The following is a 59,719-nucleotide window of genomic DNA, read 5'->3' on the forward strand; positions in this document are numbered from 1 at the left end:
CCTTAACCAGGTGTTTTTTTGTGTCTTAATCTAACCAGAGCATAAAGCACTTTTTCTCTGTACAGCCTGTACGGCATCGTGTCGGCAAGCAGCTAATGTCGGGGTGGTGGGGTCATGATGTGGGCAGGAGTGAGCTTCGGACGCAGACACAGGTGCCTTTTATCTATGGAAATCTGAATGCACAGAGAGATCAGCTCATCTGCCTTCACCTCATGTTGTGCAATGATCTAAACATAATTCCTGGAAGCTTTGACGGTCTGCAGACTTAACAGACAGGTTCAGGATGCTCTGGATCAGCGTTTACAACGCCGTGCTCCACTTCCGGCCAGTGTCCAACAACTTTGCACAATTTTCATCAAACAAGAATCCACAGGCCACAATCACCACTCAGGAAAACCAGTCAGCATCTGGTGAGCTACTGACTGGTTTGCCAATTCATGAGCCTCCCCCTCTTGTCTTTGGAGTATCTAACAAAAGAAATCTGTGTCTGTCGCCCTGCTGCACAGTTCAGATGCTCTTCATGTTGAGTGGCCTCCTGATTGTGACCAGTCTGAAGCACACCTGTCACTAATCAGGCTGTTCAATCAGCATGTTGATGTGCCACACCTGTCAGGTGCAGAAGACGCTCACTAACACAGATTTTAACAAATTCTTGCTCAAAATCCAAAACATTCATGTGTTTTTGTATTTTTGTTGGGTGTATCTAACCCCCAGAGGCAGAATGCAATACTAAGTAGGTGAAAGTTTATTTATTGAGCACCTTTTCAAACTTCTTAACATCACAACAATATGAATTAAGACTTAAACAGTCAAAAGTTCAAACAAATACAGCAAACACACAATCAACTCATGCAACCGTTGACCCTCCGTCATGTGCATTTATCTCCTCACACTTTTACAAACTCTGATTACCGCGTAGCAAACGTACAATGTGACGACTGATCGATCGCCTGCTGAGCCGAATGAGATCGCGACGTATTATTTATACGACGATGACGTAAACAGCTCGATCAGCTCATTGATATGTGGTCTTGTTTCAGGCGAGGGATCTCTGCACTGTCAGGAAGCCCGTTACAACAACGCGTCTGAGTTCAGTTTTCTGCAGCGAGAGCATCGTCCAAGTTGGTGACTACAGTTTTTATTTGATTCCAAGGTATTTACAGCAGGAAACCGCAGAGGCTGTAAAGTGAAGCACGCAGCGGACCACAGCTGAAGAGGCTCTTTGAGCTTCAGCGCAGCTTTACAGAAATATTACACCCACATCTGCGTCCAAATCCAGATGATGAAATATGGACTCCGACTGCTCCCTGGTGCCGAGGCAGCCTTATACAGAGCACACGCACACACACACACACACACACACACACACACAGACAGACACACACACAGTGCAGAGTCAGGCTGACACAGCTGACGTGGCGTCCACACGGCACGTGGAGCGAAGTGTGGAGGGAAAGAAGAAGAAAAAAACGCTGAGAGCTTTTCAGCTGGAGGGATTTAAAGAGGAGGGCCACATTTCAAGTTCATTCCCTCCTACACAGACGCACACACACACACACACACACCAACACACACACACACACACACACACACAGACAGACACACACTACTTTCAACTCATATGCATGGAGACAAACACACAATGTGCACACAGAAATTCACAACTGGTCCTAAATTCACTGAAATCATGAAACGAAGCTCGGACTGTTGCAGCTGTTGCTCAGCAGGTTGTTTCTCTCTCTCTCACACACACACACACACACACACACACACACACACACACACACACACACACACACACACACACATCACAGTGTCATTCAACTTAAGTTCCTGAGTTTCTTTTTTTTATTTCCATAGAAAATTTGAGGTGAAACATCCAAGTTTCACCATTTTTCCTTTTCTCCACACAGCCCAGTCGACCAGGTTAAAGACGTCCAGATGTGTGAACATCTGTATCTGCATTTCAAACCATGACGTTTTCTAAACCTAACCGGAGTATGCAGCACAGCATGGTGACAATAAAGAAACATAAAGTTTTAACTCATCTGTTTTTTGCAGAAATGTGCAAAAGTATCTTTGGAAACTTTGGTTTCTCTTCTGTAAATTGTAATTAAGTTCAGTGGGTTAAGCAAAGTTTAGCCAAACAACATGATTCAGTGTTTAGTCCAGCAGAGTTTAAGCTCGACTGTCCCTCCTGAGCTGCACTCACATTGTTCTGACCGCGGCCGGGCCTGAGCACGGTTACTTCTGGTACGTACGTCATCAGGTCGCAGCGCGGTCGCAGCACAATGGAGAACACAAAGAACATGACTTTACTGACTTTCATGTGGCTTATGTCGTGTTGTTTTGGTCATGGACAGCCCTCGCTGTACGACACATGATTATACTTCATGTCCACGTTGTGTACCCACGCTTGTGCTCGCTGAGCAGCTGTACCGCGCCGAAGCACGCCTCTTCCAACTGTGCCAGGACCAAGGAAATGTAGACCCTCTGGCTCGATCACGGACACACAGTTGGATGTGCTCGTGTCTGGATATAATTAACGAGCTTTAGAGGAGCTGGCAGGTGTATTTTGCTACTGCTGGACGGAGGCAGGCTAGCTGTTTCCCCCTGTTGCCAGTCTTTGTGCTAAGCTAAGCTAACAGGATCCTGCTGTTAACTCCATATCGACCGATCAGACGTGCAAATGTGTTTCCCAAAATGTGAAACTCTGTTAGGTTGCGGCACCACCATCTTTAAATATTGTTTTTGTTTTGGACCTTTTTGGTCTTATTGATCTTTTGAGCAGCATAATTGATTAACGAGTGAAGGAGGACGAGGGCGAAGGGAGAAGCTGCGGTTTACGTCGCCGCGGTCACACATACAACACTGTATATTTCATACTCGACATTATTTCCTCAACCATCAACCACTGAGGTCAAACAGGGACAATTTCCTGTTTGCAGTGATGATCTGACACACACACACACACACACAACCACACGTCCCTCGACTGTAATTAACATTAAACCCAGCTCTGTGTTACTGAAGCTCGGAATAATTAACACATCCTTAAAACCCTTATGAGTCAGCCACCGCTAATGAGTAGGTCAAAGGTCAGCAGAGGGAAGAGGGAGCATTAATTCATAAAAAAATGAGGCACCCCCTGAAGTCTGGTGATGGTCCACTGACAAATTAGAGGCAGAACCAGAACACAGTAGAGGGATTAGGTACCACATTAGGTGAAGCACAGATGGGTTGGTGGACGGATGGATCACCACTGGGGAGATTTTGCCAGCAGAGAGCATCAGGTGGTGCGTGAGTTCAGGTGTTGGTTGGGTTTGGACGTGGGTTGTATTAAACATTACTAACAGACTTTTTTAAAATGCAGAATTAATTTAACAGAATCACTTAAAAGACTTTTAATCGTGACTTCCAGTTTTCTAATAACGAGGTGAAGAGTGACTGAGATGAGGATGTTTTTGATACTCTTCTGGAAACACCCTGTTGTGTAACACGACTCACATTTAACACAAACAAAGACATTTGTCAGCAGTCTGACGCAGACAGACAGATGGACACTTGTACAGACTGAATCCTCGATATTTAAGGATTTAAGGAAGTGCTCTGCGATATGATAAACGTGTATGTTTTGGAAAATCCCGAGCGTCCATCGTCAGAGCTGTAGATGCCGGACTGACTCACCGCATCGTCGTCTGCTGCCTTCAGTTCCTCCACAACAAACCGTCGAGTGAACAGGAAGAATGGAAGAGTCGGGAGTGAGTCTCGATTTCCTCGTCTGTAAATATAAAACAGCTCGTGGTGATATTATGAACGAAAAACGCAGACTCAGCAGTCTGCAGCTTTGTTTCTGTTCGGCTCTTTGAAATTTCACATCAAGCAGTTTTACAGCCGGACCAGGGACTGTGAGTGTAACGACGTCCTACCTGAGGGCCACCAGAGCTTTTTGGGGTCCTTTTAATTGTCATTTGTCATCACTGACGCTGAAAGAGGTGTTTTTAAAAAGTGCAATATGTGAGAAACAGCCAGAATTACAGTTTAAAACAATCAAAACGTGAACTAACACCATCGACAGAATGCAAAGAAACGGCAGCGTTGACGTTATGTCAAGAAAGGAAATAATTTTACACCTATTTTCCAGTAAAACTCAACCTCAGGATTAAAATTTCTCTATTTACCTGAACTGAGATGAGCTTAATAGCCTTGTTAAAGAGGCCATATCATGCTAATATTCAGGTTCATACTTTTATTTGGGGGTCCTAGTAGAATAAGTTTACATACTTTAATTTTCCAAAAAACACATTATTTTTCTCATATGGTGCATCGCTGTAGCATCCCTTTACACACTGCGTCTTGAACGCTCCGTTTTAGCTACAGAGTGAGACATCACACCTCTGTTCAATCTTTGGTGAGAGTTGCACATCACTTAACGGGCAGGACGTAGCCAATCAGAGGCAGAGTAGGGTAGTGTGATCTAAAATAACGGCGCTACAGCAGTAGCAACTGTCTGCTGACTGACTGGAGTGTTTATATTTTATAGTAAATATATAAATACATATATTTATAGAACGCCTGTTACATAGTGACGCACACCTCTGGTCTTGGGCTTTTTGTCCGCGATCTCCAAAAACCATCGCCGACAGCAAGATCAGGCCTGAAGTGCATATCAGGGCCAGTATCTCCACAGCTGATTGAGCTGACTAGCTAACGCCAGCGAGGTTACAGCCAAAGATAGCCAGCAGACAGCACAGTGAGCAGCAGCTACCTTCAACTCTCTTGCCACGTTGTACACTTTGCACTTGCTTTAAAAGCCTCCAGCGCTGCAGGTCTGCAGGTCTGTGCTGAGCAGTGACATAATGTTCAACGACCTGTAACCAAAAAGTTAGGCCAGCTGCATTTTATGTTATGACTTCATGTTGAACCGATGCTGCGACGCCCAGATGAGGTTCAGTGATGAACAAACAGGAGGTCAGAGCTGAAGTTAGAGTGAACTAATCACCGATCACTGAGCTTCACGTTCATTAACATACTTTCTGACTGACGGCAGGAAATAAAGTCTTCTGGCATGTTTTTAACAAATGTGCTCCACTTTGCCAAACCACCGCTCCACTCCACGAAGCTGAGTTGTAGTTTTTGTCGAGTGATTCATCTGCTGTTACTCTTTGTGGAAGTTATATTTCCATGAGCCTATAAAGCACCGAACAAGCCCGGAGTGAGTCACTGTGGATCAGAGGCGGCCGACTCACTCCTGGATCAATCTGAACAAAAACATTCTGGCGGACTGTTTTTTGGTTGCGTTTTTTGATATTTTTTTCCATTTGGCTTCGGAGGAAGTGAACCAGCTTCAGACGGCACGATGAGTCAAGTTCAGCCGGCCGAGGGAAGTACGGTCATTATCTAAAACCGTCTGCATCTGGTTGGCAGAGGAAATCAGGACAGGAAGTTCATCGCTCAGTCACCGTGTCCAGAACTTGAGTCCGCTTCTGTTCCCTGTTTTCTACCCAAACATACATTTTCTACCATATAGATCAGATTTCTGTTTTTTTCTGTGGTTTAACTTGACTCTCAGATGTCATATGAACAGTATTTTTATCTCTGCAACAATATGACAGAATAAATTTACTTCCAGGAGTTTTCTGACAACTTAAAGGAGAAAAGAAACGGCAGATTAAAATGCAGTTTGAAGCGGTTTTTCACCGCTAAAGGAAATCAGCTGTGACATCGACATTGAGATTCAAGTCTAAGATAAACCTCTCCTCGATGGATGAGCTGTGAATGGAGCCTGTGTCGCAGTAAAAACTGAGGCTTCTTGGAAGTTAAACTCAGCCGAAGGCAACGTACCAAAAGAAACACTGGACTCAGCTGATTCAAGCAGAACTTTTGTGCCTTTAAGCAGAATTTTCACAGTAGAAACAAACTAATAGCAGCAGTAAAAAGTTAATGTTTGGGTTTGGTTGTTTTTCCTCAGTATAAAGAAACCATTGTGCAACTAATGAATGTTTTCAGGGACAATTCATCTGCAGATAATCTCCTCCATGAATCGATTAGTTGTTTGGTTTATAAAATGTCAGAAAATGCGGAAAAATTACGACTAGTGTTTCCTTGAATGTCTCATTTTTATCCAGAACACAGAGATGTTCAGTTTGCTGTCACAGAGGTGGAGCTGAACACAGACCCGGTCATCTTCATGTTGTCGAATGTTGTTTAACATCATTTAATCACCGTGTTTAAATCTGTAGTTATGAGCTGCTTCACACTCAAATACAATCATTTGCATTCCTGAGAAACGATCTGCATCCCGGACATCAAACACTCGTCCACTGTCCAGTTTTAACCTCCATGTTTAGACGCTCTCTGGACTAAATTGGTGCTTATTTTTGGGCAGTTCACCACCTACAGAACCGACACACCCAGAGTTTAGATAGCGGACCGATTACTGGCACACAGGGAGCGAGTTAAGACTTTTATGTAAGAGTTTTCTCTGAGTAACGGGTTCAGTTTTGCCCACTTTCAGTTCTGATTCACAAACCAAACATCACATCTGGTCAGCAGAACCACTGACTACGCCTTTTTCCTTTTTCTACCAGCGAGCCACAGAAACAGTGCCAGAGGGTGTGTGTGTGTGTCTGTCAGGGGTCCACTGTGTGTGTGTGTGTGTGTGTGTGTGTGTGTGTGTGTGTAAATCCCAAAGCTAACATCCGTAGCTGTGTATATCCCAGCTGATAGAGCAGGCGGCTCGCACTGATGGCATCATAATCCAGAGACAGGAAGTCAGTGGATGAGTGTATGAAAACAGTGCCAACACACAAAACACAACCACACACAACCACACACAGACACGCACAGCTGACATAAAGGGAAAGTATGTAAACCCTTTAAAACCTCAGGAAGGCTCACGAGTTTGTCTCTGAGCGGGTGGATCAAAGCTCGGGTCAGAGCTGAACTGAAGTCATGTCAATATTCAATAAATCTCCACAAATCAAGATTTCTTTTTATATCTACTGTGAAACAGATGGCGGGCGTTCTGGCAGAGGGTCGGTCCAACACTTTGGTTCAGACATTCGTGCTGACTTCCTCACTTCTCTCGTAGCTCCATCATCAAAAACTACAAACTGAAGCAAATCCAAGAACCGAGAAAATACAAAAAAATACACAAGCTAAAGTAAATATTGGCCGATAAAGTGTTGGGAACACATTCAGCAACTGAAGGAGGGAAACAAACCGACCGACTGCTCAAACATTTATAATCAGAGGCAGGTGAAACAAGTCGGGGCGGGAAAGAGACAAAGACAGGAAGTGAAACAAAACATGGCACATTAAGAGAAAGAAAATAAAAACAGGACATGACTGAACTAAAACCTCAACACATGACACAAGCACAGCGAGGGCAGGACTGCTTCTACTTAAAGGATAATTAAAGGACAATTCCAGTGTTTCACAACTTCCCCAAACTCGTCGATCCTGTTAGAAATGATGGCAGAGCTCCTAACTTCATGTATCCGACAAGCCGTGTTTGATTTCATACTTTGGGTATTGAGCAACAGAAACTCTCTGATACAGAAGATATAACTTAACTTAATGACGGTGGACGATGGAGGACGATGGAGGGTGGAGACGCACTGAGGAAAGACAGAACACGAGCGGGTCGGTGCGATCAGAGGTGGGAGTTGTTCCACAGCAACATTATATCTTATCTCGTTTGTTTACGCTCTTGTGCCAGTAAGTACGTCAGCCCGCTGGAAGCTTGGACGGGAGCGTCGAGGAGGGGAATTCACTCCGGCCCTTTTCCAAATAACACCAAAACATTTCACCAGATGTTTATTGTTCTTTCCCAGAGACGAGGAGACATCATAACTCAGCGGCTGATGAACTGAAGACTTTTTACAGGATATTAGAGACTCTGAAGGGCTGTGCTTGTTGGCGTTTTACTAAATATTTGCTGTCTTTCTGCTCTCGCTGTCTGTGAATTGTTGCACAACTTTCTGTAAAGATCTGGAACGGGGTTCTGGATCGATGCCTGATGGGAGGTCACTGCGATGATAGGAAATGAAAACTCGCATTGGGAGTTGGTGCTTGGAAATGAGCTCAAGAGTGAGAGGACACAGCACACCCGGCTTCATCAGGGACATCAGCTCCCACCGAACACAGTCATCTAAACTTTAAAGGCCAAGTCTGGAGTCACTGTTCTGTTTGTCTGCTCGCCACTCAGGCCCGGTGATATAAAGTGCTGCTGGTGCCGGTGGGCCGGGCGGCTGTGGTGTGCAGGAGCTGCAGGAGGCATTTTCTATTTGAAGACACCTGTTTCTCCGTTGACTCGTTTTTAAAAACAACTACTCCCTGTTTCTTTTCCCTCTTTTACGCCTGGTTTTTATTTACTGTGTTACTCCCCTCATCCCTTACGGGGACGTAACATCAGTAGAAATGGAAATTTGTGAAGTTAGTTTTTGATTATGGAAACATTTGCTCAGGATTATTTCAGGCAGCGGAGCGTGTTTGTTTTTTTAAAAACTCAATTCAAAGGAGCTTTAGTGACATGGAGATGACAGGAACAAGCCAAAGTACAGTTGTTTAAACATTTGGATGGTACTCAGTAACTATGCTACAACAGGTGACCGAGCCTCGCCGTCTGGAGTGACAGATACATATTAGCTAGTAGTGTAGGTAGTAAACCAGCTAGCTTCTGCTGCTGCCTGTCGTCACAGTAACAGACGAGTGACTTCGCTCTGGTGTCGATCGACATCAACAACGTGACATGGATCAGTAAAAAAAATCAGATTACCGAACGTCACTGAAGTCCTGCAGACAGAAAACTGGCAGGAGAGTTTGTTTTTGTAATCATTTCCAGCCCAGACACACACACACACACACACACACACACACACACACACAGACACACCCTCAGCTCATCAGATATTCTCCAGAACTTCAACAGAAAACGTCTCTGATAAAATTAAATGTGTTTTTGTCGGTTAGCGGTCTCCTTCATGTGATAACACATCCATATCAGGGTGTGTGTCTGCCGTAGTGTGGGACAGTGTGTGTGTGTGTGTGAGCTGGTGTGTGATTAAAAGGAAAATGTCGGTCATGATAATGTGTTGTCAGTGTTGTTACTCTCCAGTTTTTGGGATTCACACCAACACAAATGACTGAATGATAACAGAGAGCGATGACTTGCTCGGTGGAAACACACCCACACAGCGTGACAGCTCGCCTCTGCACACCGGACCGAAGTCAGGACAAAACTCAGAGAAAAACATCAACTATTCCTTTAAAATAAATCAATGTTCACTCGTGACATGAGTCTAATTCATGTGTCTAATGTTCAGACAACTGAGGAGGTAAAAATACCCACAGGAAAGGTCAGAATCATCGTGTGTGATTTGTTTCTAATACTTGTGACGCAGGTTTGTCTCGTGACCTCTGAGGGTCTCTGGTCGAGCCCTCGCTGTGATGGAGGGAAGCGACGCTGCTGTCTGGAGCTTCTCATTTGAAACCTGCAGAGCTCATCTGGTCTGACGAGCAGCTCGAGGCCGCAGGAGGAAGAGGCAGAATTACATGACGATAAACTGTAAATGTAATTTTTCTCCTCGGCTGAGATCGAATCGCAGTCAGAGCCTCCACGTGAACGTATTTCCTGATCCAGATGAGACATCCAGACACAGATTATATGTTAATACCAGGTGGAAGTGAGGTCTGTTTTTAACGGCTGCTCAATCGTCCTGCAGGTAATTATGTAGGAGGAGCTGTCTCGTTAGTGAGCGAGACCGTGAGCACCTGGGCCCGGTGCTGCTCGGGCTCTCTACATGAGCTGTGATCTGGGCTTCTTAATCGACCCCTTTCTCAGCTCACACCTTCTCCTTTATGCTTCTCTGACTTGTCTCTCACATTTTTTGCCTCTCAGGACGATTCTGCTCAAAAATACAAAACTGAGATAAAGCGTCTGAGGATCAGGTTCAGCAGAGACGTCTGTACCATCACCAGATTAATCACAAACTGTAAGAATGAGCAGTTCGACCTCTCAAGAGTGTTATTGAGCTGAATCACTGCAACATAAGCGCAAAACCCTCAAACCTCAAACCTAAAGTCTTGACTTCGACCGTGACCTAAAGTCTAAATCCTGCACGCTCAACCTCAAATTAAATCTCAACCCTAACTCCAGACCCGACACATCTCCAACCCTAAACCTTAAATCCTCACACCGACACCGCTCGGCCTCGCACTCTGTGACTCTTCAAATTATAAGCTGAGCCTGACGGTTTATCTCTGAACTATAGGGGTGGTTTCACATCCATAGTGCCACCAGATGTATGTGCGAGCCTCCACAGCAGCACCAAGGGGGGCATCGCACTGCGCTCGACCTCAAGCTCATCTTAAATGCACATGTGCAGGGTGTGGAGGTAGTTTATCTACAGACACGGTGACGGTGAAGGGATCCTCTTTTTCTCAGTGAATGTAACTTAAACATCAAGTTAAAGCTGAACTATAAACTTGAACATTCCTGCATCAGAATAACAATCACTGATCAGTGGATGTGGAGGAGTGCAAGAGTTCATGGGAAACTCATTCTACCAGGAAGTTCCTGGATCGGCACCAAAACCCATGATTTGTTTCTTGGCTCGTGTCAGAAACGTTTCATCAAATTTTCCCTGAAATATTTTCACAGGTTTCAGGATCTCTTACTCACCGACACACTGACGGATGTGACTGCTCGGTGGAGTTTGAGCCGCTTCACTTGGGTGTTTTCCATTTTAAACGTCTTTATACTGAAGTTTCTTCTCTACATTTACTCTACATCAGTATTTATTTGACAGCTGTAGCCACACGTTTCCCTGAAGATGAAATATTTCACATACAAAGCGGACGATCGGTGGTGGATTGAACACGACGGAAAGACTCCAGCTGACGGCCAACTGGCTCGTACGTTCTCGTATGAGGAAATACCTCTCCGTACCAGCAGGTGGCAGAAGTCTGATCATCATTTAAAAAGGGAAAATGGAAGTTATCACGCTGCGTTTAGACCAAACGTGAAATAAATATTTGTGTATCGCATCAGTATGAACACAAAACGAAGAGATCTGGAGTTCAACAACAAGCAAACAGTTGTTACTTGTTCCCTGATTGGAGTTCGGATCGATACGCTGTGCTGAGACGTATTTCCAAAACTTACCAGGTAGTCTCACTTTCTAGCGCACTTCCCTCCACAGCAGCTACTTTTTTGTCCGGTCTCTGAGTTTTTTTGATACCTCGCTCATTCAGCCACTTCTAACGGAGGATAAGTCCGATGAAAATAAGGAGTAACTGCACTACACGGGGTAAAATCATTGACACTACACAGCGACCAGCGTTTTCCATTTTCCTGTCATGCACTGATTCATTTAGCTGATCAGCCAATCAGAGTGATTTCTTAAAGCGACAGGTGTGGCGATGGAGTGACGCTCACATGCTGATAATATAACTCTGATGACGCCTCATGACGCTTTTACTTTTCTTCGTTTGTCCACATTTAGTTGAAAACATCATCGTACTTATATTTCAGATAAGATGCTGAATGCTGGACTTTTATTTATAATGAAGAACGTCGTTGTTTCACTGCTTTAACTTGAATAAATGATGTAAATAATAATAATAATAATAATAATAATAATAATATGACAGCTCTGTCAAATATCAGTGTGTCAGTGTTGGAAATCCTCCACGACCCCGTCTGCATCTGAAGTGACCGAGACCCTCCGTCATGACCCGATGATGTCGTTCTGCTGCTGTGAGGATTTAACATGACACACACACACACACACACACACACACACACACACACACACACACACACACACACACACACACACACACACACAGATACAGGGCAGCACTACGCCCCAGACAGATAATTATATTTCCAGCATCAAACTATTCTCTGTGGACCGTAATGTTGGACTGCTCAGCCTTGCGATGCTCTGACACACACACACACACACACACACACACACACACACACACACACACACACACACACAGGAAGTTACTCAAGCCGGCTATAATTTCATTCAGATGATCTGTTCCCTGTATCTGTGTGTGTGTGTGTGTGTGTGACAGGACAGTAGTAGAAACTACAGCACTTTGAGGTCCATGTCGCCCTCTGGTGGCCGACAGCTGAACTGCTGCTCTGTGGAAACTGGATATTTAAATTACTGAAGAGATGATTTATATGAAGGAAGAAGTTTTATTTTAAATTTACAAGAAAAACATTTTATTTCTCTGGTTTTATTGATTTCTCCTCAGTTTGGTTTGATTTGTGAAGACTGAGATGAAGTTTATCTGCTGCTGCAGAAAGTGAAGGTGAAGCTGAGAAGACATACAGATGTGTTTGGGGTCAGAGGTCAGCCAGGAGCCTCCTCAGATCTCTGTGGGTTCATCGTTTATCCTCCTGGGGGACAGAGATCGTTTTCTTTGTGTGAATGGTTTCATTGTTCATTAGCTCCTCAGCCTGAGCTGATGAAAAGTAGAAGAGGGTGTAAATAATGACTTTGTAAAGCAGTTTAGGTTCTCAGGTGTTTTTAAAAGTTGTTTTTAACTGTTAAAAAAGTCCTCAGCTACTTCAGTTGTTCAGGAAAATGCTGCAAAGCTGTTTTGTTGTGAAGCTCCAGAAATGTTTTGAAGCAGTACGAAACTTTATCCAACTTTCCATCAGCGTGAAGGTGAAAAGTGGACCGTTTCCTTTAATAAGCTTCTTCCACTGGTTATCTTTGGTGTCCTTCCTGACATTTTTGGTGAAACCAGTTTCCTTCTCCTCTCTCATGAGTCACGCTGGTCTCTGACGGTGACGTCGCCTCGACTCAAACGTCGACTGCTGACGTCTCAGACTGATGATAATCTGCTTAATCTGACTCACGACGGACAAACACGCGATTCGGTTTAGCTCGTAAAATAAAGTTGATTCAATCAACCCGAGAATTTCTTTAACAGCCGGAACAGTAAAATCTGGACTCAATCTAATTTGTCAAGATTCAATTTTTCAAAAATGAAAATAAGCAGCAGTGAGACGGTGGAGGCTGGTGTATTAACATTTATTTTCTGTCATTTTAAAAACTGTTTGAGGACAATCAAAATATAAATACATTTCTCTCTCACACACTCTCATACACACACACACACACATACATGGCAACTGGCATCTGAACAGGCACACACACTCACACTCACACACACACACACACGACCCCTGCCCCTGATTTAGATGTTAAAAGGTGCAACAATCGACCATCGACACCCGACTCATCACGATCAGAGAGAGGAAACATCGGACAGGTTCGATATTCACGATCATCGACTCTGCGACCGTCACGCGAGCTTCAGTCGCAGATCAACACTGAACCGACACGTCGTCACATCCCGGATGAACAAACACAAAGCTGCTACCACAAACGGAGGGAACGGAGAGGAGTCGGAACAGAAGGTTAGTTTCCTTAAAACCATAAAAACACAGGTTTGGTTTTCTTTTAATGCCGTGAGGTCGAAACTCTCGTGTGTCCGGGGATTTTGTGCTTCGAGCAAACAACCTGTGACACATTCGACATCACTACAGGGGAGGAAATCTTCCAGGGGGCAGGAAGTGATGCATTTCATTCATTTAGTTAAAGACAGACAGAAACCTCATCAGGACATGCGAGTGTGATCGACTGACAGCTGATCGCTGTGCGTTGATCTTGATTGTTGAAGGCTGAAGTCGTGTTGGTTCAGCACAGATAACATTCAAGTGTGCTTTAAAGAAAACTGACGTGTGAGAGCTGAGACACGAGCGCAGCGTTAGAAGATACTCGGTAAGTTAACATGTTACAAGGTTCTTGGACACGCAACATGAGCAGGAATGATGTTTTAGTAATATAATCTATTGAGGAAGAAAAAGCGTCATCATTTAGTGGATAACATCTTCATTTGTTTCTGATGAAAAGCAACAGAAACCTGGGTAGACGCGCTGTTTCGATCAGAGCTGCAGCGATTACAATTAATCTATGAGTCGGTTAAAATCTGCTGTTTCGATAGTCGATTGATCGTTTCAGTCGTATTTTCAAGCACAAAGGGTCGAACATCGTCTGGTTCCTGCCTCTTAAATACGAGGATCTGCTGCTTTTCTTTGTCACTAAATGAAGAGTCGGAGTTTTGGACTGTTAAAGACAATAATCATTAATCGCAGCCCTCATTGTGATAGTTGCTCTTCACGTGTGGAGATCTTTTTATATCTCTGTAAACTGAATATATCTGAGTTGAGGTGTCACGTCGGGCTGTGGGACCTCATGAGGGGCTTTTTAATCGATGTCATCTGACAATTTATAGACCGAACGATTAGCTGATTAAAAAGAACAGATTAATACATCACAAAGCAGACGGACGTGTGGACCGAAGGTGAGCGAGGAGCCTTCAGCATCAGAAGCATCTGAACAGTTGACATCCAGCGAGACTTGGTCGGCCGTGATATAAGTGACGTCTGCTGTGTAGTTAATGAGCCAAACGTCAGTGCGGTCCTTTCAGAAAAACCAACATCTCGCCCCCTCTGAGTCTGTTTCTGTCTGTCTCACACTCAGGACGGCCAAAAATAAACACAGAGACGAAGATCAAACCGGCAGAAACATCTGGGCCTCATGTGGCGTCTCCACGTGAGTCAGGAATAAAGTCAGAACCAACCCGACTTTTAACACGGCGTCTTCTTGTGGTTCTGGAGCTTCCTGCTCGCCTCTCTGTCATTAACCCGATCAGAATAACACTTTTGAAGGACTCGTGCGGCCGCAGGAGGAGGATCGTTATCTGAAGCGACCTTTAAGATCCCCGACACCCACAAACCAGATACAGAAAACAGGAGCAGTCTAAAGGGGCAGCCCGCAGAGTTAAAGGAAGAAACAAGCAGAGCAGAAGCAGCAGCCCTTTACCCGATAATAAAAATAAAAATCTGAATGACTCTGAATGTGTTTGTAACACTGACACAGTGCAGCGCGACGCTCTCCGTCCGGTGGGATTCATTTAGTGTTTAAGTTGTTTCCCTCCTTTTTCTCTGAGGCAGTGGTGGATGTGTCTGTACAGTATTTACACTCCTGAACACACAAACGAACAGAACGAGGTCAAATCATACCAAGAGTTTGATTTACAAATCACACTGAGGGACAAATAAATCAGTCAAAGTGTCACATTTTACAACCCGATCGCCAGAATATATGTTCTCTAAGCATGTTTCTGCAGAACCACAGATGACTCCGAGGCTGACGTTTCTTTATTTTGCAATCGCACAGTAATTTAAGTTGAATTTTCTATTTCTCTGCTCAGGTTTAGGCACAAAAAACACCTGGTCAGGGTCAGGAAAACATGGTTTGGCTTAAAATACGGATGGAAATGTCTGCAGAGCCTCTTAAAAAAACGGCTTTTCGCGCCGCAAATGCTTAGAAATATCCTCAGCTGTCCATAAAAATATCCACTGGTGTGACTCAAACCTTGTTGGCATCCGTCTCCTCGAACCATCTGATGTGAAAGTCAGCTAATGAGCACATAATGAGAACATGATACGCCACAATTGGTGCAAACGTCAACCGTGGATGTTATCTGTGGTTTGCAGGAGCGTTACCTGCTGACTCGACTCGGCGTCTGAATTTGTGTCATTTTCTGGTGTCGATCGATTCATAAAACAAGGTGAAACTGAGGATGTGGGCAGAGGAGAGGGGAGGAACACAGTCTGACACTCTTCTGCTGAAATCACAGGAAGCTGCAGCGATTATTCAGGTCGAGGTTCGTCTTCATGTTCTGAGTCCGACCCAGCGAGCCGACGTTAAAGCAAGACTTTGGCTGCTGCTGGTCGGCTTTACGCTGAAACACTGAAAGAATTTGGCTTCTTGAATATCTCCACGACTCTCCACTTCTGATTACATCAGTTCACTTTGTCATTGATTCAGTCTTAATATGTCATTTGTTTAAAGCCACGATGTGAAGGATTGTGTCGACCAGACAGACCGGGATCATCAACGGCTGTGATGATCAGACGTGAAGATGAGCTGGCTGAAAACAACACAACCAGTCTTCATCAGGATCGTCTCTCTTCACATGGTGGCTTTAAATCAACGAGGACGAAAATCAGCTCGTCTCAACAATCGTTTGTACAACAAGTCTTTACAGGAACACGTCACCCAAAATTTTTCTTATCGATCACTCACAGCTGCCCGAACCCAGAACGCTCTGTTACATCAGTTTGTGCCATAATTATTTGCATTTTCTTAACTTATCTTAACACAAGTTTTACGGACATGTGGTGCAGAGAGGAGAGTCTTATAAACACGGCGGCGATGCTGCTCAGCGTCGCGGCAATGCTGCTCAGCGTCACGCTCTCTTTGTTGGTGACAGGAAACAGTTTTTGTCAGTTGAGTGAAACAGTCGAAATAATAATAATAATAACTCAAAATAATCTTCAGGCAGTAACTGATAAGAAAACCAGAGATTTTGGGTGACGTATTCCTTTAAAAAGCCTCCGTGTCCTCTCGTCCTCACCCCTCTGGATGAAAGACTCGACCACAGATCCTCTGACGAACACTCAGTGTGGTGAACGTTGACGTAAAGCAGGAGCGAGTGAAGGAAGTTCTCTTTCTCCACGAAGAAGCCTTGTAGAGTCGACGCAGCGTCCTCGTCTCTGCTCCAGTTCAATCTCAAAAAAGTCTCTTGTTGATGTCCGTTTCTGATTCTGAGTCCGTCCCGTTGGCATCAAATTAAACAGTGGACAGTGAAATTCAAGTTCCTCTCCGGAGCTCTTCCTCCGTGAAAACGGAGACGGAGGAATTAAAAACTTTGGCCGATTTTAAAACCTCTCCGTCTCCCTCCGTTTGTCTCTCATTCAATCTGACAGAAGACAGAAAGACTGAAGGAAAACAAACTTCTCCCTCTGTCCGTCTGTCCCTCTGCTTTCTGTCTCTGTGTCCGTGTCTTGGTCTGTGTTGCACCGTTGGAGGCCAGCTAGGGGGCGCTGTTAGGACGCCTTGCCCAGCTCTATCTTCTTCTGGATGACCCGAGCCGAGTGGTAGATGAGCGAGTCGATCAGACCGGCCACTGCAGGAGGTCGAGCAGATAATACACGTCAGATTTCACTCACTTCATTTACAATCACATTTTATTATGCAGTACATCATCAGCATCGCATGACGCGGTCACACAGAGGGACTGACCTGTAAATACACCTCCAATAATGGCACAAACTCCTGTTAAGAAGTGTGTGAACGATCTGAACGGAAAGAGACGGAGAGATTAATGTAGCAGCAACATTTAAAGAAGCTCACATTCTTCTTTTATCCATAAAACTGCGTGACAGGAGTTAAAATGTGCTTCTTGAACCATCATAGTCTCTTTAAAAGTCTTCTACCTGTGTTTCTCTGTGAATTTAACCATCATGGGAGACAGCTCGTATAAGACGAACACTCCCGGCAGCCCCTGGTCTCCTATTAGCCCGTTGGCCACTTTCTCGTGCCGGGTGACGGAGAACTGGTTTGTTTTTACCACCTGCAAGAAAAACGCCAACAAAAAACACAGTTTCAGGCTGATGAGAAGGATGAACTGCGGTCGCAACAACACAGAGAACGTGACTGTAACTTTACTGACTTTGTGTCTTATTGTGAGTCTTTTTGGTCGTATGCGGCCCGACTCACATTCCTGGATTTCTCGTTTTTGCAAAACACCCGTGCTTGTGCTCGTACATGAGCAAACTAGCGCTCACAATGGTCAAACAAACTGGACTTTGGGGGTTAAACGTTGCTTGACCACGGTTCTGATTGCCTCGTGTGAGTGCGGCTTTAGTTTAGTTCTGGAATGAAAGAGGACTCACCTCTCCATCGGTTTTCACGTAGATGGTGGGAACAATTTTCACAAAGTACTGGTACATCATCGATGCTGCGGGGAGAGAAAGAAGACGCTTGTTAATAATCTTAGACGAACAGAGAGCAAAACAGCAGGTCAAGATGAAACAGCAGAAAATAAGAAAAAACAATTCAGAGCGACGGATATCATCAAATGTCACAGAACAATTGGACCAGAAAAAAGTAAGAACTAAGATTTTAAGTAAGAAATGGATTATTAGCATGTTATGAGATGATGTTATACACTCAGATATGTAATGGCTGCTCGGTTTGGGACAGGCGAGGAGGATCACTGCGACCCATCACAGGTCCGACACTCAATATGAGCTGCTTCCACCCGGTCGGCGTTACAGGAACCCAATTAAATATGAGAGAAGATTGTCTTGTGTACTGTCTGTTGATGTATGTAGTGTATTATATGTCCAAGTAAAAATAAGAAGTCCAAGACAAATCTCCCCCGAGACAAATAAATTAATCTTGAATCTTGACAGCAGAAGACCTTCAGCACGTCGTGTGATCAACCGCTGTAGGATTAAAGCTCTTTCTCTACAGGATAAAACAGTTTTGTTTGTTTTTGTATTTACGTGGGTTAACTTCAGCTGTATGTTGGGTTTAACTTTGAATAAACTTAACTATTAAAATATAATTATTACTACAACCTAGAGTCCAAAAGTTTGGGATGCTTGTTGGCATTAAATTCAGAGTAGGCATATATGAAGAAAAAAAAAATCAAACATTAAATGTATTGTTTTCAGAATCAGAATTGCTTTTATCGCCGAGTACGTTCACACATACGAGGGATTTGCTGCGGTCTGTAGGTGCAAAACAACAAACAATACTAAAAATACTTCATAAAAATATCTAAATATAAATAGCTAAATAATAGTTTGACCTGGATTGTGCAAGGTTTCAGTTGAATTTATGTCAAAAAGGGTTAAAATATGATCACATTTTGTTTTATTTATGTTTCACAGTGTCATAACTCTTTTGTACTGAGTGTTGCAGTAACGGGCTGAGCCGCAGGGGGGCGCTGCTCACTGTCTCCTGCAGGTCATTGCTCCTCTTTAACCCGCTTCCTCTGTCTCTCTCTCTGCTTCCTCTTTCCGGTTATGGAGGTCTGCTAGAAAGACATTTAAAACGAAGCTGTGTGCTCAAATACACGATCGCCCTCCACTCAGGAACCAGAACCGAGCTTATTTCACACACGTAGCTGAAGGTAAGGTCCAACTGAGCCGAACTAACGAGGACGAGACTGAACGTGTCGGTGAAAACGTGCCGTGTTTATCTGTCAAGGCCACGGCTGACGTTAGCCTGTTAGCCAGCATGCTAAGCTAGCACAACAAACTATCCGCTGTGATTAAAAAGAAGTGAATTTACAGAATTAACTAATTCTTCTAATTAATTAACGTTAATGTTTGTTTTTGTATGGTTACCGTTTAAAGACCACATTAAAACAAGTATTTCGTCTGCAAAGTGTGCTCTTTAAAAACGTTAGCCTAGCTTTCGAGCTAATGCTAATTAAATAACACTGACTCGCCTCACGTTGCACATTAAGCAACACAGCTTAATCATTAACATTAATCCGCAGCTTAACTTCCATATCTTGAGCTAAGGCGATGCTAATAGCTAGCTTGGGTTGTAAACAGCCAGTAGAAACTGATTAATACGTTAAAATAAATGTCAGGCAGCAAGCTAACATCAGGTACAAAGGTCAAATGTCTGACAGGATGCTAACTTACTCAACATGTTTAAAACTTGAGGAGGGTCCTGACATCACTAATATAGTCTAAAAACTGAGTACAACTTGCATAATAATAACAAAACGGATGTACTATCTAAACTAACTAAAAATATTACTTAACAGTTGAGTTAAAGCCCCCATCTTACTGTCTTTCCAAGTGTGATTGTCGGTGACATTTTAAAGTTGCATCGCTGTAAATACTTATGTTAATATTACATCATTAACTGTGCTGATTTCTTGTATACTAACTAAAAAAAACAACAACCCGTATTTAATATTTGGGCTGCACAACATGGTCCACAAATGATATTATTAATTATGGATGATTCAATTTTACATCACAATTTTCATTATCATTGAAAAACTAGTCAAATCATGATGATGGGGTGTTTCTCCTGGTATCTGCCAAGCAAACATGTTTTATAACATCTGGAGAAGAAGAGTTGTAGGCCAGAGCATCTCTCTTGCAATTTAGATTGTTTTGTGATTAATTGTGCAGCCCTACTTTATAGATTGGTAAAAGCGCAGAGATTTAGGCGAAAGCAGTTTGTCTTCTTGAACGCTGTGTTCACTGAGCATCTGATGTGGCGTGATTAACTTGTAGGAGGCCCTGCGGCAGCACGAGTCCCGTAACTCCTGTGTTTCCGTATTCATATGGAGGAATCTTATTTGGTCACATGTTTCCTGTTTGGTTATTTTAAAAACGCATTCATTCAGGAATGTTGGCACTAATATCAGCTGTAAAAACAAAGGTCTGATAAGATCAGGCGGTAAGGCCCTAATCATTATCATCATCAATACATAGAGCAGATTTGTAACTCACAAACTGAGGGTGTTTTGAATTCTGGTGAAGAAGCTTCAGCATGAAAACTTATTGAAGTGGCTCGGATTTGCGTCTTCACGCGACAACATTTTGGCAGTAGTCTCATTGTTGTGTACGTGTGAACAGAGCGGGTCATAAATCCGACCGTGTGAACGATGTGGTCTGGCTACCAGTTTGGCAACCTTTAGATCTGCTCAGCGTTTTGTTCCTCACGCTATCAGATTACACAATGTGTCACTCTGAAGAGAAAACACACAAGTTCAATAGTCCGCCCGTCTAACCTGTCCCCTTGTGTTTTTTCCTCTCCAGATGCCGGTGGCTGTAGGTCCATATGGCCAGACCCAGCCCAGCTGTTTTGACCGGGTCAAGATGGGCTTCATGATGGGGTTTGCAGTAGGAATGGCTGCCGGAGCCATGTTTGGCACGTTTTCGTGTCTCAGGTAACTCTGAACTCACCCGAACTATTCTGCTCCCCTCAAAACCTGTTTGTTACGTTCCTAATACTGATCGTCACCGCCAACTTGTTCAGAAACCAATTTGTCATCATCACGCCGCTCATTGTTCAGAACTGTCATCTATCACTCACTTGAAGGGAGTGACAGATGACTTACTCTCCTTTTTCTGCCAAATACAAAACACAGGTACAAGTTCTCTGCTTCTCCGACTACTTTAAAAACTGTCTGTTTTATTTATAAAGCCCCAAAAAATCACGATCACATTGCCTCAGTGGGCTTTGACCCTCAATTCAAGTGAGGAAAAAAAAAAAAATATTGTCAGTTTTATCTAAGAAGCAGAGTAATATGAACTTGTCCTTGACGAGTTTGAGGCTCTAAGTGTCTCAGCAGTAGATATTTCATTTGTTATGCTTGAAATCAATTTGCAGTGATGAGGATACACAACTGCAACCATTGCAAGTGACACCATGCAGACACCGAGACCTTCACTCACTGTCCACATCTCGCCTCTTTTATCAGCTACTCAAACAGGTCTGAAGTTGTGCTCAATAACAGCCAGTTCTTTAACGATCCTCTGCACAGACCCAAACGAAACACCCACACTAACTCTGTTCTTAAACGGGATCCTTAAAAGAAGAGCGCACTAGTATTGATCAGCCGTATCAACTTCAGAGTTACCCGACATTCATTTACATGTTTTATAGACTGTACTTCTACTTTTCTCGACACTGAAGGTCCCTTCTTGCTGACAGAATGAGGTACGAGCCTGTAAACTGTCTGCTCACTTCGCTTGACACTAATTTATTTAAAAACTGTCTCTAGGATCGGCATGCGTGGCAGGGAGCTGATGGGCGGAGTAGGGAAGACCATGATGCAGAGCGGCGGGACGTTTGGCACCTTCATGGCCATCGGTATGGGCATCCGCTGCTGAGGAGGACGACGGGGAACCACTTCCTCCTCCAACACCTCCACACCACAACTGTACAGCTATGGGACTCTTCCAATAACTACGACCGCAGCTCTGTGTATGCTCGATGCCGTCAACCTCTCCGCCACCTGTCTAGTTTTGTCAATAAAAGTCCAGCTTTGTCAAACTGTTTTCAGACTGGATGTGTTAAAGTTTGTGACGCTGCCGACGTCCTGCTCCGACTGATGGATACAAAACAGCAAATCTTATGTTGAAGAAGGAAAACTCAAACTATTTCTCTGCTCAGTCTGTTTTATCCTGCAATGCTACATTTGTCTCGTGTCCTGTGTTTTAGATAGAAGCGCTCATGTTCTAGTTCTGAGAGTCTGACGAGAAAAAAAACAAAGCTGAGTCTAAATGTATGAGACTGGTGGAGTGAAACCAGAAGTGGTCAAATCTCTTGTTCTACTCTTAAATTCAGCTCTTTTTTAAAGGCAGAAGCTGAACCAGCACCTGCTTCTCTCAGTGATCCACTCCCACAACAGTACCTCTGTAGTGTGCAGGGTCCAGTGCAGTTTGTCAATCGAAAGAAAATTACCTGGCAACTATTTTAATAATTCAGAGGTTCAGACATTTGCTAAAACGTGAGGCTTTGCTGCTTTTCTTTGTTGTTTATGATGTAAGGAGTCTTTGGGTTTTGGACTGTTGGTTGGACAAAAGAAACGATTTGGAGGTGAACACCTGAGGGTAAGAAACGCCACCATGTAGTGGGCACAGACGGATCCCATAGCTCTAATAAAACCACCAGTGCTGTTGTGTTATTCCTCCCTAAAACCATTAAATTACTGACCTTGCGGCGCTGTGACGTCTGTGTTGTCCAGAGGGTTCACGATGCCGGGGTAATCTTTACCGAACGACAGGTGTTTTATCAGATGGGTCATGTTGATCTGCAGGACGACAGGACAGGAAGATTACAAGTTGTCAGACTTCAGCATTAGCTCCTCATTAGCAACAAGTAGGTCCATTAATAACATCTTCACTCACAGACTTTTGTTTTTGTGACAGATCAGAGTATCTAAACTGTCAGCTGAAGACTCGATGCATTGAACAGACTCAAATAACAGCCGCTTGTGATCTCAGAGGTCTTTCTCTTTCAATAATACAGGACTTGTAACGTAAACTGGGTCATGCTTTTTCAAAAATTCCAAAAACCGTCAACAGGAAAAACTAGCAAACAAAATGTTCAAATAAGAAACAAAACCACAAATGTGTCAGACTCTAGTGACAGAAACTTCAGACCGACTCAGAAAATATCAGGTTACTTACGTTGTCCAAGCCGAAACTCTGCAGGTCGTGTACTGCAATCACAAACAAACCACTTCACTTGTTAATGCTTCAAATACACAAACAAAGAAACATACAAATAAATAAACGTGTCTTTCACAGACTTGTCAGAGTTATTGATCAGTTTGTGATTGGTTACTGCTCATCGCTCAGCTGTTCAGTCTGGTTAGTTAACAGATGAGAAGGCAGCAGATAAAGCCGAAGCCAACAGTGACACAAGTTAAGATTAGTTGCTGCAGGTCACATCTGGTTGTCATGGTGACGCTGACCTTTGACCTCCCATTCATGAAGCATTTACTTTAACTAGCTCAATTAAAACGTCGTAACCTCACATTAAAAAAAACAACGTTATACATGCAACACTCTCGCATATATATATAAATATATTTATATAAGAGTACCGGTGAGTATTCCAGCATGAGGCTGCTCCTCTGTGAAGTTTTTTGGTATTTATATATATAAAAATAAAAACTGCAAATAAAGATGGACTTACTTTCCACAGCGTGCACTGCAGAAAGAAGAGAGAAGAGTCACTATAAAGATGCACGCAGACAACAGACCAGTTCATGTTAATGGATGGGAGGATGTGGGAGGAGGGGCTGCACAACACGGACAAAACTTCTTTTATTTTACATTTTTGTCTTTTAATTTTAATGAAAACATGAACAGTGAAACACGCAGCTTTTAAAAAACTTCCATCAGGCTTTTGTGCTCACGATTGAAGTATTGAAACGGTTTGATTTGAGATTTAGGATAAACAGCAGAATATCTCATCGAAGAGGAAAATGTTTTGGTTTTGGCGATGGTGCAGCCCCAAACACACAGCGCAGTGTCGGGCCAGAATAAAAGGGATGAGGCGGATTTATTCTTAGAACAAGTGAGTCTCGTCTCTTTTTTCTGCCGTTAGCATTTAAATATTATACATTCAATCAGATTATTTTATCTGAGCATAGCGTTGTGTTCAGGGAAGGAAACTTACTTCAGCCACTCTACTTTTCCTGAAGCACATTCTGCAATTTTTCAGCCGACTTCTGCAGCCCGTAAAAGTGTTGCAGTTTTCCTTCTGAAGTGGCTGTTAGAGAGATTTATCTAGGAGATTTATTTGAAGGCTGGCTGCTGTTAATTTCCTTCTCTGGTTTAATGTGCAGACGAGAGAAAACTTATTGCAGGCGGGCAAAAACAGGACAGTCCAGTCGAGATGGTGAGAACCAACACTGACAGACGATGGTGAGTCGCAGTTAAAGAAGCGTGAAATGTTGATGTTTAAAGTTAGACTGAAGCATAATCAAGTGTTTGTGGATGTTTCAGGCGATAACGTGTTAAAAACAAAACAAAGATGATGCAGTAGAGTCACAGAGCCTCGTCACAGCCTCAATATAATGTTTCTGAGGGTTTTCTCAAACACATTCAGACAGAAACACTGAGCTCTGACAGAGGAGAACATTTATCAGGAAAACACTGCGAGCATCAGCTTAAGTAACCTCGTTTCAGTCACTTAACTGAACGACACATTAGAGGACTGTCGTGTCATTTATCTGCCTGGTGATTAAGGTCACAGAAAAGCATTTATTTCGTATTTCATTTTTAACACCGATTGCACCCTCATTCTCTCATGAAGGTCAGGAGATGTAGCTTCAATACTGAGTGAAGTTATTTAGTCATAATTGAGAAAGGATTCATTTTTAGTGAAAAAACAAACTAATTCTAGCACTGATGGTGAATATTTAAGCATCTCTGGTCCTGATTTATGTAACCCGTGACTCAACCGGGATTCGAGTGTCGATGAATAAAACAGAGCTGAACAGACAAGCTGACTGCAGGGCTGCACGATACAGTACCGTGTCTGAAACACTGACAAAATGTCTTTGTTAGGGCACAAACACTGAAATCACACTGATTAATTGTTGCTGGAAAAACCTCAACATGCAATCAGACACGATTGTGTGCAGCCCTGAGTTGTGATTAATGGTTTTGTTAATGGAGATGTGGTGAGTGAGGATGTATCGTGGCTGATGAACACACTCTACAGTCAAACGTTTCTGAACACCCTCTGCTTCTATCGTTATGAGGTTAAACTCAATGTAAGAGTTTAGTCAGGAACACTGAGATGTGATTCTGATCCGAAACGGCCTGAAGACGGGAGAATTTCATCTCTCCTGAGCTGCGTCATAAACGTTTTCTCGTTGTTAAAAATAGCACAGCAGTGAAAATCTGACATTTACAGATTTTCAGCACATTTTTCTGCACCGACTGATGACAGACAAAGCATTTCTACACGGCTGCCTGATGCCTGCATGCTACCAACACTGTAGAGCTCTGAATGTAATCATTTTCAGTTAGCCACTCGTCAATAAACAACAGATATCTGACATCTGCTCTATAAAAAAAGAAGGTTTCATTCCTCTTTCTCCACTCAATCTTTATGACACTAAAACCTCAGGTTGTGATCTGAGTCTCGTTCAAAGAGAAACAACTGTATAGAGATGAAATACAGCAGGACTACCCTGGACTACTGTCCCTGGTCGCTGCCATATTTAAAAGCTTCCAACAGAAACCTTCATTGTTTTATTCAGGGACTTAATGCAGCGTCTTAGATCCAAACAGGTCTCAAAAAACCATTAAATGTACGAGTTCAGCCCGTTAGTCGGACACATGTAGAAAAACTGGTGTTTAATCATATCATCTGTCTTGGGAACGTAACACAGGGTGCTCAAAAACATTTGAATACTCCTGTTTGCGTGTGCAGAGTGGATGAACAGCAGGTCCTACCGTGAACGTGAGACTGCTGGAAACTTTTTCCTGGAGCGAAGTGGAAATTTCCTGCCACCTGAGACACAAAGAGGAGCGGAGGGTAAATATGAGTGATGCAATCAAGATAGTTTTAGCGCAACAGTCATTTTATCCAAACCCTGGTGAATGTCCTCCAGACAGAAAACCAGCCAGTTACTGTTGAGATGATAATAATATTAATAATAATCGACAGATAAGAGCTGGTACCTTGTTGACCTCGAGGAAGCCGTAAACCTGGCAGCCTTCGTTCTTCTGCTCCTGCATCTTCTGTGTGAAGCCCTCCCTCTTACACTGCTCGATGGTGTCGGCGCTCTTGAACGCCCAGCCTCGCCGCCGGTACGCCTCCCGCACGTCATCGCAGGTGTTACAGCATCTGAAAAACACACACACCAAGCACAAGCAATGAGTAAACACAAGGCTATACAGAAAACACAGTGAAAGAAAAAAGCAGAGCCTGTTCGTGTGTCTCACTTGAGGTCTTCAGTCTCGGCGCCGTAGCAGCTTTCACATCTGTTCGGGTCCAGCGTGCTGGGGTCGAACGTTTCACCGTCGTCTGCCTTTCCAAGTTCTACGTACAGGAAAACACAAAGTCATCAACAAACATCATTTAGTTCAACCTTTCAATATAAAACTTCCAAACACAGATGCTCTGGCAAAGAAATGCAGGGCTGTTCAGCAAATATTCAACCTGGTTAAATTTTTGCCAACATACGTCAAATTTTCCAGCTAGAAAACCTTGCAGTGTCAAGCTTTAAGTGCTCTGCTGGCTCCCCTCTTTACCCAAGCGCTAAGGAAGTGGAGTGAACTGTCACGGACGTACAGTATCACTGAACTCTCGCGAGTCCCTTGCATTTTTTTTTAAAAAAGGAGCACCATTTTGGGCCTGAATGTCTGCCATCAGCTGTGTCAGGAGGTCAAATATCAGAGAAAAGTAAAATACGTTACGTTTACCGTGTTTCTCTGCCTCGAGGGTGACGGGTTTGAGGTCTATGTCGAGCCGCTGTTTGAACAGATTGTGTTCAACGTCCAGCTGCTGCTCCCCGGCCACGTCCATCGCATCTATACTGAGATCTGAGTGAGAGAGAGAATTGGGATTATGATTGTGTCATCATTAGCATGTTAGCTTTATCAGCTTGAACTGGCAGGTAACAGCAGCAGGTACATACAGGCGCAGGGCATGTGAGGGAAAATGACGTCGATGTTGATCTTCAGTTTGTCTCCTCGCGACGTGTCGACGTACAGCTCAGGGTGAACCTGCAGAGAATAAACACACGGAGAGTTTTCATTTGAGATGTTCAGTCGAAACGCAAACATGTCCGACACTGATGCGCGAAACGTTTCACTGAAAACATTTCAGATATGACAGAATAATGCATCTCAGATCTGGTTGCATTTTCTACACCAAAGCAACAGAAAAGTAAGACTGACTCGAGCCTGACTTTCACTGCAGAGCAGAAGGAAAATACAGTCACACACACTCCTGCTGGTCTTATTAGCTGTACAACAGTTTTTCCCATGAAACAAAAGGTTTCAACTGACAGCAGCTGAATTTTTATCCCTGATTTACTCAGTGCTAAAAAATAAATAAATGTTTGGGAAACGGGACGCTCACAACATGCATTTTCTGATAAACAAACAAAAAAAACTATTCAAATTCTACTGTGGACATTAAAGGTGAGTGAACAGGTTGTTACTGAGCAACACAATGAAGACCAGTCCTGGTTTTACAGTTATGATACTTCAACCTTCAGCAGTTTCATTGCTTGTGCGACCGACTCATCAGACCGGTCGGACTGGAAGTTTCTCCTGAACGCTGAAAACTGGTTAATGTTTAGCCCGAGCTACCTCTACTGTCATCATTATAGTGAGTTCTGTTACAGCATTACTGGAACGGGTTTCTACACTGTTTACCAAATCAAATCCTACAACTGTTTATTATGTACATTAATTAACTGACCTGGTAAATGCAGCCATTTACCATTCACATGCATATCACATTTTTGTAGCTGTCTACATATCTGTTACGCCTCGTAATATCATTAATTAACGTGACCAGAACCCAGACAAGTGGCAGAAAATTGATGGATGTAGTAACCAATTATAAAGTAATGCCTGCAGTAGTAACAGTGTTTGCCACGGGTCTGTTGGCGCTGACTCAAACTCCATAAAAAGTACTGAACAGCAGCACAATCCACTTCAAAATAATCCGATTCTACAAAGTAACAGCGCCAGACCACATAGAAAAAAAACTAAATTAACTGTCGACAGCAGATAAGAACAAAATATTTAAGACATTTGTACTTTAAATGTCAGACTTTTTAATATTATTTTGAGGCGACTGTATTCAGGACCTGCAGATACACTGTGTGCTCTTCAGTGGACAAAATGTCACCAGTATATATATATGCAAGTTGTATAATAATAAACAAATGAGGCTGTTTAAAATGCAGATGCGTTGAGCTTGCCGGCCCGGCTGCAGCGCTCCAAGTCAAAAGCAGAACTTCTTTTTTTCAGGCAGCACTCATTATAATTCCTCTGTGTGTTAAAAGTCAACTTTAATTTCCCCCCGGAGCATTCGGCCCACTCGAGGAGGATATTAAATCATCAGGTGATGTGGATGGACTCACCTCTTTAGTGAGATAGTACTGCAGCTCAGAGACAAACAGGATTAACATGATGACACCGCTGATGATCGTCACTGCAGAGACACGGAGGGAGAAATCAGGACGAGTTTGAGACAGGCGACAGAAAACATGAATTATATTGTGATTTTAACCTTTTAAAAGACACCATCGTCCCAATTTAATTAAGCCTGATATCTTGTGTTTGAGGAAAATGTCAATTGGAAAACATTTGCTTGAGTTTGAGGTCAATTACTGCACTAGATGTTGGACACACAGTCAGCAAACAAACCAACGTGATAAACTTAATTAAATCACTTATTTATTCAAGACAGAGTGTTTAATGTTGTCGAATAGAAAAGACTCTGACCAGTGTTTTTTGTGATAAATGTGTTATGATTTTCAACAATAAAGGACTGAAAGGGTTTAAAAAAGGTTGTGACTTTACACGTCTTGTTTTGGAGGACAAACTTAAAGATATTACATTTTAAGTGATGTAAAAACAGAAAAGAAGCAAATGTATACAGTTGAGAAGCTAGAAGTAACTAGTTATGGTAAAGGGCTGTAAGTTAAGTAAGTTAGGTAAAGGTTGTCACTCTTCTTGTAACTAAACTAAACATGTCTCATCCAGTTCGGTCTGGTACAAAAACCCAACAGCTGCAGCACTTTGGTTTCTCAATATCCGGTTCCTTCTCATCTAAAATCAGAATGACAACAGCATATTTCATAATTCCTCTCAGAAAAGGAGTCATGACTCATTCATATACGGGCTTCATTACAGGAAGCCTCGGTTCTGATCCACTTAACCTACGAATAAGCTGCAGTTCTACATCTCCAGATACATTTAAAATCAGCTTTGAAAAACTTAAAACAATCCAGGTTTAAGTTAAATCTAGAGCTGCAACTCATGTTTAATTTAATCATCAATTAATCTGGTGATAGTTTTCTCAATCTACTGATTCAATTCACCATTTTTTCAAAACAAGCATTTTATCATTTCTCATGTTCACTGTGATGCACGACACAACAAGTTTGAACAGTCGGCCATTTTTAAATGGAAACCAATAGCTATTTGGTAGGTAGGAAATATATTTTAGTGTTGTATTATATAACTTTACTCATTGGATAATACCACTACATTCAGACTATATTGTAATCATTGTGTTGCCATGGTATTCTCTTCTATTTCTATTACAATCCCAGAAAGTTAGGAGCCTGAGTAAAACACAAAATAAAACGGACCAACAACAGTTTTACAAAGTGTTCCTGAGCTCGTGTAGAAATATCATTTATACAATCACGTGTTTAACTAAATGATGAAGCCTCGCTTGTGAACGACTGCCCATGCTTACACCCAATCATGGTGCTATCAGCTGTTACCAATGAACCCGTTTACCTGTGGACTGATCCAAACAGGTGTTTTTGGAGCGCTCCACAGGTAAACAGTCGTTTGTTGCTCCTGTCACAACTCGTCTGAAACGTGTCGCTGGCACATACAAAACTCAATGAAGATGCTGAGGTTAAACACTAAATACATCGTCTTTGTACTGTTTTCAACTGAGTATATGTCGAGAAGAATTTAATTACATTCTTGTATTCTTGTATGTGCATATTATGTCGAGTACACATACTGCATAGTTGATAGTCCGCTGCCTTAACAATCAATTATTGATTAATCATTAATAAGATATGAAATGTGTTGAACATTATTCCTTTAGTAAACTGTTTTAACCACTGACATGATCTGTGTTTGATGTAAATCATTGTCGGCTACATGAGGAGTAAAAAGAACAGATAAAATAAACATGAAGTTATTGAATTTTAAATGAAATAACACAAAATAATGACTTCATTTTAATTACAGCGCTCTCGTCCGTCACTGTTCAACAACAACTGGCAACAAAATCCAACAAATACTGACGCAACTAAACGGCTCACATGTGATATCAGTTTGTGTAAAATGTCTAAAATGTTGTATTTTGTAAATGATGTATTTGTGCCCGTCTCTTATTATCAATTAAGACATTTTAAATCGGTTTAATTCTCAATGGCAATTAATCGATGAATCATTAATCATTAACATCCCTAACTATTATGTCCAGGGTATTTTAATGTATATTACGTGTAGAGGTTTTCTTACGTCACCGCTCTAATTTATGTCTTTATTTTTAATATATTTCATTCATCTGTAATAACGTCAATGTTTTAATCAAATAGTCAATCTGTTTTCTGACTGTAGCCTGACCTGGTGCTGCTCGGTGATGTGAATTTAAACCCCAGGGATCAATAAAGTCCAACCACATCTTAAATATGTCCCCAACATCTACAGCACAGACAGCAGGTTTGTTAAATTACCTTCAGGGATGTTAAGTGTTCATGGTTTTGGCCCTAAAACAAGCTAAATCACTGCTGTAATCATTTACAGAGACAATAACGTGGTAGAAATGCCTCAATTAAAGATGACATCTTGCAGTATTTTGATACCACAGCTCCTGTTAATGCACATATTTGCATTTTTATCACTAGCCTTGTCATTTTTTTTGCTCCATTACTGGATTTTACATGTTAAATGTGTCTTTTCTGTTGCCGTCCACGTTCACTCCGCGTCAGGAGGATCATGTTCAGCCTGTAACTTGCTGTAAATTACATATATTTTACAACATAAGAGGAGAAAAGAGTGAGTTAGCCTTGTTGTTAGCCGCAGCAGCTAACAGGCTGTGTGTCTGAATGGCTGCTCTGGGGCAGATAAAGCCGCTCACCGGTCGCTCCTCCCCACGTCTTCACTCGGAAATCCTCCAGAGTTTTGGGATAAGCGTCAAACTGCTTCAGTTTGTTTAACGTGTCCATCTTCTGACCTAGAAAACCACCGCTGAACACGACCGATACCGACAGATTCCTGCACTCCAGACACACATCAGTCCTCCGCGTTCACTTCCGGGACACACGCGGGGCACGGCTCGACCAATCAGCGACGGCCGCGTAATTTGGTCGTTTTTTTTCCGTTTTTTTTTTTTTTTTTTTTTTTTTGTATTTTATTTATTTATTTATCTATTTGTTTATTTATTTATTTATGTTTTAAATGTATTTATGCATCTATTTTATTTTTTTTATTTTATTTATAAATACTTTGACAAAATAAAGGTCGAAACACTTCAAGCAAACGGTTCAAAAATAACTTTATTAGAATTATTTTGTACAGCTGCTCCTGTATATGAGCAGCTCACGGAACTGAACCAGAACCAACCCTCCTGTCACATAACCGCAGATTTATTGTGATGTTCATCTTTTTTACCACCTTTTCTGAGCCCAGTCGGCTCCATGTTGGTGTTGGTGACGTGTGTTGAGCGAGACGATGTAGTTCACTGAGCGCTTTAACACAAAACCACATGAGGTTTTACTTTATTAACAACAAACTGCGACGTTCTTGAAAATATATCTTTTAAATTGACAAACATCAAATGTGTAGTAACAATAAATCTGCAGTTATGTGAAAGGAGAGTTGGTTCTGGTTCAGTTCTGTGAGCTGCAGCTCTACAATGTGTAAGTTACGGGTGTTGGTCTTTAGTCTTTATGATAATGTGTTTTCACAGTCTGATATTTCATTATTTTCAAGACAAACTGAGACTTTATAGACTTGGAAACTTATCTTTTACATTAACAAACATAATATGTGTGATTAATGACACAATTCAAACAGGATCAATAAGTTATTTGTCTCTCTTCATTCACTAACAGACAAAGATTTTATGAAATAAGGTCCCACGAGGGAAACAGGATCCAGTTTAATGACTGTACTGTGGTGAATCAATGCACGGGACAGACTCAACATTCAAATACTTTAATTAGTTTTAATTAGACTTTGTACATTTAAGAGAACAGAAAGCTATTCACAAATTAAGACACTTCACAGATCATTAAACAAATCTGTTAACAAAGTTTGACTTCAAACCTGCTGAATCTGTAAGACAACACCTCAGTCCTTGTTCTTGTGTTGTCTCGTGTAAACATTAAATACAGATTTGTAAAAAAAAAAGACAAAAGTACAGTTTCAAAAGGCCAGAAATGACAAATATTCACTGTGAGACTTGGGTTTGTAACCAAAGTGTGACTTTCATTTGTCACCTTTAGTTTTCTACGCTTGTTTTTGTCCTGACATTCAGAGGGAAAGACACGAGCTGTTAGAGACTGAATCTGAATTTACACGTTGAGACAGAAACAGATCATCAGAGTTCACCATCATCGCTCCTCCTCTTCCTCCACCTCCAGCTGGAGGCGAGAGGCGAGCCGCTGGGCGAGCGCCGCGTCGCCTCGCACATCTCGCTTGGCCTTCGGTTGACCCGCGACCTCGTGTCTGACCCCGAGGTCGCCCACGGCCGTCTGGACCAGCTGAAGACGGGTTTCTCTGAGGGAGCGCCTCAGCTTGGCTCGCCGGTTCTGAAACCAGATCTGACCCAGAGAGAGAAGGAGGAAAATGAATGTGACGGCTGAGAGGAGAGGAGCTGCTGGTTTCTTCCTTCTTTCTTCTTTATTTATTTATTTTTATTTTAAAACAACAATATGTAGAAATGTGCATTTTGTGTGTGTGTGTGTGTGTGTGTGTGTGTGTGTGTGTGTGTGTGTGTGTGTGTGTGTGTGCGTGTGCCGTCTGTACCTGTATTCGGTCCTCGTCCAGGTCCAGCCGTCCTGCCAGCTGCTCCCTCAGCTGGATACCTGGGTAACAGTTCGCCCGAAACACCGTCTCCAGCACCTGCACCTGCACACAAACACAAACAGATTAACTTCTTGGGATCTATTTGTCTGAATGACTAACTGACAGACTGATTGATTGATTGATTGATTGATTGATTGATTGATTACCTGGCTGTTGGTGAAGGCTGTGCGTGGTCTTCGTCCGATATACCAGTTTGATGTGGGCCTGGGAGACTTCAGCTGCTGCTGATGATGATGATGTTTAGAGCTCAAACTGTCTCCTGTGTTTTCTTTCTCTGGATTCACTGCAAACATAAAGGAAGAAAATCACATCACACACTAAACACATTAAATAATATCTGCATAATGACGAACAATGAATTTATTCTCACAACATTAAACACAACGTAGGAACGTTTCACTCCGATTGAATTAAGACTTCTGTATCTTAACAGATTTTAAACATATTCAGATTCAGAATTTAAATACAGTATATTATTGTTTTACAGTTATATGTTAACTATATATAAAAAAAGAAGTTCTTCATCTCTTAAGGTCATGAAACAATTAGATTTTTGGTTTAGTTCAGCTTTTGTTTAGTTTATAGTTCAGTTAATTTAGCTGAATAGGAAAAATAATCCCATCAATCAATATGGAAACTAGAGAAACTAAATGAGCAGGAGTTTGTTTGAGAGTTTATTTCGACGGCTCCTTCTCAGTTCGAGTGCAGAAACTGATTGAAACCAAAAATGTAAATTGAAATACGTTCAGGCAAATGAAACTGAAACGAGTGCAGGTGAATGTATTAAATTTAGCAGGTAAGTTTGGAAATTTGGAGGGAAAATAATAAAAAACACTGATCCCATGACTCATATCATTTAAAAAAACAAACTTTACATTGAAAAGAGTTTGTATTGATCAAGCAGATCACAACAATTTATTCTTTTTAAGTGCAGTTACATCACTGTACAGGACATCATGGTGATCTGTGTCATACACATTTACATGGAAGTAAATGGGTTCAATGTTTGCATTCATTTTTTAAACTTACATGAGAAGAATAGATTTGAAAATCCTGCCGCTGGTTTTTTAAAGCACTGAATGGTTTCGGGGCCAAAATGCTCAAATGCTCCAACTCTCACCGGTTTAAAATCAAGACTGAAGATCTTTCTGTTTGCTGCTGCCTTTCACTGAAGCCATTTAAAGCTGCACTGTGACTTTTATTTTCTAGTCTTGTCTCTTTTAAACCTCTTCTATTTTAGCTTACTTTCCTATTTCTAACTTGTCTTAATGTTTTGTTTCTTGATGTCTTCCTACTTGTTTTTAATGTCTTTTAATGTAATTGTGATGCCTCTGTAAAGCACTTTGAGTATCCGATTCAACTCAATATTTCCTGTATATTTATTTTTAACACTAAGCTGCAGACAGTTTCCATCAGATTCACAGTCTTTACTTCTTCAATAAGACATTGAAATGAAACTGAAAAGTCTTTGCTCCTCACCTGTCCAGGGTCGGTGCAGTTTCAGGCAGTTTCCAGGTCTTTCCGGCTGCAAACCCAGAATCCGCTCGATCGAAAAAAACGTCACAGGAGCCGGAGTGGACGCCATAATGATCAATAAACAGCTCCTAAGAGAAGAACGCTCCTGGCATGCTCGTAAAAAAAACTACACTGAAACACAACGCAAAAATGATCCCATGAGTTAATCTTCTCTCGATAAAAGTTGTGTGGACCCGGTGGCTCTAACGTCGGCCGAAGAGGTGAATGAAAGGTTCACATGTGAAGCAGCAGGAAGACGAACCGCTGACTGCTGGTTTAAATGGGAGTGGAGGATTTACACCGGCCACCAATTAGAATTAAGAAGTGGTTTTTCCATGTGAATGAGGATCCCTGAGGTTCCTTACAGCAGCTAATCTCTGCTGTGTGTGTGTGTGTGTGTGTGTGTTACTGAGGGACGTAACACTTATTTACATTTTTAGTTTCATTACCACCAAATCCTTCAACTCTGCAAACAGAGAGTACTTCACAAACTTTGCAGCTTGTGTGCATCTGTATCTGGAGTTTTCCCTCATGTGACACACTGAGCCGAGGTGTGAGATTAGGATGAGGAGCCTTTTTCAAAAAACTGTCACCGGCGTCACATAAAACACAAAGAATAATTGCGCCCTTTTCTTCTGAATTACCAAACTAGAAAATCAGTTTAGTTTTCCACTCTAAAAAAAAAACATGTCCGTCCTTCTGCTGCTGGGTTTTAATCTAATAATAATAATAACAATTATAATGATGGCAATAGTGATGATCCGGTGAGGATCCGCTAATACTATTAGCCTAATCTGTGTGTGTTGTGATGCAGATGAAGCTCGCAGCGTCTGAATGCAGGTTGAAGCAGCGGGGAGGAAAAACCTTTTCAGAACCAGATTAGCTGCTAATGAGGGAGTGAAGCAGCTTTAAACCAACAGCACACTTGTTTATTTAACCCTCAATGAAAAAAGGGGCAGGATGTGATGACTGTGCAGAGAAAGGAAGGCCATTAAAGGATAAGTTCACCCCCAAAATTAAACGTTAGTCATTATTGACTCACGGCAATGCTGATGGAAAGTCCACAAAACTTTTCTGCAGCTTCACAGCAAGAGTTGCAGCGTTCTCCTAAACAACTGAAGGAGCTGGGGACTTGTTTTAAAACACAAAAAACAACACAAAAATACATAAAATGGCTCCATTCAGGCTTATCCATGTCTCCAGGAGAACCAAGATCACAAATCGGTTAGAAAATACGTTGTTTACACCCTTTTTTAAAGCTGAAATCTTCACTGTAGCTGAACAGTGAACAGTCCCCATTTACTCCAGTTGTTTAGGAGACAGTTGCATCACTGTTTTGCTGTATGTTTGGCTTGTTCTTTCAAACTCTTAACTGATTTGTTCACTGTGTTTTTGAGAATTAGATGACAAAATCATTATCCATCTCATTTAAAAGGAGCGTGGAGGTAAGTAGTTCAGTGTAACGAGGTGAAACGGGGACAGAGGTAGCTTGGCTTTGTCCAACGTTCAAAAACTGCACCAGCCACACCTGTAAAGCTCACTAATGAACACGTGTCTGCAACACAAATGCAAAAACAACAATTTGTGGTTTTAGGGGGAGTTGAATAGGGATTTCCTGATGGTTCACTCGTCCACCCAGTTCTTCTTTGCATCTCCTGCTAAAACACTGATCGTCAGATTGAGCACAAACCTGGCAACCTCACTGCGACAATAAGACTTCCAGAGACCGCACAGAGTCACCGAACCTGTTTTTGTTTTGTTGTTTGCCAAGAAATAGTTCATGTATGTCATGTAATTTTTGAATTTCAATTTAGGTAGAGCCGAGCGAGCCGTTTCCTTTTGCTCCCAGTGTTTGTGCTGAAGAGGAAATAACTGTTGACAGCATCATTTTAATGTTAATTTTATAACACGTCGTGTCAGTGATGTAAGTAAACCACTGGTGTTAGTAGGACATGTGAATAACTTTCTGGATCACTTCTAAAGTTTCAGCACTCTGATGGTCCAGTAACAGTTTTCTTTAAACCGCTGCGACCCTCGCAACATGTTTATTTATTAATAAAGGACGACAGACTAAAACATCTGGAACTGCAGATGTGCAGAGAGCATCTATTCCTTCCTGATGGCGACTCTGATACCGCTGCATTAAACAGATCTCTTCATGTGTCATCAGTATTTTAACAGTGTACTTCTGACATGTACAAGTTGTGGATACGTTACATTATGTTACGTTACATTGTATGACACTATGTTACGTTTTGTTATATTATATCATGTGAGGCTATGTTATGTTGTGTTCTGCTGTGTTGTGTTATATGACGTTATATTATGTTGTGTTACGTTGCATTATGATGTGTTGCGTTCTGCTGTGTTGTATTGTGTAACATTACGTTACATTATGTGACGTTATGTTGGGTCGTTTTACCTTGTTTTACGTAATGTTATGTTGTGATACGTTATGTTAAGTTTTGTTGTGTTATCACCCCTGTACGTTTCCAGTGGCGACGCTGTGTCCAACTTTTTCTGTGAAGACAGGTTTTAATGTCTCTCTCCTGTGTGACCATTCACACACATATTACTGTCACTATTAGTTTGCATAACCCAGAGTTCATCCAGGACAAGAATGTCAAGAATCACATTAACGCATGAATAGTTTGGAACCAGAACACTAACATTAACTCAGTAAAGCTCCGCCTCTTACCTGCAACACCTGAGACATGCCGGGAAACATTCTGTCACTCTTCCTCGTTAACACACGGACAGCAAAACAGGGATCAGGATTCACCGACAGAATTCAGACTAACTCCCACTGAGAGAGGACAGCAAGACGAGGGACCTCCAAAATACTGACACCTGCTCCAGCACGCTCAGTGTGGAGCCACGAGGACGACACTGCACCGGCTCGGTGTGTTTTCAGCTTCACTCTGAGAGAAAATGGATTCACATACAGAGAAGGATCTCGCCTGTCCTGTCTGCCACGACATCTTTAAAGACCCTGTCGTCCTGTCATGCAGCCACAGCTTCTGTAGAGACTGTCTGCAGAACTGGTGGACAGAGATACAGACACAGGACTGTCCAATTTGTAAGAGAAGATCATCAAGAAGTGAACCGCCGTGCAACCTGGTGTTGAAGAAGTTGTGTGAGAGCATCTTACAGAAGAGAAAGAGGAGGATTTCATCAGCGCCACAGTCTCTCTGCAGTCTGCACGGTGAGCAGCTCAAACTCTTCTGTCTGGACCACCAGCAGCCGGTGTGTCTCGTCTGTCTGCACTCAGCAACACACACCGGACACAAGTTCACACCTATTAATGAATTTGCACATGATCACAAAAAGGAGCTCAGGAAGTCCCTGAGGCCCTTTCAGGAGAGACTGAAACACTTCGAACAAGTTAAAGGAAACTATGTGGACACAGCAGTGCACATCAAGGTCCAGGCCCGACACACAGAGAGTCAGATCAAGGAGCAGTTTGAGAAGCTTCATCGGTTTCTAAGCGAGGAAGAGGAGGCCAGGATCTCTGCTCTGAGGGAGGAAGAGGAGCAGAAGAGTCAGATGATGAAGGAGAAGACTGAAGCTCTGAGTAAAGACATAGCAGCTCTTTCAGACACAGTCAGAGCCACAGAGGAGGAGCTGAGAGCTGAAGACGTCTCATTCCTGCAGAACTACGAGGCTGCAGTGAAGAGAGTCCAGCAGCGCCCCCTGCTGGAGGATCCACAATTGGTCTCAGGAGCTCTGATAGACGTGGCCAAACACCTGGGCAACCTGAGCTTCAACATCTGGAACAAGATGAAGGAGACGGTCTCCTACACTCCTGTGGTTCTGGACCCAAACTCTGCTCATCCAGAACTCCTCCTGTCTGAGGATCTGACCAGTGTGAGACGTGCAGAGAGACAGAAGCTTCCAGATAATCCAGAGAGGTTTGATTACTTCCGCATCATCCTGGGATCTGAGGGCTTTAAATCAGGGACTCACAGCTGGGACGTCGAGGTTGGAGACATCACAGACTGGTTTGTGGGTGTGGCAGCAGAGTCGGTCCAGAAGAAAGGAAAACATCCAGCTCATTTATGGAGAATAGGATACTTTGAGGGTAAATACATGGCACGCTCCTTATCGGATCCCTCCACGGTTCTGTCAGTGAAGAAGAAGCTCCGGAGGATCAGAGTCCATCTGGACTGGTACAGAGGAAGTCTGTCGTTCTTTGACCTGGATACCAACACACACATACATGCATTCACACACTCCTTCACTGAGAGGCTGTTCCCTTACTTTAACACTGTGAACGTCCGCCCACTGAAGGTAACACCGGTGAAGCTCTCTGTGAGGCCCAGCTCAGACATCAGCACTGCCTAGAAGTCCTGCAGTGAGGAGACCTCAGGTGAAGAAACAAAAACATGTTCAAACTTGAACTTGACTCAAATTTCCAACAGTTCATCCTCGTCCAAAGTCCGGCTCTTCTGCCCCTCTGCAGTGGCTCCCTGTGGCTTTGACATCTTACATGGAAATGAATCATATATTTTTACATCATCATCACTGTTTTAGGCCGACAGTGATTCTCACATCCTCCGACAGTAAAAACGTGCAGCCTGCTCACAGAAATCTGTTCTATCAAGTTGTGATTAATTGATCCTGAGTTAATATCATTGTGTTTTATGCTCAAGCCTGAGGGGTGATCACTGTATGTGGCTGAGGATAAAAAAGAAGGATTAACTCAGTGAAATGGACTAAAATACAATTTAAACTGTCCTGTGTTTTTAAATCCAACCTGCCGCTCTGTGTTTTATTTATTATCGAATGAGGCTTCTTTTTATTTTGAACATTTTCACAAACAGGGACGACTTAAGTAGGTCTGCATATATATTTCTGTATTGCTCCTCTACTTCTATGTATTGTATGCTAGTTCTTTTGTTTCATAAATGCACCAAAACATGGCATCATTGAAATGGAAATGCAAAGTTCAAGTACTTTATACTGTAAGCATAAGTAGCCCGCTGCAGAGCTGCCACATCATGTGAAAATATAAATGAATGCACATTTAGGCAGACAGGTTTCTTTGGTGAGGGACGGGGGCAGAGGACACATTTATTGCTACTCTGCTAACTTTACAGAGTTTTCTTTAAACTCATGGATTTATTTCGATGACGTTTTAAGCACATGAAGGTGTGTCTGTAGTGTTTTGTAGTTTTTTTAGTTCATTGACAGTTGAATTCATGTATAAAGTGATTAGTGTTGGAAAAAAGTATATAAACAGATCAAGTGTTCATTACTCGTGTCTGTGATTCAGTTTTGTCATCCGGTCTGTAAACTAATAAATGTCTTCATTTTATACATGGATGCTTTTACCTGAAACCTCATTTTCTTCTGTTTACCTTGTACCAGAGCTCATTTCAATTAACTGTCTAGTTTGTTGATTATAAGGGGAACTACTGGCTGAACTGGAATATGCATAATTATGTTCATGTTACCTGAAACTGCTGTTTTGTTACCTTAGAATGAGCTTTTTGTAAATCCATCATGTTACAGAGTGTTACTCTCTCACACACACTGCAGCGGGGCCAGATATAATTTAAAAATGTTCAATTCTACATTCAATATGATATCTTCATTTAAGTAAGGATACCAAATCAATACTTTTTTCAAAACCCTTTTTCATGTAACAAAATATTTGCCTGAATCAAATCCAGTCTGAGAAGATTTAAATGAATAAACATATTAAAAAGACAACAGACCAGACATGTGATGCCAGCTGTCAATACTTGAAAAGGACAACTGATCCTTTTGTTTTAATGTACTTCACGTTAATCCTCACCTGCATCAGAAAGAGAAGAGAAAACAACCTCAGGGGACCAGTCGTAGTGCTGTCAGTGTCCACACGGTGTCTCCACAGCTGCTGTAGCCCCAACGAGCAGTAAACGTGTTGGGATTAAGGTTGTGATGAAATGTTTAGGTACCAGAGTTATGTTGTGTCTCCACATGGCTGCGTTCAGTGACCCCACAACGCTCACATGACCGCGATCATAACGGACACAGAACAGCTGACAAACACACATGCCTTTCTAAGAGGAGGTAGATAAATAAGAGTATACACTATGTTTATTCCTGGAGCAAAATTATCTGAAAACTTCTCTGTGTGACGATTTGTTTCGTTTCAAGCACAATAGATGGAGCTCATAACGCTGCCTGTGTGATTCTCATCAGCTGTTTCACTTGTAGAATCTGCGTCTACGCTTTGTCATGTAAATATTTAATAAACTGGTGAATGAACAAACTTTCTAATGAGGTGAGAGTTTGTTGACTTTCAGAGTTGAACATCACTAATCCTTTGAAAATGTGGGAAGTTAACCTCATTTGCACAAACTGCAGTTGTCCCCAACACACAAAAGGCTTTCTGAAGAAGTCTGTTTCTCTTGGTATGTTCTGTAACATGGTGCAACATGATGGAAACAACACTTTCAGGTAATATGAACATAATTATGCATATTCCAGTTCAGCCAGTAGTTCCCCTTTTAATCTACAAACTAGAAGGTTAATTGAAATGAGCTTTGATTGGAAGACGAGTTAAACAGAATAAAATGAGGTTTCAGGTAAAAGCATCCATGTATAAAATGAAAACATTTATTAGTTTACAGACCGGATGACAAAACTGAATCACAGACACGAGTAATGAACACTTGATCTGTTTATATACTTTTTTCCAACACTAATCACTTTATACATGAATTCAACTGTCAATGAACTAAAAAAACTAGAAAACACTACAGACACACCTTCATGTGCTTAAAACGTCATGTGACACCGTTGACAGTGTGTATAGTTATGATGACACGGTAGATCCCACAGCTCTCCTTAAAGGTTTGCTCCACCATTTTTTACACTTAGTATTACAAATAAACAAATTTATTGTAAATCAAAACTTAATGTAAATGTCCTGCAGTCTAAATCAATCAGTAAACAGTTTGAGTTCTTAGCCATAAATCTTGAAATTTCTAATGGATTTTTCATTACTGTTGTGGGCTGCTATAGACCCCCATCAGCTACTGCTGAAGCGCTAACTTCTCTGAATCAGCTATTAGCTGACCTGAACTATAATGAAATAATATTAACTGGTGATCTCAATTGGGATTGGCTAAATTCTAAATCCGATGCCTTCAAAGATTCCTGTGTTTCATTAAATCTTACACAGCTCATTGAAAGCCCCACACACCCCAATTTGAAGTGTCCAGAGAAATCATCTTTAATTGACTTGTTTTTGACTAATGCTCCACATAAGTATTCTATGTCAGGTGTCTTTGCAAACGATATAAGTGACCACTGTGTGATTGCTGCAGTCAGAAATGCCAAAATCCCAAAATCCAAACCTCGTATTATAATAAAACGTAATATGAAGACCTTTGTTGAGCAGGGGTTCTTCCATGATTTATATAATTTTAACTGGGACCGTATTGAATTAATTGATGATGTAGAGACTGCATGGCAATTTTTCTCTGAGGGTTTCTCTTCCCTGCTTGATAAGCATGCTCCTTTCAGAAAATATAAGGTCAAGGGGAGGGATAATCCCTGGTTCACGTCTGACTTAGCCGACCTACTGCATAACAGAAATCTTGCTTGGGCTAAGGCCAGAAAGACTCAGTCTGAGGCAGATAAACTTATATTTAGGCAACTCAGAAATCGTTTTACCTTTCTTATCAAAAAAGCAAAGTCCAATTTTTATCTGTCTGCAATAACGAAAAATTTGAATGACCCGAAAAAATTTTGGAAAGTGATCAAATCTATCTCAGCCACTGACAATAATAGCGAACTCCCATCCTGTATTGTTAATGATGCTATTACTGTAACTGACAGGGCTACTATTCTTGATTGTTTTAATAATCATTTTTCTGCCTCTGGTTCCCTATTCTCTAGGTCTTTTTCCACGATTGTCATGCCTGCCCTTGATCTTGTGTCTTCTGCCCTAGATGTTGGTAACATGTCCCTAGGCCATATCTCTGCTGGTCAACCTTCCTTTGTTTTTAGGTTGTTTTCAGTGGATGAGGTCCGTAGAGCTCTTTTCTCTCTCGACATTTCTAAATCTGCAGGCCCAGACCACTTGGAACCATATTTTTTAAAGCTAGCTGCTGATTTTATTGCCAAACCTCTCCAATATCTTTTTAATCTCTCTATCACTACGAATTGTATTCCTGAAATTTGGAAAGTTGCTTATGTCCTTCCCCTTTTGAAAGGAGGGGACCCTACTTGTTTAAATAATTATAGACCTATCTCCAAGTTGTCCATCTTGTCGAAGGTCCTTGAAGGTCTAGTAAATGACCAGTTGAAGGATTTCCTTCATACTTACAACATTCTCTCCCCATATCAATCCGGCTTCAGGAAACAACACAGCACAACTACAGCCACCCTAAAACTCACCAACGATATAATAGAATGGCTGGATCATAAAAAATTTTGTACAGCTCTCTTTGTTGACCTTTCTAAGGCCTTCGACACGGTTGATCATTCTATTCTGAAGCGACGACTGCTTGACATAGGTTTATCTGAGCAGGCCGTTGGTTGGTTTGATAATTATTTGTCTGATAGAAAACAACGTGTTCATTTTGAAGGCAGCTCATCCACACTGCTAAATGTTTCTACTGGTGTGCCTCAGGGCTCAGTTCTGGGTCCGATTTTGTTTGTTATTTATGTAAATACATTGGGTAGAAACATCCCAAACGCCAAATTTCATTTTTATGCTGATGACACGGTTATATACTGTTGTGGCTCCACTCTTGCCGAGGCTCTTGGCAACCTACAGACTGCTTTTAACCTTGTGGAAAGTCAACTCATTGAATTAAGACTCGTCTTAAATGCTGCCAAAACTAAGCTGATGATATTTTCCAATGGCAGGGAAGTACCTGTGTCTCCTCCCAGCATTTTGTCATTACAAGGGTGTGAGATTGAACTTCTGTCCTGTTACAAGTATCTCGGCATTTTAATCGATGATCGGCTTTCTTTTAAACCACATGTAGAAAACCTGGTAAAAAAATTAAGACTGAAACTGGGATTCTTCTTCCGTCACAGATCCTGTTTTTCTTTCTCTACCAGGAAAAAGTTGGTTGCTGCCACTTTCCTCCCTGTGCTTGATTATGGCGACCTCTTATATATGTATGCCCCTGCAAATTGTCTGCGTTCTCTGGACACCGTGTATCATGGTGCCTTAAGGTTTGTCACTGGATGTAAAGCCCTCACTCACCATTGCACTTTATATGCCCGAGTTGAGTGGCCATCTCTGGCAGCACGCCGCCTTATACATTGGCATATTTTTATTTATAAAGCCATCTTGGGTCTTCTCCCCCAATATTTATGTAATTATGTCTCTAAATCTCAAAGCAATTACCGCTTGCGTTCTAACGAGTTTTATGTATTAAATGTGCCCAAGGTTAACTCTGAATTTGGTAAGCACTGCTTTAAGTACGCTGCACCTGCTGCTTGGAACGCACTGCAGAGAACACTAAGGTTAAAGGGGCTCATCAACGTTGGGTCTTTGAAAACTCGTGTGAGAGAAATTGGAGCAGCTTCATACCGCACTTGTTCTTGTTTTAATGTGAATCTGGAGCTTTAGTCCTGTTGCTTCTATTTGTAATGTATTTTATCTCTGTTGCTGTGTGATTTTTGTGTGTCTTGTAATTGTTGCAACTTTTCTATGCTGCTGTCTTGGCCAGGCTTCCCTTGAAAAAGAGACCATTGTGTCTCAACGGGACCGACCTGGTTAAATAAAGGCAAATAAAAAAAAATAAAAAAACATGGCTTTATTCCACCTTGTTGGCCTATGCAGTCGTACTCTTGTCTTTGTGGTTTGGAGTTTTTGTACAATTATCACCTGGCATCACTTTGTTCCTGATAAGAGTGAGGCAGTAAAATACAGTCCTATGTGGCTGGTTTGAGTTATAAATCCATGAGTTTAAAGAAAACTCTGTAAAGTTAGCAGAGTAACAATAAATGTGTCCTCTGCAGTGATGATTGGCAGTTAAACAGTAGCATTACTTTGTTAAAGGACAGATCAGGGGGCAGCAACCTTTACTATCAAAAGAGACATGTTCTGCCCCCGTCCCTCACCAAAGAAACCTGTCTGCCTAAATGTGCATTCATTTATATTTTCACATCATGTGGCAGCCTACTCACTAGTCTACAATACATAGAAATAGAGGAGCAATACAGAAATATATATGCAGACCTACTTAAGTCGTCCCTGTGTTTGTTAAAAAGTTCAAAATAAAAAGAAGCCTCATTCGATAATAAATAAAACACAGAGCGGCAGGTTGGATTTAAAAACACAGGACAGTTTAAACTGTATTTTAGTCCATTTCACTGAGTTAATCCTTCTGTTTTTATCCTCAGCCACATACAGTGATCACCCCTCAGGCTTGAGCATAAAACACAATGATATTAACTCAGGATCAATTAATCTCAACTTGATAGAACAGATTTCTGTGAGCAGGCTGCACGTTTTTACTGTCGGAGGATGTGAGAATCACTGTCGGCCTAAAACAGTGATGATGATGTAAAAATATATGATTCATTTCCATGTAAGATGTCAAAGCCACAGGGAGCCACTGCAGAGGGGCAGAAGAGCCGGACTCTGGACAAGGATGAACTGTTGGAAATTTGAGTCAAGTTCAAGTTTGAACATGTTTTGTTTCTTCACCTGAGGTCTCCTCACTGCAGGACTTCTAGGCAGTGCTGATGTCTGAGCTGGGCCTCACAGAGAGCTTCACCGGTGTTACCTTCAGTGGGCGGACGTTCACAGTGTTAAAGTAAGGGAACAGCCTCTCAGTGAAGGAGTGTGTGAATGCATGTACAGTATGTGTGTGTATTTCCCCTTCTTCTGGACCGACTCTGCTGCCACACCCACAAGTGAGAGTGCAGACAGACGACACACCGGCTGCTGATGGTCCAGACAGAAGATCAGGAGTTGCTCACTGTGAAGACTGCAGAGAGTCTGTGGGACTGCAGAAGTCTTTTCCTTCAGTGAGATGTCCTCACACATCTTGAAAAATGGTGGTTCACCTTTTGATGATCTTCTCTTGCAAAGTGGACAGTCCTGCATCGGTTTCTCTGTCCACCAGTTCTGCAGACAGAGTTTACAGAAGTAGTAAAACTCACATTCAGTGTGGAGTGCTGGAGCAGGTTTCAGTGTTTTGGTTGTCCCTCTTCCTGCTGTCACTGGGCGGGGGGACTGCAGTGGTGTGGGTAGTGACTGGAGGTCCTTCATCAAACTCTGGCAGAAGTCAGAGTAAAGTCAGTCCTGCGACTGATTGAAGAAGTTTGATTTCAGAATCTGAGAGAAAAATGACAAAACAGGACAAAAGAAAACAAATCAGTGAGGCAGTGGCCAAAACCTAAACACAGACCAGTCTGCTGCGTGACAAGACAGTTAAAATAAGTCAATATTAGCTTTAATGATGACATTTTCCTAATCCAACACAACAGTTAACTAATGTTTATTACACGTGAATGAATGCCAGTCTCTAAGACTACCGGCGACTTAAATAACATTTAACATCCCAAAAATTCACCTGCATGCGAGCTGCCTTACCTGAATGTCCTCACAGACGTGGTGGTGTTGGGAGGTTCAAAATGAAGAATAATAAAACAATAAAATCCACCGAGAGAGACGTGAAAGTTGAATTATCTGCTGACTTGAAATTTTCTGCGTGTAAACTTAAAGTTGGAGAAGAGCAGCATGGTGTTTGTGTCCTGTCTGCTGCTTCCTTCCTCCTCATCCTCACTGAATTCACCACATAGTGGTAGGGACAGGTTTCGGTAGCTATTCAGGTTTCTTGGTTTAAGTGATCGTGTGGTTCCTCCCACCACCTAGTGGGAGGAACCACACGACAAGTGGGTTCCTCCCACACAGGAATGTCGTATGGGAGGAACCCACTGGTCCAGATCACTGACATGAGGAATGTCAGTGATCGTAGAAATTTGCATACAGAGCGCTGATTTGTGGCGGAGGGAGAAGGGCGATATATAAACCGCCGACCACCCTTTGTGTCAACCGTAAACGTCAGAGAGGAGGATGAGAAGCAGCAGCAGACAGGACACAAACACCATGCTGCTCTTCTCCAACTTTAATTTTACACGCAGAAAATTTCACGTCAGCAGATAATTCAACTTTCACGTCTCTCTCGGTGGATTTTATTGTTTTGTTATTCTTCATTTTGAACCCCTCAACACCACCACGTCTGTGAGGACATTTAGGTAAGGCAGCTCGCATGCAGGTGAATTTTTGGGATGTTAAATGTTATGTGACGTGCACCTTCATGGCTGGGTGTTGAGTTGTGCGTGTCTTTGTTGTAGTGTTTGTGATTTAAAGACAGACAGGCGGTTTCACGTGGGGATCAGGTGTCGTGCCAAAAAGTGATCGTCTGCCAGAATCTGATTTCCGGCCGCGGGAGCGCGCACAGCAGCCCGTTGAGCGGTAGCGTTTAAACGTCTGGTTTTCTCTGGATGAAACGGTCATGATATGCAGATACACACAACTGTACGTCCGCAATTATAGCAAAGGTATGTGTCTTAGAAAGTTTAACGTTTGTTGTTACGTAATTATCACAACTGTGGCCAAAAGAAGTGGAGTTTGTAGCGAAATCAGGCCTGACAATTACGTGATAGACATGTCCCTATGTGCTTGGTATGTCTGATGCCTTTGTTTAGCCCTGTCTTATGAATTAGACTGTAATGAATGTGATTTATAGGTGTGGATTTTCAATAAAGAAATGATCACTTTTGCAATTATCCTCGTGACTCTGCATTATCTTTTATCTGATCTGGGCTCTACATTTGCTTCCCATGTTGGGATGTGTCTTGTACATCTAATATTCTTGTTTATGCCTACTATTTGGAGACAATACTATGAAAGACATGATTCGGGAGGGTTAAAAGCCTATAAAATAACAGTTTTCAGCTGCCAAAAAGTGATTGAAGGACATATACAGTTATTGAAAAGTTATTTCTGCCTAAATATGACTTGATCTCATTCTTGAGCTTCATAATATGAAGATCTGAGCTCACAGGACAGCTTGAAAATCTTTTAAAGGACCATTACAACAGAAAATGTGCCTTTTCAGCTGCCAAAAAGTGATTGAAGGACATATACAGTTATTGAAAAGTTATTTCTGCCTAAATATGACTTGATCTCTTTCTTGAGCTTCATAATATGAAGATCTGAGCTCAAGAGACAGTTTGAAATTCTTTTAAAGGACCATTACAACAGAAAATGTGCCTTTTCACCTGCCAAAAAGTGATTGAAGGACATATACAGTTACTGAGAGGTTATTTCTGCCTAAATATGACTTGATCTCATTCTTAAGCTTCATAATATAAAGATCTGAGCTCACAGGACAGCTTGAAAATCTTTTAAAGGACCATTACAACAGAAAATGTGCCTTTTCACCTGCCAAAAAGTGATTGAAGGCCAAATACAGTTACTCAAATGTTATTTCTGCCTAAATATGACTTGATCTCATTCTTAAGCTTCATAATATGAAGATCTGAGCTCACAGGACAGCTTGAAAATCTTGTAAAGGACCATTACAACAGAAAATGTGCCTTTTCACCTGCCAAAAAGTGATTGAAGGCCAAATACAGTTACTCAAATGTTATTTCTGCCTAAATATGACTTGATCTCATTATTGAGCTTCATAATATAAAGATCTGAGCTCAAGAGACAGCTTGAAATCTTGTAAAGGACAATTACAACAGAAAATGTGCCTTTTCACCTGCCAAAAAGTGATTGAAGGACATATACAGTTACTGAGAGGTTATTTCTGCCTAAATATGACTTGATCTTATTCTTGAGCTTCATAATATGAAGATCTGAGCTCAAGAGACAGCTTGAAAATCTTTTAAAGGACCATTACAACAGAAAATGTGCCTTTTCACCTGCCAAAAAGTGATTGAAGGCCAAATACAGTTACTCAAATGTTATTTCTGCCTAAATATGACTTGATCTCATTCTTGAGCTTCATAATATAAAGATCTGAGCTCACAGGACAGCTTGAAAATCTTTTAAAGGACAATTACAACAGAAAATGTGCCTTTTCACCTGCCAAAAAGTGATTGCAGCTCCTTCCTTGTAACTTGAAGATGTTTTCTGCCTCAAAATGACTGATCTTTATCCTGAAGCATCATATGTGACAGATTACCACCTCACACTGGCCCTTTCCACAGTTTAAAGTAGTGAAAAGTAGTGGTTAAGATATATTCTTCAGAATATAACTGATGAGTGATATGAAGTGACTTTGAGGCAGAGCATCCCTTTCAGTCCAACATCAGGAGCATACTGTGAGCTCAGATCTTTACATTATGAAGCTTAAGAATGAGATCAAGTCATATTTAGGCAGAAATAACCTCTCAGTAACTGTATTTGGCCTTCAATCACTTTTTGGCAGGTGAAAAGGCACATTTTCTGTTGTAATGGTCCTTTAAAAGATTTTCAAGCTGTCTCTTGAGCTCAGATCTTTATATTATGAAGCTTAAGAATGAGATCAAGTCATATTTAGGCAGAAATAACATTTGAGTAACTGTATATGTCCTTCAATCACTTTTTGGCAGGTGAAAAGGCACATTTTCTGTTGTAATGGTCCTTTAAAAGATTTTCAAGCTGTCCTGTGAGCTCAGATCTTTATATTATGAAGCTTAAGAATGAGATCAAGTCATATTTAGGCAGAAATAACCTCTCAGTAACTGTATATGTCCTTCAATCACTTTTTGGCAGGTGAAAAGGCACATTTTCTGTTGTAATGGTCCTTTAAAAGAATTTCAAACTGTCTCTTGAGCTCAGATCTTCATATTATGAAGCTCAAGAAAGAGATCAAGTCATATTTAGGCAGAAATAACTTTTCAATAACTGTATATGTCCTTCAATCACTTTTTGGCAGCTGAAAAGGCACATTTTCTGTTGTAATGGTCCTTTAAAAGATTTTCAAGCTGTCCTGTGAGCTCAGATCTTCATATTATGAAGCTCAAGAATGAGATCAAGTCATATTTAGGCAGAAATAACTTTTCAATAACTGTATATGTCCTTCAATCACTTTTTGGCAGCTGAAAACTGTTATTTTATAGGCTTTTAACCCTCCCGAATCATGTCTTTCATAGTATTGTCTCCAAATAGTAGGCATAAACAAGAATATTAGATGTACAAGACACATCCCAACATGGGAAGCAAATGTAGAGCCCAGATCAGATAAAAGATAATGCAGAGTCACGAGGATAATTGCAAAAGTGATCATTTCTTTATTGAAAATCCACACCTATAAATCACATTCATTACAGTCTAATTCATAAGACAGGGCTAAACAAAGGCATCAGACATACCAAGCACATAGGGACATGTCTATCACGTAATTGTCAGGCCTGATTTCGCTACAAACTCCACTTCTTTTGGCCACAGTTGTGATAATTACGTAACAACAAACGTTAAACTTTCTAAGACACATACCTTTGCTATAATTGCGGACGTACAGTTGTGTGTATCTGCATATCATGACCGTTTCATCCAGAGAAAACCAGACGTTTAAACGCTACCGCTCAACGGGCTGCTGTGCGCGCTCCCGCGGCCGGAAATCAGATTCTGGCAGACGATCACTTTTTGGCACGACACCGGCAGCGCTGCTCAGCCCATGCGGGTTTTTAAATGACCCTTACAGCGGGTTCACCTTTGGGTTTTCTAAGGACTTTGAGCTTTTCTGGTGCACCGAGGGACATATTTCACGCGGATTTGCAGAACAAGCCTTCACACATGTCTTTCTTGTATGTTGAGGTTTTTTAGTAATTTCGTCGCTTTTAAAAAATCTTGTTAAAAAATCTTTTCAAGTGTAATTTAAAGGGAGTCTGGTGCAGGAGCATGCAGTCAACGCGCTCTAACGGGAGAGTGACGCTGCGGTGAATCTGCATTCAGAGCCCCATTTAGAAATGTGTGTATTTTAGATTCTGCCTTTAAATGCACGCGTTGTACTCAGTCGCCGGTAGTTTTAGAGACTGGCATTCATTCACGTGTAATAAACAGTAGTTAACTGTTGTGTTGGATTAGAAAAATGTCATCATTAAAGCTAATATTGACTTATTTTAACTGTCTTGTCACGCAGCAGACTGGTCTGTGTTTAGGTTTTGGCCACTGCCTCACTGATTTGTTTTCTTTTGTCCTGTTTTGTCATTTTTCTCTCAGATTCTGAAATCAAACTTCTTCAATCAGTCGCAGGACTGACTTTACTCTGACTTCTGCCAGAGTTTGATGAAGGACCTCAAGTCACTACCCACACAGCCGCAGTCCAAATGGATTCACATGCAGAGGAGGATCTGGCCTGTCCTATCTGTCAGGACATCTTTAAAGACCCTGTCGTCCTGTCATGCAGCCACAGCTTCTGTAAACACTGTCTGCAGAACTGGTGGACAGAGAAACAGATACAGGACTGTCCAGTTTGTAAGAGAAGATCATCAAAAGGTGAACCACCGTTTTTCAAGATGTGTGAGGACATCTCCCTGAAGGAAAAGACTTCTGCAGTCCCACAGACCCTCTGCAGTCCCACAGACTCTCTGCAGTCTTCACAGTGAGCAACTCCTGATCTTCTGTCTGGACCATCAGCAGCCGGTGTGTCGTCTGTCTGCACTCTCACTTGTGGGTGTGGCAGCAGAGTCGGTCCAGAAGAAGGGGAAATACACACACATACTGTACATGCATTCACACACTCCTTCACTGAGAGGCTGTTCCCTTACTTTAACACTGTGAACGTCCGCCCACTGAAGGTAACACCGGTGAAGCTCTCTGTGAGGCCCAGCTCAGACATCAGCACTGCCTAGAAGTCCTGCAGTGAGGAGACCTCAGGTGAAGAAACAAAACATGTTCAAACTTGAACTCGACTCAAATTTCCAACAGTTCATCCTCGTCCAGAGTCCGGCTCTTCTGCCCCTCTGCAGTGGCTCCCTGTGGCTTTGACATCTTACATGGAAATGAATCATATATTTTTACATCATCGTCACTGTTTTAGGCCGACAGTGATTCTCACATCCTCCGACAGTAAAAACGTGCAGCCTGCTCACAGAAATCTGTTCTATCAAGTTGAGATTAATTGATCCTGAGTTAATATCATTGTGTTTTATGCTCAATCCTGAGGGGTGATCACTGTATGTGGCTGAGGATAAAAAAGAAGGATTAACTCAGTGAAATGGACTAAAATACAACTTAAACTGTCCTGTGTTTTTAAATCCAACCTGCCGCTCTGTGTTTTATTTATTATTGAATGAGGCTTCTTTTTATTTTGAACATTTTCACAAACACAGGGACGACTTAAGTAGGTCTGCATATATATTTCTGTACTGCTCCTCTATTTCTATGTATTGTAGACTAGTGAGCAGGCTGCCACATGATGTGAAAATATAAATGAATGCACATTTAGGCAGACAGGTTTCTTTGGTGAGGGACGGGGGCAGAACATGTCTCTTTTGATAGTAAAGGTTGCTGCCCCCTGATCTGTCCTTTAACAAAGTAATGCTACTGTTTAACTGCCAATCATCACTGCAGAGGACACATTTATTGCTACTCTGCTAACTTTACATAGTTTTCTTTAAACTCATGGATTTATTACTCAAACCAGCCTCATAGGACTGTATTTTACTGCCTCACTCTTATCAGGAACAAAGTGATGCCAGGTGATAATTGTACAAAAACTCAAAACCACAGAGACAAATTTAAATTAGAGACAAAATTCAATTAGAGTAGCTCCACCAATTTTACACTTAGGTCTTGGGGAGAACTACTGCAACGGCCAAAAAAGTAGAATAAAGCCATGAAAGTGTAAAATTGATGAAGTAAACCTTTAAGGAGAGCTGTGGGATCTACCGTGTCATAACTATACACACTGTCAACGGTGTCACATGACGTTTTAAGCACATGAAGGTGTGTCTGTAGTGTTTTCTAGTTTTTTTCCGTTCATTGACAGTTGAATTCATGTATAAAGTGATTGTATTTACATCCAAGTGTTGTTATTCAAAGTATTGAAAAAAGTATTTAAACAGATCAAGTGTTCATTACTCGTGTCAGTGATTCAGTTTTGTCATCCGGTCTGTAAATGAATAAATGTTTTCATTTTAAAAATGGATGTTTTCAAAAATGCTTTTACCTTAAAACTAATTTTCTTGTTTACCTTGTACCAGAGCTCATTTCAATTAACTGTCTAGTTTGTAGATTATAAGGGGAACTACTGGCTGAACTGGCATATGCATAATTATGTTTTCATTACCTGAAAGTGTTGTTTCCATCATGTTGCACCATGTTACAGAACATACCAAGAGAAACAGACTTCTTCAGAAAGCCTTTTGTGTGTTGGGGACAAGTGCAGTTTGTACAAATGAGGTTAACTTTCCACATTTTCAAAGGATTAGTGATGTTCAACTCTGAAAGTCAACAAACTCTCACCTCATTAGAAAGTTTGTTCATACACCAGTTTATTAAATATTTACATGACAAAGCGTAGACGTAGATTCTACAAGTGAAACAGCTGATGAGAATCACACAGGCAGCGTTATGAGCTCCATCTATTGTGCTTGAAACAAAACAAATCGTCACACAGAAAAGTTTTCAGATAATTTATTTTGTACAGTAAAACAGAGGTTCAGAGGCTGCATTGTTAATTCACTGAGTGGCTTTGTGGAGGACACAGGGGAGGACAGATTTACACACACCCAGGATGTTACGAACCATTTCTCAGCGCTCTTTTGGTAATTGAGTATATTACAAAGAAGGACGATCGATCAACTTCTCAGTCGATCGCGACGAATTGTCTGATACGTGATGCCATGAAAGACGTGAACTGCTCACCAGCGATGACTCGATGCAGATAAAATAAACTTTTCGGGGGTGCGTTCAAAAACGCCACAACTCTCTGACACAAACTTCCACCACGAGATTCCAGATGTGGGAAAATCTGTCACACAATTAGTTTCTACCACATCGCCAACTAAAAAAAGGCATTTTGCTCCAGGAATAAACATAGTGTATACTCTTATTTATCTACCTCCTCTTAGAAAGGCATGTGTGTTTGTCAGCTGTTCTGTGTCCGTTATGATCGCGGTCATGTGAGCGTTGTGGGGTCACTGAACGCAGCCCTCTCTGGTAGGTTTTAAGCCCAGGTAGGGGTGTGTTTGTATCCGTTTACTTGGGAGGCCTGTAGGCGATCTTCCTACTCTTCAGCACGGACCACCTGTGTCTCTTCATGTAGTAGATCAGAGGGACGAGGATGGCCGAGCCCATCAGCAGCTGGAGAGAGAACAGAAGATTAATCCCACATGGAGCTCCACCGTGTTACCTCACAATGTTGTTGTGCCATGTGGAGACACAACATAACTCTGGTACCTAAACATTTCATCACAACCTTAATCCCAACACGTTTACTACTCGTTGGGGCGGGTCACCTAAGGTTGTTAGTGTTTTCTCTTCTTACTTTCTGTTTTTGTGTGTGTGTGTGTGTGTATGTGTGTGTGTATGTGTGTGTGTAGTACCTTCAGTCCCATGCGTTTGCGTTGGTCGTGCTCCGGCTCGGCAGCCCACCGCAAGAAAGTACACACGTCTTTCGCAACCTGGCTCATGGTGGCAGGGGTTCCTATGGCAACAGACATGCAGCAACCATCAGCACAAGGATTTTTTTCCCACAACATTTTTAAATCTTCTATCACAGCATCATAACGCATGGTTATGATGCTGACTGATTAATGTATTGTAGTGTGCTAAATACTGGGAATGTTCAATTTCCAGGGGACCCTCCAAACATGCAGCTCAGCACAGTATTGGCAGTTTGAAGCTGAAGTATTTGCAGCAAAATGTATCAAACGTTCACTTCAACTCGCCGCTGCTGTCTGAGTGGTGTTGTGGTTCAAACAGAAGGTTTGCTAGTCGATTTGTCTCTGTTTTAAAGTAAGGCTTTAGGCTAACACCTTGTAAGGGGGGAGACAGGTGGCTCACATGACCTCGTCAACAATCAAAGTCTAGGCTACACATGACAGAAAGCTCCTCTTAACTTGACTGTGACATGGCCACCTCTCATGATATCAGCTTTTTGAATCCATATGTCCATTCTGATATCCTGTTTCATGATAGTCTTGTAACTTTTCTCCCTTTTTGCTCGGCTCAGTGTTGTAAGTGACACCAGTCAATCCAACAGACTGACAGCAGATGTGCACACATACACACCGACACTGCTTCTTTACTCACCGTCATCATACTCCAGGATCTCGTTGTAGATGGGCGGGGCCATGCCGATGGCCTGGCCAGGGAAGTACGGGTTGTAGTAGAGTCCCTCTCTGACCGTCACTCCTGCTGGAGGTTCACAGTATCCTGTCAGCAGGCTGAACACGTAGTCCTCTCCTCCATGTCTGAAGGGAGAAGGGGGACACAACAAGTCAACACCAGAGACCTGCAGATGTAAGATGGTTGTGTGGCCTTCAGACATAACTGTAGGTTTTCAGTTGTTACCTAGCATTAACAATGTAGCTGAGGTCTGGAGGCAGGGCTCCATTGTTGGCGACCCTGGCTGCTTCAGGGTTGGGGTAGGGCTTTGGGAAGTAGTCTGACAGCTTCCCGTTACGGGTGAACATCTCTCCACTCTCATCGGGACCGTCCACGACCTCAACCTGAACACAATACACAAGACGACCTAATGTTAGGCCTGAAAGCTGGATATAATACAGCAGATGTCACCACCTGCTGGCAAGAACTTAGTGTCTCATTCTAAAAATAACCAAAAACACTGACACCATTATTACACGTGGATTTAAAACTGCTCCACCGTGAACTCAACTCTTATTTATTAATATTTATTTTATTTTATTTAGATCAAAGACTCAGTCTCACCTCCTCAGCGAGTACCTTGACCTCGGCCTCTGTGTGTGACACTCCCACCAGATTTCTGAAGGCCAGGTACTCCATACTGTGGCAGGCTGAACACACCTGCTTATACACCTGGTAACCACGACGAATACTGCAGGGGAAGAAAGTCAGGGTAAAAAAAGGTGATCATCATCTCATCAGCCCTTAAAGAAGCCGAAACATAATCAAAAAGACGAACAAACTGCCAATAAAACACAAAGATACCGACTACTGAAAAAGATGTCCTGTTGTCTTATGAACAAATAAAAGTTATTTCTACATTCAGAGTTTCCAACTAAAACACAGTGTGCATCAAACATGTTGAATGCATTTTATTTCTCTTCAAATATTAGCAAAGCCGAGGTTTTACGCATTTATATCCAGGATTGTTTACTTGCTAGCAGTTTTCTTCTGTCCTGCATTTGCTGCTACACTGTAAAATACATTGTTGTGTTGATGTGTCATGTAGATCAGTGGGATAGTGTGAAGCCATCAGCATCTATTGTGTCAACTGATGGATGCATCTTTGTGCATATGTGCTTAAAAGAAAAATGAAGACACACTCACAGAAAAGGGTTCATACAGCTTTTTAAAAGTAATACTGAAGCACTTTAAAAAGGTATCTATGGTGTGTGTGTGTGTGTGTGTGTGTGTGTGTGTGTGTGTGTCTGTGCAGCCATCACACCTAGCATGGTCCAGAGAAGACAGAGGTCCAGCGTGGCTCCAGGGGTAGTTGGGGGGGTGGAGCTCCAGGTCGGAGGCTTTTACCGACTGGTGCAGCATCAGAGCGAGCCCCGCCCCGCCGGCTGTGACCACGCCCAGTGTCGTCAGGGCAACCTTCTTGCTCCGCGGCAGGGTGGCGAAGGACATGTTGGCCTGAGGAGGAACAAGAGCACGAGAAGATACCTGTTAAATCATCCCAGTGCAACATAACATCCGTTTACTTTATATTCTGTTATAGGAATGAGATGAGGGCTGAAAACATTAGTTGGTAAATCTATTAAACAAAAAGGGAAAAATCCTTCTGAATGAAGATGGCAAGAATCCCCCTTTTCTAGTGACCCAAATCTAACAAGCTGAAAACATTACTCTGTATTTACCTTCATCTAAAGTAACAAGAGACACAAACTAATAGTCGAGAGATCAGCAGAGCTAATGTTATAGTCTTGTAGACTTTGTAAACCATCTTTCTCTACTAAAATCATCAGAATCTTATTAAAATTCAAATATATTCTCAAAAAATAGTCTTCAACTTTAAGCCAAGGGTAAAAAGATTTTTAACAAGTACTGCAGCAGCTAAAAGTTACAAATGTATTCTGATTACAATCAGACTGGACGAGGAAACTGCTGCAGCCTCTCCAAGTTAAGAGAAGTCATGATTCTCAGCTGCTGCTGCACCTGCCAAACTAAAAGTTTACTTAAGGACACAGCTGTACTGTATGGATATTATTTGAAAAGTGCAGTTCATCTAAATGTCCTTGCTTAGAGTGCGCCCGTTCTTATGAAACTGCCCTTCGCTGCTGCTTCTGTAACCAGGCAGCGGGCGTCACGTGACAGCATCCCTGCATCACTGTACACATAACACACACAGACACACACACCAACCTCAATCTCCCACCTGAAGCCATGCTACACTCAGGAGGGAGACTATTTACAACTTGTGAATTAAATGGTGGGAATCTGCTCGCAGGACCAGTGACATAGTGTTAAAAGTCCAATACATATTGCCGGGGTGGTTACGACATATCATCTAACGTGATCACAACTGATTAATCAGAAACATAATCCTCACATTGATCAATAGTTACCTGATTTGAAAGATTTCAGGTTTACATGTGTGATTGAGTCGATAAAAAGGCAGATAATAATTTAAAAAAATTGCTTTTTCAAGACATATTTGAATTCAAAGACTGGAAACACAACGGTTAAATTAAGCATTTTCCACACATTCAAGTCAAACTGTGTGAAGTCCCATATGTTAGGGTGTGTGGCCAGTGACCTAGATTCATCAGGTAAATAAGAAGCATTGCTGATCAGTGTTATAACACAGTATAAAGAAACTTTTTGAAGCTTTTGGCAGAATTAAAACCACCTTAACGAGCAAACATCTACAATTATTGACCAGTTTTTCTCTTTGTGCCTCAACCAGGTCACAGCTGATGGTGTTTTACAAAAGGACACAAGGACATTCAGCCTCTGAACGCACCCACGGATCATAAACAGCCAACAGATGAAGGTTACAGCAATAACCGGCTAAAGACGGCTCTCTTCACCGGAAGTCCTCACAGTCCTTGAAATGCTAATTCGTTAGCTAGCTCATTAGCTCGTTAGCCGATTCAGTTTCAGACAGAATATGAAGGTAACGGGACTCATGTCACCTCTGGAGCAATTAAAAACATTACGATCACACACCCGGGTGTGTAGATCCGTGTCTCCGTGCCGTCAACAAAGATACAAGTATAATTTTAGTCAACATTTCCATTTGCTGGGTGGCTGACACGGCGTCATGAGTTAGCTAACCGGGTAACTTGCTACATGTAGCGGTGGCTGCAGCGGCATTTAGAGACCTGTGAGGTGTGTTATAGCGGTTTTATACAACATGTCGGTCTCTATATTCTAAGACTGATAAAATATCCGGGGAGTTAATGCCGCAGTGGTTTGCCACATCCTAAAAATCCGTTGGAACACGAGTGACCTTGTCTCACCCCGCTGACAGCCACCAGGCTAACGCTAGCTCGGTGCCAGGACACCTCACAGCAGCGCTGTCCTGTTAAACTGTTCGCATAAACACACTCTGTGCTCGGTGGTAAAAACAACACTCATACATCGACCTACCTTCGGGGGTTTGATAGTTTTCGGCGTGCTCAGGAGAGCCCTGCCGCTCCCCGATAGCACCACGACTCGTAACGCCGCCATCTTCTCCGCAATTGTCTGAGCTGAGAGGAGCTGCGGGGACCAGCGTCGAGTCAGACACACAACCCTTCCGGTCGGAACCTTCAAAATAATAACAGCCCACGTGAAGTGTGCTGTGTCTATATGAGGGCAGGCACACGTCAGTGTTTACATCACACTCCCTCTACTCTACTGTCAGAATAAAACCACTGACACGCATTTCTATTACATCTAGTATGTATGGGGGAAAAAATATAATACCAATGCAAGTCATGAACATATAAATGGACTCCTTCCAATGCTATATAATCACAACATCAAAGGTCACAAAGATTCAGGCGATAAGTGCTCACTCGACTAGAACTATAGTTACTTGTGATAGTATTAGTTTAATGTTAACACAGGTATTTGTTCTTTTAAGTTTAGGGGTGCAGGTATTATTCTGATACACTTTGTACCTCAAATCACAGACAATTCTTAAAGGAGTATATAATCTAATATCTCCATTTTCATAATTTTGCCTTTCTTGTTCCCTGCTGTACTCTCAATTTGTCCTACAATGTCAACTCTTATTCTGAAGGCAGCCCTCAACCACCGACCGGAACTACACATCCCGGCTGATTGTCGCTAGCTTGTCGCAGCCTTACACAACCTCGATTTTACGCAACGTATTTTTTTCGCATTGTTTTGTAACATAATTACAAAATCAAAGTTTAAATAATTATTTAATTGGACTTATCTTGTCAAATATCTGTTTCCTCGTCAGTTTGTACTTAATAACTCAGTCGTGAAGCTGATTTGTGTGACTGTCGGCTAACGTCTCCATCCAGCGGCCGCGTCACGACACGTCCCGCCGTTTGACCCGAGCTGCCGCCGGACTGAAGCTCCACAGAAACATGAGCTCAGTGACGACAGAAACATTTGGCCGATTGAAAACCGCCGACTGCTATTTTTAAAGCTCTTTATTCAGACGCGAGGGACAAGAGGGGCTCAGAGGACACGGGGCAGTTGTTTGGGCACTTTCAGCCGTTGACCCTAAACAGCCTTTGAATGAGAAAACTTTATTGAACCAGTGAACAGGTGACAACATGCAGGTCCCCAGCTGACTCAACATGTCCTCTCATCTGTGCATCCACGATTAGCAATGTTTTATTTATGTATTTATTTGT

General features: G+C 42.0%; 5 protein-coding genes across 6 annotated transcripts; 2 read left to right on the forward strand and 3 right to left on the reverse strand.

Annotated features, from left to right (window-relative positions):
- Positions 1-13,045: 13,045 nt before the first annotated feature.
- ergic3 (ERGIC and golgi 3) lies at positions 13,046-31,486 on the reverse strand. Of its 2 annotated transcripts, XM_084349017.1 has the most exons (14): positions 31,314-31,486; positions 28,561-28,631; positions 27,100-27,187; positions 26,885-27,004; positions 26,405-26,501; positions 26,141-26,306; positions 25,913-25,970; positions 23,637-23,651; positions 23,126-23,157; positions 22,650-22,746; positions 17,843-17,907; positions 17,384-17,520; positions 17,190-17,245; positions 13,046-17,073 (listed from the first exon to the last, which is right to left on the reverse strand). In XM_084349017.1, exons 1-14 carry the CDS (start codon positions 31,399-31,401, stop codon positions 16,994-16,996), a joined length of 1,170 nt encoding a protein of 389 aa, XP_084205143.1. In that variant the 5' UTR covers positions 31,402-31,486; the 3' UTR covers positions 13,046-16,993. The 2 variants fall into 2 exon arrangements, with proteins under 2 accessions (XP_084205143.1, XP_084205144.1); XM_084349018.1 differs by lacking the exon at positions 23,637-23,651.
- Positions 18,951-21,991, forward strand: romo1 (reactive oxygen species modulator 1). Its single transcript, XM_084349033.1, has 3 exons — positions 18,951-19,089; positions 20,747-20,877; positions 21,715-21,991. The coding sequence occupies exons 2-3, from the start codon at positions 20,747-20,749 to the stop codon at positions 21,821-21,823; spliced, it is 240 nt and encodes a 79-aa protein (XP_084205159.1). The 5' UTR covers positions 18,951-19,089; the 3' UTR covers positions 21,824-21,991.
- Positions 31,487-32,790: 1,304 nt separating the features above from the next.
- LOC311254822 (homeobox expressed in ES cells 1-A-like) lies at positions 32,791-34,854 on the reverse strand (the record flags this gene model as incomplete). Its single annotated transcript, XM_084348817.1, has 4 exons — positions 34,745-34,854; positions 33,412-33,548; positions 33,206-33,307; positions 32,791-33,000 (listed from the first exon to the last, which is right to left on the reverse strand). Exons 1-4 carry the CDS (start codon positions 34,848-34,850, stop codon positions 32,791-32,793), a joined length of 555 nt encoding a protein of 184 aa, XP_084204943.1. The 5' UTR covers positions 34,851-34,854.
- Positions 34,855-37,711: 2,857 nt separating this feature from the next.
- Positions 37,712-39,124, forward strand: LOC311254824 (E3 ubiquitin-protein ligase TRIM35-like; the record flags this gene model as incomplete). Its single annotated transcript, XM_084348821.1, has 1 exon — positions 37,712-39,124. One exon carries the CDS (start codon positions 37,712-37,714, stop codon positions 39,122-39,124), a length of 1,413 nt encoding a protein of 470 aa, XP_084204947.1.
- A 14,245-nt stretch (positions 39,125-53,369) lies between these two features.
- Positions 53,370-58,651, reverse strand: cyc1 (cytochrome c-1). Its single transcript, XM_084349622.1, has 7 exons — positions 58,494-58,651; positions 56,344-56,534; positions 55,644-55,770; positions 55,266-55,423; positions 55,005-55,165; positions 54,296-54,396; positions 53,370-54,053 (listed from the first exon to the last, which is right to left on the reverse strand). Exons 1-7 carry the CDS (start codon positions 58,572-58,574, stop codon positions 53,949-53,951), a joined length of 924 nt encoding a protein of 307 aa, XP_084205748.1. The 5' UTR covers positions 58,575-58,651; the 3' UTR covers positions 53,370-53,948.
- Positions 58,652-59,719: the final 1,068 nt, after the last annotated feature.

Source organism: Pagrus pagrus, assembly GCF_965226575.1.
Source record: "Pagrus pagrus genome assembly, chromosome: 3".
Lineage (NCBI taxonomy): Eukaryota > Metazoa > Chordata > Actinopteri > Spariformes > Sparidae > Pagrus > Pagrus pagrus.

Bases quoted from the DNA above. Each gene is read 5' to 3' on its own strand.
- romo1 (XM_084349033.1), top strand. From the start codon at position 20,747: ATGCCGGTGGCTGTAGGTCCATATGGCCAGACCCAGCCCAGCTGTTTT. The intron at 20,878-21,714 runs GTAACTCTGAAC...AACTGTCTCTAG, and splicing joins GGCACGTTTTCGTGTCTCAG to GATCGGCATGCGTGGCAGGG.
- ergic3 (XM_084349017.1), bottom strand. From the start codon at position 31,401: ATGGACACGTTAAACAAACTGAAGCAGTTTGACGCTTATCCCAAAACT. The intron at 27,188-28,560 runs GTGAGTCCATCC...TATTCTCTGCAG, and splicing joins AGTACTATCTCACTAAAGAG to GTTCACCCTGAGCTGTACGT. The intron at 27,005-27,099 runs GTATGTACCTGC...TCTCTCACTCAG, and splicing joins CCCTCACATGCCCTGCGCCT to ATCTCAGTATAGATGCGATG.
- cyc1 (XM_084349622.1), bottom strand. From the start codon at position 58,574: ATGGCGGCGTTACGAGTCGTGGTGCTATCGGGGAGCGGCAGGGCTCTC. The intron at 55,424-55,643 runs GTGAGACTGAGT...TATTGTGTTCAG, and splicing joins TCAAGGTACTCGCTGAGGAG to GTTGAGGTCGTGGACGGTCC. The intron at 54,397-55,004 runs GTGAGTAAAGAA...CTGTTGCCATAG, and splicing joins GATCCTGGAGTATGATGACG to GAACCCCTGCCACCATGAGC.